Source organism: Arvicola amphibius, chromosome 2 (assembly GCF_903992535.2).
Source record: "Arvicola amphibius chromosome 2, mArvAmp1.2, whole genome shotgun sequence".
Classification (NCBI taxonomy): Eukaryota; Metazoa; Chordata; class Mammalia; order Rodentia; family Cricetidae; genus Arvicola; species Arvicola amphibius.
The window spans coordinates 118,419,067-118,491,155 of record NC_052048.2 but is presented as its reverse complement, the minus strand read 5'-3'; the positions used below and the strand labels follow the sequence as shown (position 1 = coordinate 118,491,155).

General features: G+C 44.9%; 1 protein-coding gene across 1 annotated transcript; it reads right to left on the bottom strand.

The window, feature by feature from the left end:
- Positions 1-22,162: 22,162 nt before the first annotated feature.
- On the bottom strand, positions 22,163-69,414 carry Kcng3 (potassium voltage-gated channel modifier subfamily G member 3). The gene is given in 5 exon segments (XM_038320883.1): positions 22,163-22,808; positions 68,762-68,801; positions 68,804-69,136; positions 69,139-69,171; positions 69,174-69,414. Coding segments are annotated over 5 exon segments (1,293 nt in total).
- Positions 69,415-72,089: the final 2,675 nt, after the last annotated feature.

The following is a 72,089-nucleotide window of genomic DNA, read 5'->3' as shown; positions in this document are numbered from 1 at the left end:
ATCACTGAGAATGTGTGGGGTTTTAAAATTATAGTTAAAACACAACAGCACACACTCCACCATCTCAAGCCACTTGTAAGTACACGTGCAAATGCGCATTTAAAAGCCGTTAGACAAAGCTTAGGGTGGCTCGCTGATAATCACCCAGCCACAGGATCTCCATAAATGAAGAGCAGTTATTAAAAAATTAAAACCACACCACAGGAAGCTGCCTGTGACTAAACAAGACTCCTCTACATAATACTTCAGTCCCTCCCTCCATCTCCCTCTGTCCTCTGGATCAGATGTTACGGCTTACAATGGCTGATGATTATTAGGAATGACATAACAGGCCTCTTGAAGCAGAGCTGAGGCCCACCACACAAGACCACCCTCTGAGTGTAAGTGAGATACACTCCACCGCAGCCACACCAGTCTTAGTGGAATGCCCCTCTATGTGCCAGCTTGCTTTTTAAATGAAAAAACCACCACGGTTTTAGCTGTTCACACTGTGTCTCACTGTTCCTGATAGGCCCCTGGAAGTTCTCGGGGGTTTGCTGTTTCTCAGGAGGTCAGACAAGAGTTCAATTAGGGTTTCTTAATATCCGTGCAAAAGGCCAGACCCAAGGCGATGCACTTGAGTGTAGGGTTTTACTATGTTAAGGTTGGAAAGCCTGGCCTTCGCCCTCAGTACTCAAGACAACTTGAACTCTAACCCCTCTGATTAAAAAGTAACAGCATTCATCGATTTTATGTTCGAAGAATATAGCTTCAGCAGAATAAAGCTGGCAAGGAGCAGAGAGGAAATAATGACACTCTGTGTGCATGGGGATTAAACCCCAGAATTATTTTGATAAAACCAGCAATCCTCATTATAGAACCAAGACTTCTGGTCTACTGGTGACCAGGGATTCCTGTTCTACCAGGAGCTGTTCTATGTAAGCATAGAGGACTCGGTGTTAGAAGCTCTAGATTTGATTTCAACCAAGGCAGGAAGAATTAGTGACCTTGAAAAGGTTGGTTTACTACCCGGAGATATTTTCAGGGAGGATTTGGGGAACATAGTCCGGTGGTGCAGAGCAGTCTGATATACACAGGGCCTTATTTCCGGCATAACACAAACAAGCAGAACAAGGCACACACACACACACACACACAAACACACACACAACCCAAAGGGAGTTAATAATACTTACCTTGTAGTATTAGCTAAGCGACACCTTGTGAGAGCAGCCTGCAGAGGCTGCATATCGCTTCCTCTGCCAGCCTCCTAGGACACCCCAGAGACCCAGGTTCAGAGGGGACCACTGTCCACAGTGAGACCATCTGGCCGTCTCAATGTCTGATCCATTTGATTCTCTCTTTCATGTGTGTGTGTTCTCACGTGTGTGTGCACATTATCTGAGGACAACTCTGGACGCCTTTCATCAGGAGGACCTGCATTCTTGTTTGAGGCAGAGTCTTTCACTGGTCTGGAATTTTGCCAAGGAATTACGCTATCTGGTCAAGAGCTCTAGTAACTCACATAACCGTGACATTCCGATCTCATCACCGTGACTGAGATTACAAACGTGTCCAGCTTTTTACATGGGTTACAATGCTCAAGCCCAGGGCCTCATGTTTGGCAAGACAAGTGCTTTACCAACTGACCCATTTCCCTTGGTGTGGTGTTTTGAATGAAAATGGCCCCCACGGCTCAATGAGTTATTTGGAAGATTGGAGGAAGCGCATCACTGAGGGATGGGCTTTGAGGTTCAAAAGCCCATTCCAAACCCAGAGTTTCTCTCTTCCATGCTGCCTATGGAGGCAGGATGTAGAACTCTCAGCTACTTCTCCAGCACCATGTCTGCCTGCATGCTGCCATGCTCCTTGCCATGATAGTGGACTAACACTTTCTTTATAAGACCCGCCTGGTAATGGCGTCTCTTCGCAGCACATAGACCACTGCCTAAAACACTCGGCCACTGGCAATTTTTGAAAAAACGAACTTGGCAGCTTCTTTCAGTATTCTGTGTCCCACACTGCTCTCTTAACCTAGGCTTGCCATTGCTCACACAAGCTATTTTGTAAGTGCAAATAGATCACTATAAAACTCCTGGCTACTACCCTCCCAAAGTGACTTAACTCAGATAAAAAATAAACAAGAGTAGAAAACACTGACCTTATTTGAGAAGGACAAACACCTTGATACATATACTCAGAAAAGGCCCTGGAGGTAACAGACTAAAATGTTAAAAATAATTGTGTAGGTTTACATGATGTTCAACATTTATTGAGTCTCATGACCTGCTGGCCTCTAGGTTATATGTTAGGACTACAGCAATTAATCAGATCATAAGGTCATTGTTCTGGTGAAACATTTATGGCTCCAGTGTGGTAACAGGTAAGGGAGGACCAGTGGGAAGAGAGAGAATCTAATGACTACATCCTATTACAGCAGTCCCCAAGTGCCCTGGGGAAGTGTTACACTGAGGCCAGAGAAATAGTTAACTGAACTGCAGGGGGTGGCATGGGAGGCACAAGATTACAGATGACGCTGACTTTCTTCCTTAGGAGTACCTGCAATTGTCTTCTAGTTTTAAAATGCCAGGGGCTGGAGAGATGGCTCAGAGATTAAGAGCACCAGTTGGTTGCTCTTCCAGAGGACCCAGGTTCAATTCCCAGCACCCACATGCAGCGCTCACAATTGTCTGTAACTGCCGTTCCAGGGGACCCAAAGATCCACACAGACCGCAGGCAAAACATCACTACACATGGAGTAAAAATAAGTGCAGATGCTAGCCTCAAATTTATAATCCTGCTTTTACCTCCTGAGTACTGGGAGTACAGGCTTGTTGTGCTCTGAGCCTAGCTTGTTTATCTTCTTAATCGTCGCCTCTTTCTCCCTCTTCCTTTTTGATTTTTTTTCATACATGTAGTATGTATGCACACACATATACGATCTGGTTATATAGCCTAGTATAACCTATTTCAATTTCCTGATCCTCCTGCCTTAGTTTTCTCAAATGTTGGGTTTATAAGAGAGGGCCTATAATCCTTGACCTCTTTTTCTTTTATTTTTAAGACAGTCTTGGCTATGTCTCTCTGGCAGAGGAGAGCCTCAAACTTGTGGCAATCTTGTCTGGGCTTCCTGCACACTTGGACTCCAGGCATCCGTCACCACAACCTGATTTTATATTCTCCTCTCTCCTCTCTCTATCTCTCACTCTCTCTCTCTCTCTCTCTCTCTCTCTCTCTCTCTCTCCTCTCTGTCTCTCTCTCTGTCTGTCTCTCTCTCTTCTCTCTCTGTCCCTCTCTCATTCTCTCTCTCTCTCGCCTCTCTCTCTGATTCTCTCTCTGTCTCTCTCTCCTCTCCTCTCTCTCTCTCTCGGTCTCATCAGTCTCTCCGCTCCTCATCGGTCTCTCTCATTCTCCTCCTCTCTCTCTGTGTGTGTGTGTGTGTGTGTGTGTGTGTGTGTGTGTGTATGTATTTCTCTTTTTGGTTTTTGAGATAGGGTTTCCTGTGTAGCTATGACTGTTCTGGAACTCACTCTGTAGACTGGGCTGGCCTCGAACTCACAGAGATCCACCTGCCTCTGCCTCCTGAGTGCTGGGATTAAAGGTATGTGCTGCCACCACCACTTAGCCAATTTTATATTTTCTTAATGAACATAATGCCTAGCATCCTAATTGTCCTGTTAACAATATCTTTCTAACCATACCAAAGACACACACGTTCATGCCTAGAATCCCAACACACAGGTGACTGAGGCAGAAAACGAAGAGTTCCGGGTCAGTCTGGGCTATACGTAAAGCAAAAACAGATAAATGAAAAATCCCCACAAAAGCTCAGCATGGTGGCTCATGTCAGTAATCTCAACACTGTGGAGGAATGGAAGTTCAAGGTCATCCCCAGCTACGTAGTGAGTTACAGGTCAGTTTGGGAGACACTGAGACATCATCTCAATAGGAACACACAAACAAAAACAACAATAACAAAACAAACACAAATACCAATTTTAGCTAATCTTTCAGGGTTTACGTGGACCCAGTGCAGACTGGGAGATATGAACGGAGGCCAGAATCAGTAGAGGGAAGAACCTTATCAGACTCTTTTGGTTAAAAAGCAGACCTAGAGAGACGAATTAAGCATTTTATACAAGTGTAGGAACAGTTACCCCACAGCGATGCTCAGACGGTATAGGTTATTTTCCTTTCAATTCCAAAACTTTCAGTCCAATACATGACCCTTGATCTGGTCAGCTAGAAACTAAGAATAAGGACTGCTCGTCAGTAACAAAGATTTATAATTCTTCACAGGAAATCTTCCTTCACTCGTTATATTAGGGAAAATAATTTAATGAGGCAAAATCCAATGTTGACGGGAGTGGGGTGGAATGGACCATGCGGAATCACCGACAGCACAACTCGTGTGCCCCTCCTGAGAACCGGTGTGGCAGTCGAAGTTCTACAAATAGGAGGAGGGGCTGGAGAGAAGGCTCGGTGGGTGCAGGGCTCGCCATGCAGACCCACAGGTGTCACGGTAATGCGATGAGGGTGACGAGACCGCCTGTGATCCCAGGGCAGCAGGAGCAGGAGAGGGAATCCTGCAGCAAGAAGGTTAGCCAGATTAGCAGGAAGCACAAGCTTGGGATTCAGTGAGAGACCCTGCCTCAAAATACAAGGTGAAGGGCAGCAGGGGAGACATGTGGCATCAACCTTGGGCTTTCAGCTTGCACACACACACACACACACACACACACACACATTTGCTTATACACATGTGCCTGCTGAGACTGTTTGGTTCGTTTCTATGACTCCTATTTTAACGAATGATTAACTTCCAGGACATCCAAATACAGATATCTAAAAGCAATCTAAAAACACCCATTGTCACCTAAGCCTGATGACTCAAGTTTAATCCCCGAAACCCATAGTGGGGGAAGACAACCAACTCCTGAACGTTCTCACCTCTAAATGCTCAGCGTTGTGTGTATGTGTGTGCGCGCACATGCGCGCGCACGCTGGCACACACAGTAAGTAAGCAGATCTATAAATCAATGACTGGAGAGTTCCTACGGTCAGAGGCAATGCCGCTGCTGCTGTGTCCACCTGCTTTATGTCCTGGTTCATGAAAACAGATCAGCCGGGCGGTGGCGCACACCTTTAAGCCCAGCACTTGGGAGGCAGAGGCAGGCGGATCTCTGTGAGTTCAAGGCCAGCCTGATCTACAGAGCAAGTTCCAGGAGAGGTTCCAAAGCTACACAGAGAGAGAAACCATGTGTTGAAAAAGAAAAACAAAGAAAAGAATTAAGAAATAAGAAAAAATTACTCATATCTATCACTGGCCCTGAAGCCTCTGAATGGCATTTCCCAAAATTCCGTTGGCTCCTTGTCACTGAATTCAGTGGCTGCTTATTCCCACAGCACCTCTGATCATGGAGAGATGGTTAACACACACATTCATACCTCATCTTGGGCCCTTTTTCTCCCACTGTCCATTTGGTGGCATTTAGGGACCAGATGCAGGTAACGTCCTCTTTTCCCTCAGTACTAAGAAAGATTTTTTTTTCCAATATTCTTTTTTCAAACTAGCTTATTTTTCTATGGTCAAACCAAGGATTTCCCATCCTGACATCTGGACGACTTTGGACAGGGATCTCCTCAGGACTCCAGGCAGAGCCACCAGCCTGGAAGATGTCACCATTAGATTTCTGTACAAGTCACCATCTACAGCAGCACTATTTTCCACAGAAAGCTGTCCCCGCGCTGTGTCTCTCACCCTTGCTACTGAATCCACTCACCTCCCTTTTCCTTCCTGGATAATGACCACAAGTGTCTCAGTCTCGGTATCCTGAATACAGCTGCCAGTGTGCTTCCTAAGCACTGATCCTGACATGTCATTCCCCTGGCTGACATCCCTCGGTGGTTCTCTTCCCCGCCTGCACTCACTCACCCAAGTGCACAAAATAAGCCCCTTTCCCTTGCTTTGGCACACTGAACCCAACAAGTATCACCAATCCTTAAGTGTCTATCGCTGAGTGAATCTGAGAACCACTTCTCCAGGTTCCCAACGAGAGGGCTGTTTTCTGGGAGCATAACAGCCACTTAAGTTCCTGTCTTTCATCTCACTGGCCTCTGTCCCCAGCACAGGGAGTGTGTGTGTGGTGAGAGCCTTGTACAGAGGAAATGAGGTGAGAACAGAGACGACACCTATTGATGGCAACACATTTGTTTCCCTCTTTCCTTTCTTGTCTAATATGTAAACTGTACTGTCTATTTCAAAACCCAACTGGATTGTAAGGCATCTCGGCCCGCTCTTCTAGAAAACGCCATTAGGAACTCTGCTGCCTTGGGCCAGTCTAGCTCAAGTTCTTCTCTCTTAGGAACCCACTGGCTCCTCAAGATCACACTTGAGCTCCACAAATTCAAGACTGGGCAAGGCAGAAAGGCTTGCTCCAACATTTTCAGCAGATGGGAGGACCACCCACACATGTGCACATTCCTTGGCTTTGGAAAGGCTGCACAGCTCTTGTCTGGTGCCAAAACACATTTCTGGACAAATATTAATCAGGACTCCCCTGTATCCACAAGCTGAACACAAAAGATGCACTCTGACAGATCCCGAGTAAGATTCATAGAGGTCAGGGTTGACACTGCCTCTTTACATCTAATACGTGTCCCCTGAGACACGAATAAAAGGTGGGGAGGGGCTATCTATCTGGAAATTCTCCCCTCCCCTACTTTTGCAAAAACAAAAACCGAAATGATCTTCTATGGTCATGATCCTCAACCATGCACATCGAGCTTACTCTTCTTTTAAGTTGGAGAAAAATAATCCAGTCATATAGTGTTCAGTCTGACATCTGCTATTATTTTTTCCCTTAAAAGAAAAACAAAAACCTGATTAGTTCCAAAAATAAACCCCAAAGGAAAAAAAGCTCAGACAAGAAGGAAACCTTGTGGCTGAGAATTCATCACTGTGATTAACAGCGCACGAGTGTTACCTGCCGCATGCGCTCCTATCTTCAATGCAATTAGCACAATTTCCTCGTGATTTCCCACTGTTCTTAGCATTTATGTCGAACCCTTGAAGCAACCACTCTAATAGCAATAAATGGCAGGAAACCTCTTCTGGTACATAAGCAGACTTGTTTTTTTTTTTTTAAAAAAAAAAAAGTCTCAGGCAGGCAGCCCCTAGATGGTTGCTGGGCCCTGTTGCCTCAGAGATTTGCAGGGTGGTATTTCTCTGCCCCTCTGAAGTCACAAGGAAGCCCACTGCCAGCAACCGCTGCGCCAGCTGAGGCAAGTGCAGCCTCTGACACCACGGGCCTGTGCTCTGGTGGATCTTTCTGCCATGATGGTGGGACCCTGAGCAAGGTGTTCCGGTGGGGGTTTGCAGTGATGGTGCAGGGAGGAGAGAGGGCACACAGAGGAGTGACTTGGCGCGCTCATTAGAACCGAAAGCTCTTTCAGCCACCAGGAAAGACTGAATACCAGCAACACTGGGAAGTATAATGAGCAGGACCCTTGTTCAAGTTCACACACAATCCGTGCCTACGAGTCGTCATTGTCATTAACGGGACTCTGACATCGACCATGCTCTCTCTCACCACAGAGAGTGAAAAGGAAAGACCCATCAGCCAGAGGAACCACACAACTGGTCAGGGACACCCAGCAACAAGGCACTACCATTGCCAGGAGACAACTTCTGGGGATGTAGCTTAGCTGCAGGGTATTCATCTTGCCTATGAAAGGCCATGGAGGAGAGTATGCTTTATCCACCAGTCCTTTGGTGCAAAATGAAGCATTGAATCAATCAAGAAGGACACAGAAGTAATTAAGTCAGCCCAACATAGTAATGTGCATTTCATATCAAACGAGGGCTGGGTCTCAAAGTCAAGATTTATTAATTCTTCAGAAGTTCCAGCTGTACAAATTTTGTTTTGCAGATGTGCATACAAGATGTTTACATCATAACAAAGGTAATGATTAATAAAATATTATCTCCTTAAGGACTAAAGAGGCCAAAAGTTTCAACCATGAGTTATATAGGATGTACATTTATAGGAACGATCAAAAGTCTGACGTAAATACATATGTAACACAGCCAAGAAAAGCTGTGACCCAAAAGACCACACACTTTACTACATCTGTGTAAGAAGATAGAAAACAAGATGACATCACACAGACTGAGCTGACTTAAGGACATATTTTATTAGATGATAAAAGCTATGGCCACGAACCATCATTTCTCTAAGAATTAACCATACAATGTAAAGACCTTAAATCCCAAACTATAATATACTCCTCATCCTCCGTGTTATCTTCTATCCTGGCTGACACAGTGCATCTGACCCCTGTGATATCTGCAGTGACCATTACTGGTGACTGTCAGCAGTGTAAGAATAGCAAGTGCATTTTGTGTAACCACCGCCATTGAGAAAAGAATAGTTAAAACCAATGCTTCCTTTCATTTTCTTGACCATGTGTTTGTCTTTTAAGAATAAGAGCCCAAAGCACACCATCTTCACATGGTGAGACACTTTTAAACCCAGGTTTAGATTATCCACAATAAGACAAGTGATTCTTTCTTGCATGCATGGATTCTGTCACGGCTGACTCATGAGGCACACAGAAATATGAGTCACAGGAAAGTCTATGCGACCATACGAGGCTCTATTTTAAGGCAAGTCAGTCTCTCTCTCTCTCTCTCATCTCTCTCTCTCTCTCTCTCTCTCCTCTCTCTCTCTCTCTCTCTCTCTCCCACACACACACACACACACACACACACACATACGCAGGGCAATTCATCCACTAATGGACTTCATCACATAACCATGCCAACTAGAAAACCAGGAACAATGTACTCAACATAAATACAGTTACCAAACTGTAGTGACATTCATGGCTATAGCCCACAATAGCCAAATGTTTTTATATGCCCCCAAATACCCAAGTCTGAATTCTAGAAAAAATACTTTAAGTTCTCCGATATCTTTGCAATAAGGCTTTCCACATAAGGCTACCTTTACGATAAGGTTACTTTGACAGGATTTTTGAAAATTAACAAAAATGGGCTCCAAAATTCAAGCTATTCTGAACTAAAGAGAGAGGTGTTGGTTTTATTCGGGATGGCAGGGTGATTTGCTCATGGACCAAAATTATACTTAAGGCAAAATCAAAATTAAGGTACACAGAATAAAATGCTTCTTATTATTCTTAAGCATAAAACTGAAGAATCATGATACAGATGGTCAAATAAATAAAGGACTATAGTGCAAAACAGGCACACACTCTACCTTTACATATATAATTCAAAGAGAGCATAATCTGTAACATGTAGATTACAGTTTGTTTTTAAATTCGTCTTAGTCAAACTTCACAGAAGTAGATCTAGTCTTTACTTTCAAGTTAAAAACAAGGCTTAATGGCTTCTTTGGGGGATTTCCAGTCAATGGCTTTCTAAAATGAAGGGTAACACAAATTCAAGTCACAAGTCATTTGGTGCATTAACACATACACCATCAATTCAGGACCTTGGAAGCAAAGAATGATTGATATTACATGGCACGGACAAAAGAAAAAAAAAAGATAGATTTCTGCTCTAACCCAAAGACCTAGAGAGTCTATGTATTTTTAATTACTGAACCGGTTCACACAATGCTATTCAGGAAAATTAAATCTGATTACCAATTACACTCACATTCAAAATGCTTTCCTTAAGATGGAAACAGTCCCACAATGCTCCAAACACAAAGATAAACTAATAAATAAATAAACTAATGTTAAGGGAAATATTTTTTTTAAAAGTTGGACAGTACTCATTTCTTCTACCAAACTCTCCATGACATTAAAAGAAAAAATTTCTAATTATTTTTGCCCAATAATTTAATCAAGTACTATAGAAAAATGTTTTAAGGGCAGGTTTGGCAGGAATTGCTTATTAAGTTTCCAAATTAGATTTTTTAAAAAAGAAAACAGGATTCAAAAATATATATAAAGATGATGATGGTGGTGGTGGTGGTGGTGATGATGCCGCCGATGGTGATGATGGTGATGCTGATGCTGATGGTGATGGTGGTGATGCTGATGGTGGTGGTGATGCTGCTGCTGCTGATGGTGGTGGTGGTGGTGGTGATGCTGCTGCTGATGGTGGCGGTGGTGGTGGTGATGCTGATGATGGCGGTGGTGGTAATGATGCTGCTGATGGTGGTGGTGGTGGTGATGCTGATGATGGCGGTGGTGGTAATGATGCTGCTGATGGTGGCGGTGGTTGTGATGCTGCTGCTGATGGTGGTGGTGGTGATGCTGATGATGATGGTGGTGGTGATGCTGCTGATGGTGGTGGTGATGATGCTGGCAAACACTAAAACAGCTGCACACTGAGCAACTGTAAAGATTCTCAGCCCAAATTCTCCTCGCCAGAATGCCAGGAGTCATCTGGCTGTGAGGTCGCTGATAATCCTGCTGCAGCCAGATATAAAAATCATCCTCGGTGTCGCTGGTACCAATTCCACAGAGCTTTTCCAAGGCTGAGATGTGCTAACAGGTGGGGCGAAGGTGGTGAGGCCAATTAAAATGTATGTTCCTTTATTTGGAGCGATCTGAAATCTGCTTATTTAGTAATTAACTAAACATACCCCAGCTTCAATTCAAGCACACTCGCACCTCTAGACACAGATACCAACCAGCCACACCTTCTGCCCACAGAATGATTCATTCTTCTTGTAACCGGATAAGGAGAGCAATTAAGAGATTTGAGTAAAACCCACTTTCTAGTCTTGAGGATGGCAGCCAGGTCAACTGTTATGACATCTAAGTAACTTGCTACTTCCTGCTCATCTTGTCCAGTGATCTTACATCATCAGCTCGGTGGCCAGGATACAGTCCTGCTCAGTGTCTCCAGGGGCCATATTATGGTGCTCATGACACATCCTTGTAAAGAAACTATCCACGGTGACTTTCTCATCCCCACTTCCTCTCACCAGGGGCCTGGCTGTGGAAAACCTTTGCCCCAACCTAGATAATGGTAAGGCCAAGTTGATACCACTACAGACCCTGAACAGGAGAAGTGGAAAGAGAGTCAAGCAGCAGAATCCAAGGGGTGAAGATGCTAGAAGAGAAGAAAGATGCCTCGTGGACCAGGACCATACCAGTCCTGATGCTAGACCCTGAGGGACAGAAGGGGAGACACCAGAATCAGCACACTCAGTCAGGCGGCTGCTCTAAGGTCTTATAGTGACATCTATAAATTTATAGTAGTATCTATAACCTTAGGTAACTTCTGTGCTTCCTTGGAACAAGTAAGTTTATAAATATAGGGATATATCATTTTACACACACACACACACACACACACACACACACACGTAGTACTTTCTTGAAATCTCAGCATTTGGGAGGCTGAAGCAAGAGGATTTCAGGTGCAAGGACAGACTGGGCTACATATAATCTTAGATTTGAGACCCTGTTTCTGAATCAAAACCAGGAAGAGAGACCTAACCAAGCAGCTTGTGCAGTCGGCAGGCACTCTGTTGTACTCTACCAGAGCTGAACCGCAACCAAAAGATACATTTCTATATTTATTTAATTTTGTTTCTTATGTGTATGGGCATTTTGTCTGCATGTGTGTCTGTGTGCTACATGTGTGCAGTCCTCAGAAGAGGGTGTTGGAGCCCCTGGAACTGGAGGTACAGACAGCTGTGAGCTGCCATATGGATGCTGAGACTCAAACCTAGGTTCTCTGGAAGAGCAACCAGTGTTCTTAACTGCAGCCATTTCTCCAGCCCCAAAAGATATAGCCCTAAGACTTTTGGCTACAACCTTTTCTCTAAACAAATTTTATTAGAATAATAACTAGGGTCAGAGATTTGTTTTCAGAATGCTTATTAAACAAAAATAATAAAACATCAGTATATTATTTTTATTTTTAAAAGTTGCTGTATTTTCATTACTCTCTAAATGCTAGGAATTGGAGCCATTATCCCAGCATTCGCTAACTCAGAATTGGGGATCCCACAGGTCTCATGAGGAACTGTTGTGTATTGTACTGAATACATTTATCCTCCAGTCACGGCAAAGTACAGCTCTCTTTGAGAGCACTGCCCCCAAACATTTTTCTAAACAGATTTCACACTGGTGACCCAAATCCTGGTTCCAAACTCCATCAGGTCTGCTATCCCGCACTGAGGAGTGGTGACATCTGATCAGCACATCCGTAAGATTTGTTAAGCCTGGTCTACAAAGTGAGTTCCAGGACAGCCAGGGCAACAGAGATAAACCCTGTCTCAGAAAAAAATAATTAGTAATATAGTCATCAGCCAAAGGCCTTTGGGGCATATGTATGAAATTAGAGAAATGTTAAGTGTTCAAACACCATACTACCTGTGTTGCTCATGAAAATGCCTGTGGGATCTACCCATTAGAAGTCTGTCACAGTGGAACCCCACACATGGTCTTTGAACACTTGAATCTGTTACTCACAGATAACAGGGCACTCTTCTGTCCCTGCCTTCCTGCAGGGACTGCTGGACAACCGCACTTACGATGATGAACTACATTTCAAAACCCAGACTTTGTGCTTACATAAAAGAGTCTCAAGCCAACGAGGAGATCCTTATCAGTTTTTTTAAAGTAAACCGTTACTTAATGGGGGTGGGACGGAGCTTGTGAGTGAAGGTGCCTGCAGAAGCCAGAGGCAGTGTCGGACCCTGCGGAGCTGGAGTTACAGGTGGTTATGAGCCCCCTGATGTGGGTGCTGAGGCGCCAGCTTGGGTCCTCTGCAAGAGCAGTGCACGCTCTTAACCACTGACTGTGTCTCCAGCCCCCAGAAAGGCTCCTCGGACTCAAACAGGAAGAGGGCTCTTCAAGGTCCGAAGTTTTCTCAGACAGTATCTGCCAGGCAGAGCTCCCGGATAGTCGTCTCTGTGTACCCCACAGGCGAAACAGTGGCTGCATTTCCCATGACCTGACTATGGTGAGCAGGTTGTTCTCAAGTAATCCTCCTGTCTTGGTCTTTGAGTGTTGGGATGACAGTGTATAAACAATTGCATATGGAAACAACGCCCATGAAGCAAATGTTCCTACTATGAACACACAAGAGAATTAAAGAAAAAAAACTATCCAAGTATCTGTACCCATATGTAGTTTAATTTTTTTTCCTATGGCAATGCCCTCCCAGAGAGGTTAACTATTAAGTCTTATTTTTGATAACTTCCTCCCCCACCACCATGTAGAACTCAGCACCATGTTTCCTTTGTAAAAATATACTACAGAAAGATGCAGGGTTCAGTTCCACTAGGAAACTCAATTTTCAAGCTTTTCTATGGAGGCCTCACTAAAATATACAGGAAGGAAGGAGGGTAGAGGGAGGAAGGAAGAGAAGGGAGACAGGGGGAGAGAGAGGGAGGGAGGGAAGGAGGGAGGGAGGGAGAGATGGAGAGGGAAAGAGAGAGGAGAGAAGATAGGGGAGGGGAGGGGAGAGGAGGGGAGGGAAGGGTAGAGGAGGGGAGGGGAGAGGAGAGGAAAGGAGGGGAGAGGAGGGGAGGGGAGAGGAAAGGAGAGGAGAGGAGAGAGAAAGAGAGAGGGAGAGATTTCACTACCTTTCAGGGTGACAGGGGTACCCTGTCTGACTTAGAGAATCCAAGGTCAGATAATAAAAAAAGCCTTCAAAGGAACCAACTAGTAAAAACAAATCATCCTGCGTCTTCTACGCCCAAGCTGTCTCTGTCTTTAGGCAAGTGAACAGAAACCTCAAAGGAACCTGGGTCAGTACAGAGGCGGCTGAACACACTCAGAAACAATTCAGTGTGCATCAGCTGAAGAGTCGTTTAAAAGCTATCAGCGAGCACTATGTCTCCGACTTCATTAGTACCTTGTAAGGGACTTAGAGACTCTCATCAGCAAAATCTGTTCCTGACACAGGCAGGACAACTTCTCGACTCGCCATAAAGCCTTCCCATCTGTTCCTGAAAACACATTGTTAGGAACTAATAACCTGCCACGATAAAAACACCATACATCTAGGAATACGAGGAAAATTCCCCAGCCTGAAGAGATCCACTGCCAGCATTATACTAATGGTGAAAGACTGGAAACTTCCCTCTGGGACCAGGAATGAGAACAGGATGTCGCACTAGCCACTTACATTTGACACTGTACTGGAAGTCCCAACAGGGGCAATTAGGCAAGAGAAAGAATTAGAAAGTGTCTGGATTGGAAAGAAAGAAGTAAACTATCTCACTGAAGATGCTGTGACAGTAACAGAAAAACCCCAAGAACCCTTTCGAAGCTGTGAGAGCTGCTGAGGTGAATTCAGCAAGGCCAGAGGATATAATTAACATATAACTATCAGGATTACTATGCTAGCAATGAACACTCTGAAGATGAAATCAAGAAAACAGTACCCGCTGGGCGTGATGGCACACACCTTTAAGCCCTGCATTTGAGAGGCAGAGGCAGGTGGATCTCCACGAGTTCAAAGCCATCTTAGTCAACCTCGAAAGTCCCAGGCTAGTCACAGCCACACAGTGAGACCTATCTAAAAAAAGAAAAAAAGAAAAGAAAAGAAAAAAAAAAGAGGGGGTGGGGATTCCATTTACAATAGCAGCAGCAGAGGCAGGCGGATCTCTGAGCTAGAGGCTAGCCCAGTCTACAGAGCAAGTTCCAGGACAACAGAGATTTACAGAGAAACCCTGTCTCAAGAAAACAAAGAAACAAAAACAGGAAAAAATTAAACTGAGGAAGTGCGCACAGAAAGGTAGGACTCTCTGTCCTAAGAAGCAAACGGAAAGATAGCCCATGTTCACAGTTAGGACATGTAGTACAAATGGGAAGATAGCCCACGTTCATGGTTGGAACACGTGGTACAAATGGAAAGGCAGCCCACGTTCATGGTTGGAATACGTGGTACGAATGGAAAGATAGCCCACGTTCATGGTTGGAACACTTAATACTATTAAGACAGTAATATTATCTTAATTGATCTATAGATTTGATGAGATCCATACCATGCCAAAATATTAAGTACCAGCAGCTGCACGTGGCAGTGCATTCCTGAAATCCTAACACTCCTGAGGCCGAGTCAAGAGTGAGGACGGAGTTCAACACTAGCCTGGACTACACAGAAAGTTCAGGTCCATCCTAGGCTTGACAGACACTGTGAAAAGGTTTTTGTAATTTAACAAATAAAAATCACAGTTGTCTTTCATGAAGAGAAAATGATACATGGGGCCAATGTGACTGCTTCATGTGATGTGCTTCCTTTGAGGGCTGGACAACCTGAGTTTCATGCCAAGATCCCACAGTGGAAAGGGAACGGATTCCTAAGGGTCCCCCCAATATTAGTAAATTAAATTTAAAAAGAATAAAGTGATAGAACTCTACAGTTCATATAGAAATACAAGAACAGCTGAAGAAGGCTTTTGTTTTGTTTTGTTTTTCGAGATAGGGTTTCTCTGTATAACAAACAGTCTTAGCTATCCTGGAACTAGATCTTGTAGACCAGGCGAGCCTTCAACTCGTGGAGATTCACCTGCCTCTGCCTCCCAAGTGCTGGGATTAAAGGTGTGTCCCCCACTGCCTAGCTGAAGAGTTTTGAAAAGAAAAATTCCTTTTTCTTTATTTCCAAACTTACTAAAAGCTGTTCCTTCTGTACGGTTCTGCCATAGGAATCGCTGGAAAGACCATAAAATAAACAGCTGGCTTGCATCAGATTCAGGATTTCACACTGGGTATATGATTCTTCCCTATGGAAGTAAAATTCTCTTGCTGACTGGGTCAGAGAGGAAAACAGCGACTCTCATCATAGTGACAAATCCAAGTATGGAAGACAGACAAAAACGTACACTTAATAACTCATCAAACATCAGTATACCAAATAAATCTGTTACTATGCTTCCTATACTGGCTGGTTTTGTGTTTGGAGTCAGCAGAGAGGAAGGAGCCTCATTGAGGAACTGCCTCCGTGAGATCCAGCGGTAAGGCATTTTCTCAATTCGTGATCAATTGGGGAGGTCCCAGTCCATTGCGGGTGATGCCATCCCTGGGCTGATGGTCACAGGCTCTAGAAGAATGCAGGCTGAGCAAGCCAGGGGAAGCAAGCCAGTAAGCAATACTTCTTCACGGCCTCTGTGTCAGCTCCTGCCTCCAGGAGCAGCTTGAGTTCCTGTCCTGACTTCCTTTGGTGATGAACAGCAATGTGGAAGTGTGAGCTGAATAAACCCTTTCCTCCACAACTTGCTTTTTGATCGTGGGGTTTTGGTGCAGCAATAGAAACCCTAACTAAGACAGGCATCCGTTCTTATACACAAACAGAGCACTTTAACATCCACAGCACGCAAATGCCTCTGCTCTGTCATGGGCAGAACTGTAGGCATTAACAGCAATACCAATAACTGAAGTCTAAGAAAAGGAATCTCCCAATGGCAAAATAACAGGGAGTTCTAGCTTTAATGGAATAGGCCTAAGTGAGGCTACCAGAGTCCTCCCTCAGACGTAGTGACAGAGTCCTCCCTCAGACGTAGTGACAGAGTCCTCCCTCAGACGTAGTGACAGAGTCAGATTTTGCAGGTGAAAGTGGAATAATAGTCCATCTGGCTTTTACCCACCAATTATCGCTTATGTTTTGACTTGTATTATTGGATTCATGATGATATTTTTAAATTCCCACCAGAGCTACTAAATCAAATTTGAGTATAAGAAATGGATGTGATGCATGTCTGTAAATCCCAGCATTAAGGAGGCTGAAGCAGCAGGATTGTTACCCAGTTGAGGCTAGCCTGGGTTACAAAACAAGACCCTGTCTCAAAAACAATAAAATAAAATGCTGTATTAATGCAAATGATCACATCCCATTTCCTAAACTGACCGCTAAGCCTGCAACGAAAGATTAAAAGTTAAAGTGCACTCCTAGGAAGTGTAGCTCACTGGTAGTGTGCTTGACCAACAAGCTTGAGGTCCTAGGTTCAATCCCCAGTAGGAGAAGAAAGTTAAATGCGTCCTGGGATTGCCTGAGAGAATTGGGGAATCTCAAAGTGTATGTGTAAGTGTCATCTAGTGACACTTCACCAGTCTATGGAAGGTTCCCACAGCAAATGGGACAGTAGAGCATTAGCCTTCTCTCTGAAAGGGAACTGTCATGCCCATTCCCACAAGGGCAGATGGCGTCTAGAAAGGCGGGAAGCAAACTCTGTATGAATGCTCACTGAACAAACCAGTGTATGCAGCTTTCCCTGACCAACTGGAGCCTGTCCAGAGTTCTCCATTAAAGCTTCCTGCTCCGCTGTGGCTGTCCTAAACAAGGCAACGACAATAAACAACTGCCTGTACGCGCGCATGTGAACACACACTCACACACATAGGAGCTTTTCTGAAATTCGACTGAAAGCCTAGGAGACTGGCTCAGTGGTAAGAGGGATTGCTGAGCATGCATAAAGTTGGTTTCCAGCACTGGGCGTGGGAACAGGATGAGGGAGCATGAGAAAGAAGAAAACCAAAGTCAAACATCCCTTAAAAGTAAGAGTTCCTTCTGGGTATGGTAGCTTGTACCTGTAATCTTAATGTTTGGGAGTTAAGACACCAGAGAGTTACTAGTTCAAGACCAGCCTGGGGTTGGAAGGCAGAGGTAGGCAATCTCTGTGAATTTGAGGCTGGTCTATACAGTGAGTTCCAGGACAGCCAGAGCTACATAACCTTGCTGAAAGAGAGAAAGGGGGAGGGTCCTAAGATATTCAGAATCAAAAAATATCAAACAAACAAAAATAAAATAAAAATCTGAGTTCCCTAAGGCATTGCACAATCCCAAAGCCTTTCCGATGTTTAAAGCCTCTGAAAACAGTGACTTTTTAATTAGAACTAAAAGTGGGGAAGGAATCTCTAAAGCATAAAAAGAAAAATATAGTTTAGAATATGTAAGTATGTATGTGTGCATGTACATATATGTTTGTGTGTGTATATATATGTGCATCATATGTATGTGTGGCTGGTGACCTTGGAGGTCAAAAGAGGGCATTCAATCCCCTGGAACTAGAGTTGGGGTTTGGGCCACCAAATTGATGCCAGGTCATTGGTAAGAGCAGTCAGTGTTCTTAACCACTGAGTCATCTCTCTAGGCCCTAAAGAAGAAATATTTTTAAAGAAAGCATCCCTACCTTTAACTTTGCAAAACAAAGTGGGGTGGGAAGGAAGAAGTAGATAAAAAGATCAGCAGTCTGGAATCAACTTTCTGCTGCCTGGCGTGACCTGACAGAAGTATGATCTTTCCCAACTCAGCCCAGTGGAGTGGACTTCAGCTCTAGCTAGATCTGGGTGGGATAAAGGGTGTAGACCTTGGGCCAGGTAGACCAGAAGGCCTCCCGCATCTGTTTAGTTCTAGCTTCCTATGAGACTGTAGATAATAGTGCAGATTTGACTGGGTGGTTGGTCTGCTTTACTGCACAAAGAATACACACCTATGTCAGGCCAAAGGGGAATACTCTGCCCCTGTGTGTTAAGTTTGAAGCTGCACAGTTTAGCTGTATGGCAGAACTAGGAGTTTTCAGTTCTTTATTTTCATTTCTACAACAAAAATAGATAAACAAGCTTCTAGAAAATACCCAACCAACTAAGAAAATTCTCCACATATCAACATTCAACTTCTGCTCATCTACACTCGCAGGGTCACAAGAGACTCAGGCAAGATGTGCGCTCAAAGATTTAAAAGGTCTGAGGAGATGGCTCAGCTGGTGAAGGTGATTGCTGCCAAGCCAGACGGACCCCAGAAACCACACAGTGGGCACTGATAACAGACACCTGTAAGCTGTTCTCGGACCTAGACTCTGCTCTCTCTTTCTCTCTCTCCAACACACACACATACAAACTACACACAGTAAAATAAATACATGTACTTTTTTTAAAAAAAAGATTACTTTGATATATTAACAGTTACTATGAATGAATAGATTTTAACATTTTTAAATAAAAATTTACAAACGTACAATCACATGTAACTACTAATTCCAAGGACAAATGGAAGTGTTTGAACAAGCAACTCAACAAAAGTAATAATAATTAAAAAACATAATCAAAAAAAGAAGAACTGGGCGTGGTGGTGCACGCCTTTAATCAGAGCACTCAGGCAGCAGGTGGATCTCTGTGAGTTTGAGGCCAGTCTGGTCTACAGAGTGTTCCAGGACAGCCAGGGCTATATGGAGAAACTATGTCTCAAAAAAGAAAGAAACAAACAAAAACAACAAAAGAGAATTTATTAAATTATATGTTCACTTTCACATATATTCCCTAATTTTGCTTTTTTTCCCCCTTCTTTCAGAGAATACAAATCAAATGTGTAAGAGCAATCAATCACATATGTTCAAATGCAGTAAATTCACAACAAAGACTTGGGTATCTCCCCTTCTCAGTGTTCTAGCTGAAGATATCTCTGACTCCTTGGGGCGGGTGTGGGTCCTCATGCAAGCATTAGTGCCACAAAGACCGAGCTGTGAAAGATTGCTAAAATACATCTAAGAAGAAGACACCACCCCGGGCAATTTTTGAAAATTATTTATTTATTTTTAAAGTTTATGTGCAAGTGTGTGCGCCTGTGTGGGTATATGTTCGTTACATGTGTGCAGAACCTCACAGAGACCAAAGAGGGCGCCAGATCCCCTGGAACTGGAGTTTCAGACAACTGTGAGCCACCACGTGGGTGCTAGGAACTGAACTTCAGGCTTCTGCAAGAGCAGTAAGTGCTCTGAAACACTGAACCATCTGTTCTGGGTTTGTTTTGAAAGCGGCTGGATGTTGTGGCATGCACCTGTAATTCTAGCACTTGGGAGGCAGAGGCAGGAGGATTTGTCACAAGTTTGCGGTCAGCCTTATGTATACAGCAAGAGACCCTATCTCCAAAAAAGCAAAATAAAGACGTGAAAAAATAAGTAAAACAAAAACTGGTAATACCCAGAGAAAACTGCAAGAAAATGCCCGTCCCTAACATGCTACAACAACCTACAGGATAAACCAACTCTGCTGCATTTTCTCGTTTATGAATGAACCAGTTTATCATGCCTTATCTCTTTGTTTATAACGGCAGCTGGTGAACTGCCGTGAGCAACATCCCAGTGCTTCCTGATGAAAGTCGGCCCCTGCGAAAAGTCGAGCATCTACCTGAAAGCAACTTAGAGCGTCTGTGTGGATTCCTATGTGTGGCTAACCATGTGCACATCCAGCCATGACATCTCCTTGTCTCTTCATACCCGTTTCTGCCACACATGAGCCTGTCTGTAACACACACTGTGAGAATATGGCAATGTGTGTGTGCCCTCGAGGGTTCCAGCTCACAAGAGAGGTGAAACATATCCACATGAAGTATCACAGCGCCAGTAAAATTAAAGGTTACCATATTCTTGCTAATAATATAGATGAACTATCATCTGCATACGATTTGCATAAATCACAAAACTTAAAAATAAATAAAACTATGCCATATGTTCAGTTAAAATGCAACAAAAATACATAAATAAGAATCTAGTGTGTGAAGTTAGCACACCAATGAAGGTGGAGGGAAAGAAACGGTGAGGTTTTTTTAAAGGCCAGTATCACATGAATTCAGAAAAGGGAATTAGGGAAAAGGAAATGGTCTTGCTATTTTTACCTGATCGTGGCAACGAGAAAGAAGTGTGGCCTATGACAGTTTCTGCCAAACCTAGAGGTGTCTGCAGAAGAAACTGCTGAGCCTGCACACAGGAGACAAAGGTTTCAGCCCTAACTCCTTAATTAGCACATCCTCTCTTGCCTTGGTTTTTCTACCTGTAATGGTGAAAGCTAACTCATGGCTAATATTCCTTTAGTAGACACTTCTGGCAAGTCTTAGATTGAAAAGCACATCCAGGCCCCAACCCATTTCCTTCACCCCTGATAATCACAGTATGCAAACTAAATTATTGGTAAATCAGTGACTTTGATGTTTCTGTGCCTTCATAGGATTTCTTTATTAAGATTTATTGAAAATCCAATAGTCTCATTTATAGTTATGAAAATTTAGCACTGAATGGCCATCGCTTTTGCTCCATCTAACGCTAGCAGTCTAGGTGGAGTAATGTGGTCTGTTGTCTGACATCCTCACAAGAAGAGGTTTGGTGTGACTGTGATTCACGATGGGGAATCAGGCCAAATAACTGTATCTGCGCTGCCTAGAGCTGGCTTGGAGCTGACTTAGTGACACTCCACTAAGACAGTTAATGTTTCTCCTTTAATGACAACCTAGACGACATATAAGTACGACTGTTGTGCCAAAAGGCTAAATAAATACCTTTTCTTCCTTTAAACCTGCGGTGCTGAGGGAAAGTAAAGAACTGGAGAGGAGACCTATGGGCTCTAACACTGAGAATACCAAACCATTTCTATTATCATTTTATGTTAGAAATTCCTGGCTATCTGAATGTTAGGACTCTTATGGCCCAAGTCACAGAAATGGATTCTAATATCGCCCAACAAAACACTAAACAATATAAGCTCTCTCCGTTGTCACATACTCTTTGGAAGTTACTTCAGTAAAGTGGGCGACCTAACGAGGAAGAGAAAACACACTTCAGGTTCCACGAAGTTATTAAGATAAGGGACGTGACAGGCACAAAAATTAAGCTGAGCACTGAGAAGTGTGCAAAGTTTTTCAAATAATATTTTTGCTTGTCTCTAGCTCCATGATACAGTTTAAATTTGGGCCAACTTTTTAAAGTATTTGTTAAACAGTTCCCACATGTGGCATATGTTTCCAGGATACTTCTGACATTGATATGAGAAATTATAAAACATTTAGAAATGAAAATGTTAGTCTCAAAAATAACACTGTAAGTTCCAAGCTTCTTCTGAATTCGTTAAGACGGAAAAGTATTTGGAGAATGGTGTCTTTCTACTTTCAAGTGTTCAAATAATGTGCTTAACAACATCCCACAACAATGGGCCTGCGAGAGCCAAGGCAGAGACAAGACCAAATAAAGCCAGGTCCTAAAGTTTACTCTTGGTGTCACTGGTGTGTGTGAGTGGTCCCCATCCTGTTTACTCCATAAGTAGACTGCTTTATCCCTTCAACTGGAAAGAATATCGTTTACCCCATCAACACGATGACAACGCCACAGCAGGGCTCACCCAGGGAGAAACACATGAATAAGAAGTCGTGTCAACTCTCAATCAAATCAAGTGTGAGCAAGGATTGATTCACAACACATTAATTCAGGAACTCAGCCGAGAGGCTCCTGCTATATCTAGCCGATCTAAACTTGAGCTCGTGATAACACTGCACAAAGCTATGGTAGATGAAAGTGATCGGTAATGCCAACAGAACAATCCCACTGACAACACAAACTCCTCCAAGAATTCTTCCAGGCACTGTGATAGGATACATATCTCCATAGCCAACTGTAGTCATGGAGATAATCACCCACCAGCAGGCAGCAGGGATGCTGGCGAAGTCCTTGTTGGATGTTTCCAGGTCCAACCCGTGTTCAAGAAGCTGAGAAAGTGCACTAAAGATTGCCATGGCAACACAGATGAAGACAAGTAACATAACCATCTCTCGATAGCATCGCTTGAGAGTCAAACCCAGCGTCTGCAGACCAATGAAGTGCCGGGCGAGCTTAATCACCCAGAAGATCCGCATCATTCGGAGCACCCTCAAGGTGACTCCAGCCCTCTGGAGCTGCGAGTTCTCGCCTGTAAACACTGTCATTAGCACAGAGATGTAATAGGGCGTGATTGCCAGCAAGTCAATGATGTTCAGGGGTCTCTTGACAAACTCACACTTGTTTTTGGAGACGATGAACCTCACGATGCACTCCGCGGTGAACCAGCCTATGCAGATAGCTTCAATTATCCTGTCACAAGAACAAAGGAAGAATTGATCATTTTATTTTTAAGCATTGTAATAGCGCTCAGATTCTTCACACAGTACTACACTGACACATTAAATCAGTCACTTTTCCAGAAAACATGAAGAACAGACAATGGTAACATCACCAGACTTACCAGGACGCAACATGACAATAAGTACTACAGTGATAACTGAATTTCAAAAAGTTCCTATGTGCTAGCCTACAGGAAACACCATTTAAAAGGAGGAGGGTTTTGTTTTTTTTACCCATCATTAGCACTTGAGAAAAATCTCTCTCATATTTGGTGGTGTTAACTTAGCTTAAATTGGTCTAACCATGTGAGATTTCACATATTCTTTGAAGACAATGGTCCCCAACTATAGGCCCATCAATGGGACAGGAGTGTTTGTTCGTAGAAAGTGAAAAATGTCCTAAAATGTGACTCTTCTTTTACCCCCAGTAGGCTTGTGTAGGAGGAGACCCTGAGGCTGGGAAGCTCTTGGGAAGTTCTGGGTTTACTTCCCTCAATCTGGAAAACAGGCTAAGGACTCCTAGGCTGGGCCAAACCACTATTAAGATCTCCTCCAAAGACCACAACTACTTTTTGTTACTTTTATAATGATTTTTATGCAGCATATAGGTTTAAGATTTATTTATAGCCATTTTATATTTATAAATATAAAATATTTATAATTATTTAAGATTTATTTATTTATAGGAGGTGGTGGTGCACATCTTTAATCCCAGCACTTGAGAGGCAGAGGCAGGCAGATCTCTGTGCATTCAAAGCCAGCCTGATCTACAGAGTGAGTTTCAGGACAGGTAGGGCTATACTGAAAAACCCTGTCTTGAAACACCAAAAAGATTTATTTATTTTTATTTTATGTGTATGGGTGTTTGCCTACATGTATGTATGTGTACCACGTGTGTGCAGTACCCACAAGAGTCCAGAAGAGGGCATCGGGTCTCCTGAACTGGAGTTATAGCCACCATGTGGGTGAGAGGAATCCAACCTGAGTCCTCTGGAAGAGCAACTGCCATTATTTCTCAAACTTCCTATATCACTGCCCATGTTGAAATAATATTTGCAGAGCCTCTTAGAGCTAAGGGGCAGGCTTCTTAGTAGAAGTTGCCACTTGAAGCCCCCCCCCCCAATATGTTCGCTAAGGCTGAAGAAATTCAATGTTAGCATAGTGATTAGGAAGCTCTGACCTGAAAGAGTAGCTAATCCAGAAATAACTGTAAACTGACTTAAACATTTTAACTCCAAGTCCAAGTTACTGTTGGTTTCCCATCATTCACTCTTCACACGTAGCCAAGAAAGTGGGCAGAAGGAGGCAGACAGCACTGTGAAGAGAATTAGTTCAAGTTCATACCACAGAACTCAAGCTGCCCTGGATGGCACGTGAAAACGAGGAAATACAATTAACCAGGCTTCCTTATTGTGTGGCTTTCTGGGGCCATGAAGATGAACTTTATTCATTTTTACCTATTTTTCGAGTAAGTATTCATCTTCACATAGTTCAAAACTACGAAGTTGGCCAGGCGTGGTGGTACACGCCTGTAGTCTCGGGACTTGTGGAGGGGAGGCAAAAGGATCAGGAATTTACCACTAGCCTCTGCCACATAGCAAGGAGGAGGTCACCTGGGCTTCATAGAACCATACCAACACCCCCTCCCAAAAGATGCAAAGGAAGAATGCAGAAAGGAAACTCTCAGCTAGGTATAATGATATGTGTCTGTAGACCCCAGGAAATCTCAGCCAGGCACGGTGATGTGTGCCTGTAGATGCTGGAAATATCTCAGCCAGGTATGGCGATGTGTGGGAGACCCTGGAAAATCCCGGCCAGGCATGGTGATGTGTGCCTGTACACCCCGAAGCTTGGATGCTGACGAAGGAGAATCACTTCGTTCATAAGTTAAGGACCAGTCACAGGGAGCCTCTGAAAGAGAGTAGAATGGTCTCACTCTCATCCTGTTCTCAAGCCATCCAATTACCCTCCCTGGAGGCAAGAAACACAGTAGTTTCTTATAAATACTTACAGAGTTATTTTATGTATGATACAAACACATAATACCCATACCCTCAGCATCTCTTGGGGATCGTTTCTTTCAGGCCAGTGAATAAAAGTTTTCTCAACGGGGGAATGGGAAGGGTATACGTATGACTGGGTGGGTGCATGCATTCATGTGTTCACATATTACTCTCTACCTTATGCCCTTGAGGCACTGTCTGTCGCTGAACCTACAGCTAGGACAGAGGCCAGCAAACCCCCTTGCTCCTGTTTCTGCTCACGCCAGCACTAGAGTTACTACTGCACAACTATGTCCAGCTTTTCACACGGGTGTTGGGGTTTGAACTCAGGTTTTTACAGCAAATGCTTTTACCCACTAAACCAGTGGTTCTCAACCTGTGAGTCGCGACCCCATAGGGGTCACATATCAGATATTTAGACTGAGAGAGCTCTAAGAAGAAAGGGAGGGTCGCCAGCCTCGCACAGAGGAAACAGGACATAGAGGAGGAGAGGTAAAATCCACGAACCACGCAGCAGCATGTAGATAAATAGAAATGGGTTGATTTAACTTATAAGAGTGAGTTAGAAACAAGCCTAAGCTAAGGTCAAGTTTTCATATTTAGTCTCTGTCATTATTTGGGAGCTGGCTGGTGGGACAGAGAAAAAGATTCGTTACAATGGCATATGCAAGGAAGTGACACTAGAGGAGAATTGAGTTCCGGGACAACACAGGAAACATGGTTGAGATCCTGCCTCCAAAAACAGGAAAACGGTGGTGAGGGAGACAGAGGGGCGGGGTGGGGAGGGAGGACATACACACACTAGGGACAAAGAAGCTGGGCATATTAATATCAGCAACTGGGGGTAGAAGGATCAGGAAGGGGGTCCAAGGTCAACCTATCTTAAAAGCAACACAAACTTAATTTTTAAAAAGCTTCCTTATTTCTTAAATATGGTTCCACAGAATGCCTGAATGTTTGTATAAAACCGGTTCCCTGGGACAGTAGACAGTTCTTAATCTCTGGCTCCCCAAACTAGGGTGCAACTTATATTGTACATGTGTTATGCGCTTCATATTTTTGTTATTTAAGATTTATTTATTTTATACATGTGAGTGTTCTATCTTCATGTATGCCTGCAGACCAGAAGAGGGCATCAGTTCCCATTACAGATGGTTGTGAGCCACCATGTGGTTGCTGAGAATAGAACTCAGGACCTCTGGAGGATTAGCCAGTGCTCATAACCTCTGAGCCATCCCTCCAGTCCCAAGGTTTTGTTTTGTTTTGTTTTGTTTTGTATTTTTGTTTTTGTTTTTGAGACAGGCTTTCACACTATAGCCCAGGCTGGTCTAGAACTCACTGGGTAGCTTGGGCTGGCTTCAAACTCACAATCTTCCTGGCTCAGCTTCCTTAGTGCTGGGATTACCAGTAAAAGCTACTAAGCCCAGCCGAATCTCCTTGCTTCTACATCAGTTCCCAGTTTTTGCAAATATAACTGTAGGATAAATCCTAGACTTGGGAGAAATTTTTGCTAGATCTTGCCCAACCATTCCCAGAGGTTATACTACACAGCCCTCCCACCAGCAACACAGGCAGTACCCACAGCACCCCAAAATGTAGCAGCATGGAACTTGGAAATTTCAGTCACTCTGACAGATGGGAGCCACAGTCTTGCTTGAAAGGGTACTGAGAATACCCTCATGTGCTATTTTCTGTTCCGTGACCTATGTCGCTTGCCCCGGGCCTTTAATCTCCTAGCATACATGATGGAGATACCACAGGTCTACAGGGCATGTGAAGTGTCAGACCAAATCCACTTACTCGTCACTCTTGGAAAACTCCATGGCTTTGCCTATAAACGTGTTTGTCCTAAGAGGCAACAAGCTACGGCCTGCGGTCTGAATCCATTCAGCAGTCCTTTTTTTTTTTTTCATATGACATATTTTTAATGGTTGGAGGAAAAATGAAAGAAAAAGAATTAGAGTCTATGACAGGAAATAGCCGTATGAAACTGGAATTCCTGTGGCCACAGTCTTACTGGAAGGCAGCCAAGCTGGTTTACATCTTCTGCTTGTGGTTGTTTTCATGCTACAATGGCCAAGTTTAGTGAGTGGTTGTGACGGCACTAAGATGGCTCTGCAAGGCCCCATCGGGCCTCAGGACCTTGGCTGCCTCTTTCAGAGTGAATGACAGTGTTTTCAGCCCACCACACAGTCACCAGGAGGCCAGCAAAAGTATCCTAATGCCCTGAAGAGGGAGATGAGCAGATGACGTCACAGCTGGGCCAGCCATTTCTCTACTGTGGGTACGTGGCTCTACTCACGGGCTTTCTGATTGACAGAAGCATTCCTGCCCTCACTAGACTACTGGAAGCTGCTGTCATGAAGATTTCAGTGATTCTGGGGGTTCAGCAAACTGGGCGGGACATAAATCTTGGAAGAGATGAGGAAGCGGGAGGAACAGGGTTTAAATGTACTCTTTGAACAAACATAACATCTCCTCTACCTGGTTACATATTCTGCACGTTCCTCATGCTTCTAGACTCCTTGAGGCTTGGCAGGATCATGTGACCTGCTCTACCGAATGGGCAATGAAGACAGGAGTATAGAGGAGGAGGTGAGCATTCTTGCCCTGCTGTGGTAGCCTGGAAGCCATATACTCTAATGGTCAGCACTGATGGTGGGGCCTCTACCAGCTCTATTCTCTGACTCACTGTGCACAGAGCGTAGGCACTCTCCACCCTGACCCAGAATGGACACAGTACGTGATCAATAACTAAATCTTTGCTGCATTGAGCCTCTGGTACCTCTACCTCGCTTGCCATCCTAGGTCAGTAATAAACCAGTGAATCCAGCAAGCAGTAAACTGTGCACTCAGAAGGAACTCCAGGAAGACACTGTAGTAAGAGATAGCCATCTAAATCTGAAGACCATAAATGAGAAATACTCAAGAATCTGGATTTTTCTGAGCTTTGACATGATGCTCTACATGGAAAATGCCACACCTGAACTCATGAGACAGGTCAAAGTTAAAACAGAAGAACGCTAAAAGTATCTTAAAAGATCACCTCCAGGCTACGTGAATAATGTATAGGAAACATAAGTGAATTTGGGGTTTATCCATGATAACGTATTAGATGATGGAAATGGAGAGGGCACACATGAAAACTGAGCCGCTTCTGGTCTCAAGCATGTCAGGTAAAGGATTGACAACCTGTAATGACTTCAGTTCATCTAGTTGCTTTTGGATAAAATAGGTCTGTTTTCTAAGTAATGGACAATGTGTCTTCTCCAGCCAGACATGAGCAGGGAGCTACACTTGACATCAAGAAGCCCATGTTCTTCTCCTTTGATGGGTGAGCCTCATCCAGCAAGTACCCATGTGTGTGTTCCTAGGGCCCCGTCAGCTCTAATATCCTAAGATCTATTACTTTCCGAAGAGCAAAAATTCTTAATTGTGCCCAAAATACCAGAACATTTTCTGACTAATTATTTCCACCAGCAGCCAAAGTTGCTTACATTAAAAAAGAGGAAATTCAAATGATGTGGAATAATCTCTCAATAAGGGAATTCAAAGAAGCAAGCCTGTCTGTAATGAGGTCCTGGGGGCTTCACTGCCGGCCCCCCAAGTCAGATGAATTCTCTCTAGATTCATACCGAGGGATGAATCAGCTAGGAACCCCGGGCACTGCTTCTACCTAGGACTATGCCAAGGCAACCTCCATAAACAAACACCTGAAGCCTGCCAAAAAAAAAAAAAAAAACCCAGCTTCCAAAGGCTTCCAAATGGCTCTCACCAAAGCACCAACAACTGTAGCGAAAATCCATACTGTTTGCTGAGTACCATGGCAAACAATGCCATGCTTCTGAAGGCTATTTCCATCAAAGGCAAACAGGAGAGCTGAGATGACACTGGGGGCATGCCTTGTAAACCTATTCTAATTGCACTGCTAAAACCACAAAAGCAAACAAAGAAAACATTTCTAAGTTCCTGAGGCCCTTCAGTTGGGTGCTGTGCTAAGAACCACACAGACAATACCTTGAGTAATCCTTTCCAGAATTCCAGGAAGTATGTGCTTCCCCTGAGGTCTCTATTACAGATGGCAAGCCCAAAACTGGCTGGTTAACCATCTTTTCCAAGGTCACACTATAGGGACTGCAGGGGCACAGATAATAAAGCACAGACCTGTAATATGGAGGGCCTAGCTTGTTGGGGTTTCTGTCCTGCCTGGTTCCCACAATTGTTAGGTCCCAAAGAATCACATAGAGGTCTCCATTAAGTTATAAACTGATCGGCCCATTAGCTCAGGCTTCTTATTAGCTCTTATAACTTATATTAACCCATTATTCTTATCTATGTTAGCCACGTGGCTCAGTACCTTTTTCAGCAGGGCAGGTTACATCTTGCTTCTTCCGTGGTCTGGGCAGGACTGTGGAGGAATGAGCTTCCTCCTTCCCAGAATTCTCCTGTTCTCCTTGCCCCACCTCTACGTCCTGTCTGGTTGTCCTGCCTATACACCCTGCCTGGCTACTGGCCAATCAGTGTTTATTTAAAACATAATTGACTGAATACAGAATTGTCCCACACCACAGACCTACAAGCCTTTAGAGCCGTCTGAACACAGAGACACGGATGGTTTTTCTGACAGCGGCACTGTTAATATTAAATGGTCAGTCTCTGCATGCATCTTTGTTTCCATAGCTTCTAAACTTATCAATAGTCTATCTCAGGAGTGGGCCTCCGGCGAAAGGGTAAGAATGGCCCAATTTTTTGTCTTGTCCTCTACCATGTTGTGAAGACAAAGACCGTTGATACATCAGTACTGTCTTTGGACTTCCCTGCTAAAAATCATGAGCCAAGTGAAGTTCTGTCTGATACATGGTAACAGCATCAGAAATGGATTGCAACGGTTAGAATGTAGAGTCTTTCTGATCCTGGAAGACTTTAACCACTGCCTGCAAACACCAGCCATTACTGGTTGCTGGTCAATTCATCATGACAGAAGGCACTTCTGGGAATGACTCTATTAAGGGAAGAAAATGCTTCACGACATTACCAGGTATCTGTCTCCATCCCATGGGAAAGGACACAAGGACCACCAACTGGGCCAGTGAGGTGGAAGGTCAAGGCCCATGGGTGGTCTCTTCATCTGTTCCCCATGCCATTGTACTACCCAAACTTTCAAACATACAGAATTCAAACAGATACATCAATTACTTACATATTTATTTTGTATTCATCAATTACTTATATATTTATATATTTATTTTGGCAGTGCTGGGCCTTGCACCTCTGGGCAAGCACTCTAATGCTAAGCTCAAGGTTCAATAACTGTCTTAAATATGTTGTGGTCACCAATTCCTCTCTTTATCCATCAATCTCATTCTCAATGCACTCATTTGCAGACACCAATTCATTTCCTCCTAAAAACTCAGGGTGCACCATAGTTTGTATTTGCTTAATTTTTCTTTTGATATAAATTTTATATGGTGAAATGTCCAAATCTTAAGCTATATTCACTGAGTTTTGGGTTTTTTTAATAATTTATTTTTGCTTTATGTACCTTGGTGTATTGCCTGCATGTATGTCTGTATGAGGGAACTGGAATTTCAGACAGTTTACAGACAGTTGTGAGCTGTCATGTGGGACTTGAACCTGGGTCCTCTGGAAGAACAACCAGTGTTCTTAACCACTGAACCATCTCTTCAACCCCATTCACTGTGTTCTGACAACACATTTAGCCTAAACCCCTATCAAGTCAAAGTTTTTACATCAGGCAGAGCTCTCTGCTTGACTCCTCCTGTCTCCTGCCCTCATTTCCCACATCCGCTGGACACACAGTGAGCATACAACAGTTGTGTGCCCAGCACAATGTAAGTGGCTTTTATGGACACTGAAGGCCTGGCATGGCTACTCCATGGCAGCTGGTAGGGTTGTTAATGGGGCAACTGATAGGTGGAACAGTGGAAAAATAAGACATATCATCAGGTTCACATCTTTGAAAAGATAAAGGACACACTGGACATCATCCAGTCTCGTGTGTGCAGTGCACTCATTGCTGTGCACATGCGTGGAGAAGCCAGAGGTCAGGGGATGCACATGGACACACTGAGCATCGTCCAGCCTCGTGTGTGCAGCACACTCATCCCTGTGCACACGCGTCGAGAAGCCAGAGGTCCACACTGAGTTCCTATCTCACTCTCCACCTTATTCTTTGAGGCAGGATCTCTCACTGAACCTAGAGCTCATCATGTCATCTACACTGACTGACCAGAAACCCCAGGATCTTCACATCCCAGTCCTATAGGAAGTGCTGGGGTCAGATATTTACATGCCATGCTCAGCTCTCACATGGGTGCTGGATGCCTGAATTCAAGTTCTCATGCTTGCATGGCAAGCACTTTACCCACTGAGCCATATCTCCAGTGATAGTGTTCAGGTATCTGTACTGATCTGCCCTTGGGGTCCTGACAGGATACATCCTCAGCTGTAGCCCTTAAGAGCACCTCCTGTGCACATGCACTATGTTCCCTTTTAAAAGGTGGGCCTTGCCCATCTCCAGTCTCTTTCTCTGCTTCTCTACCTGTCTCTTTCTGCCTCTCTCTTCTCTGCCACTCCTGTCCCCAGAGGCCGGTCTCCCTTCTCCTCTCCTCCCTTTTCCCATTCACTTTCCCCAGTAAAATACTTCTCCACCTGAGCTCTGTGCATGGTGTCTTTCTCTCTCATGGCACTTTTTAAAAATTATAACATCCAGCTTTGCCCAACTTTTAAAAGGAAAGCAAATTCTATTACATGCTAGCTATACCATGCACGAACCTTTGGTACTTTACACTGAGTGAAAATAAGCTGACTCCACAAAGATAAATTCTGTGGCACTGTTGATATGAGGATTGAAATAAATAGTTAATCTAAAACAGAAAGTGGAATTGTGGGTAGTAGGGGCCGGGAATTGTTTGCTAGGTATAGTTTCAGATTTATAGGTTGATAAAGTATCAGAAGTCTATTTTATAACAATGGGACTACTTAGCCCCACTGGACTGTACACTTAAAATGTTTTTTAAAAGGTACGATTTGATATGTGGGCTTTTTAAAAACTACAATTAAAGAGATATATGGGCAGTGATGGTTTCAGATCCACGCCCTCAACACTCAACCTGGAGCCTTAACCTGACACTCCTCACTGCAGAGACACCTCACCCTCCAGACCAATGACAAAAGAAGGTATTCACCTTGCCATTAGTTAATGTTCCATTACTTCAAAAAAAGGTGATTATTCTTATGAGCAACAAGCAGAACCTTTTATTAAAACTCAGTATGACAAGGACACCAAGAAAAACCTGGACAACTGGGCACAGACATGACTCAGCGATGAGTTCTTCCTAAAACACACATGACAATAAGCCTGCAAAATAAACAAGAGCCTAGAAATGCTTTGGCACACAATAGATGCTCAACAAATTATGACTATCACAGACTGTTACAACTCCTATTATTATTGTCCTTTGGCCAATGTACATAAAATAAAAATAATTTAAAAAAAAAACAAAACTCAGGGAATACAGCTTAAGATCTGAACATTTCACCCTATAAAGTTTTTATCAAAAGAAAAAAATTAAACAAATACTAACTGCAATACATTCTGGGTTTTTTTTTTTTAAGGGGGAAGGGAATCAGCGTCTGCAATTGGGCTGCATTAATTGAGCATGCATAGTCTTCACACACAAAAGATTATTTTAATGTTTTCCTGAGTGCAAAGAGAAGCAGCCATGGCTTCACTGCCTGAAACTCATCTGAAATTGAATTGCCACTAGACCAGTCTCGGGAGATTGGTGCTTTAGGAGGGTTTCATGACAGTAGGGCTCTACCTTTGCAAATGGATTAAGGTCAACAGTGGCAGGGAAGGTGGGGAATGACGGAGGAAAGTCGGATGCAGCCTCTGGCTTCCACGTGCTCGCAGAGGGGTGTGCACCTGTACACACACATGCACACCCAAAGCTGCTCAGCATCCATCACGAGAGTGGGTCCCCCCTCCTTTACTCTTTGCTCTTCTGCCTCCCAAGGTCTGGGGGGAGAATGCAGCTTGAACGGATGCTCCAGCCACATGTGGATCCCTGTCTTGACTTCCCCAGCTTCAGAAGTGAAAGCTAATGTATTTTTTGCTTGTTATTAATCACCTAGTCTGTGGTCTCCTGCAACAGCAGCACAAAGCAGACGAAGACAGAACTCTTTGAAGGCTTTTGCCTGTATTCTTACACACTGATAGTTGCAGCCTAAATTGTTCAAATGTCTTACAGGAGCAAGTGGCAAGATCTATCAAGCTGAACAGAGCACAGGAGTACCAGCCACCCACTCAGGGATTTATCCTACACAGGCACCCACACACTTCCAAGAACATGTATGATGAGAGCCATTACTTACAATACCCAGGATAAAGAATATATAAACGTCTACCCACAGGAGACGGATTATGTAAGTATGCTTCTAAAAGTTATTATTGGTTCAAGCTGTGTGAAATTATCAAACAAATATCCAGTTTTATATCACGCAGCCGTAAGAAGGCGCTTTGCCATATGCCGTGGAGTCACAAGAAAGATGGATCACTGTACGCTGATGTAGGATATTCCTCAAGTCACAGTGGTATCAGTGAGGTGCAGAGAGCACAAACACCACGCTGCAATTATGTGCAGATAGCGTGCATGCATGTGCACCGGAAATAAATGTGAGACTCAAGCCAGGAGTGGTGGCACATGCCTGTAACCCAAGCACTCTGCAAGGCTGAAGCAAGATGGTGGTGAGTTTGAGACCAGCCTAGACTATACAGTCAAACTCAGCTTCAACAATAGAGGGGGGGAAGGGAGGAGAAGAGAGAGAACTGTTTCCCTTGAAGGGCATCCCTCAGGTCCCATGCAGGGTGGAAATTCACTTTTCACTCTATTCCCCTTTGTACCACTAAATGCTTTATCAGGCGCACACATTATTCTTCCAGTTTAAACGCTCTTTTGAAAGGAAAAAGAACGGCCAAATAAAAAGGCAGTCATCATGATGGAGCTGACAGCAGGCTGAATCAACCCAGACAACCCTAGGAGAGTCATGAAAGGAAAAGTTAACCCCACGCACCCAACTCATCCCCAGCTTTCAGGCTTGAATAACATGTGAGGCATTTCCAATTTCCAATTACTTTTTAAGATACCGCTTCTCTGCGTAGTCCTGGCTGTCCTGGAACTCACTCTGTAGATCAGGCTGGCCTCAAACTCAGAGATCCCCCTGCCTCTGACTCCAGGGTGCTGGGATTAAAGGTGTGTGCCACCACCATCCAGCTTCCAATCACATTTGTAACAGGCAAATGTTGTGGAATACCACACAGTGCAATAAAAATTATCAACCAACAGCTCACCAGTACCTAGTGTCTTTCTTATGTCCTTGGAAATGTTTTCTCTGGAACAATTAGTTAAATGGGGGAAAGATGGGCTTTTTTTTTACACTTGGCTTAAAGGAAAAAGAAAACCAAATCAAACATCTACATCACTTATCTCGGGACCCACACTGGTGCAAATACAGACAAACAGATGTTGAGCACTTTCTCAAAGGCAAACCTACTTTTCTCTAAAGGTATATGCATTAGTTCATTTAATTCTGGCCACAAATGTACAAGACAGGTTTTCCCAAAGCAAAGGAAACCTATTACTCCTGCCACAAAACAGATCACCATGACATCATCAAGTATTTTCATACACTATGGATGTGGGAATTTATGGAGTTTTGTTGTTGTTAAGTTTTTAGATATATTTATTTTATTATGTGTGGATGAGTGTTTTGTTTGCCTGTTTGTCTGCATACCCGGTACCCTCTGAGTTCGGAAGAGGATGTTGGATCCCCAGTGACTGGAGTTTCAGATGGTCGTAAGCTACCGTGTGGGTACTGAGAAGCCAACCCAGGTCCTGTGTCAGAGCAGCCAGTGTGCCACTGAGCCATCTCCCCTGAGCTACCGAGCCATCTCCCCAGAGCCACTAAGCCATCTTTCTGGAGCCAGAGCCATCTCTCCTCAGCCGCTGGCTGACTCATCTCTCCAGCCCCTGTGCATGTTCTTAGCGCTATAGTTCACGTGTCCTGGTCACTTTATGTTCATTGCTTGAGATTCTGTTTCCTCACGACTCCCGTTAGTTGCTCAATTTACAGAGAAGGCTTATCTTGTCTCAGTGTTTGGAGGCTTTGGTCCCTGGCTGTATGGCTCTACTGTTTCTGAGCCTGAGATGTGACAGCACATCCTCATGGCAAGGAGCTTTTGGGAGAACAAAGCTGCTCACTTCGTGGCGGGGTACTTAAAAGGGAAAACAGGAAGAATATGGCTCCACAATCCCATTCCAGGGCATACCTTCAAAGATCCTCCCCGTAGGCCCAATCTCTTAATGTTTCTACCACCTCCCAAGTTGGGGGTCCAAAACTGTAACAACAAACTCTCTATAGCACCTGTAGGTGCTATAAACGGCCACTTCTGAAAATATGTGGCAGGATTAGGGTAGCGGTGAATTTAAAGGCTATACTTTCAAAATCAGGGGGACTGGCTGTGGAGACAGGGTCTCCTCGTGCAGAGTTAAGGGGCTGACACTAATCCGCTGCATTCTTCCTCTTATATATACCTCCAACCCCTGTCCTTGTTTCCTTAGAAACACACTGCTGGCTCCACCTTCCAACCAGACTCCCCTACGGTTCCTCTGTCTCTGTTCTGACACTCTACCGACAGACAGGGACTGATGGCCCTCCTCAAAGGAACAACCGAGTTCCTGCCTGCTTATCCAAAGACTCCAGTTCTAGCCCTGTCAGACTGGGACGATACACCCAACAGAGTTCCATCAAAGAAGGGTGTTTCTGTGAAACACTGCCAGCAATTGCTACTAACGACCCTCACCTCCTCTGACTCCTGTTGGGATAATTAATTCCATTGCCAATCCAAATAAACGGCAAGTTCAGGGCAACAGCACCCGAGGTAGCTTCCTGCTAGGAACTCTGTCCTGCTTATGAGATGGACCCCAACACTTCAGAGAGACGGGCTTTGGATTCTCTCATGTAACAGGCTTTGCTCTAAGTTTCTGAAGTGGAGACATGAATTACTCAAAGCACAACAAAGAGGAAGAATGGTATCGTGACCCTCCAAACACCAAGTCCCAACCTACATCCACTTGTGCCCCATACAGCTCCATCTATTTTTCTCTTCCTCTGTTATTCTGAAGCCGACCGCAGCCGCAGGATATTATTCCACGGGGGTGTGACATCACTGTGTGGGAGACTTTCTGTCTCACCACAGGTGGAAAGCACACAAAGAGAGGAGACTGAGTCTCAGCAGTTCCTTCAAGATCATGGCTCAAGGGTCTACTCTCCTCCCACCAGGCCAACTACTCCCTTCTGCTGACTTCTAATGGTACCGGAGACTAAAGGCCACACCTTCAGCATGCGTGTCTTTGGAGGATGGACAGTCGAGACACAAATGACAACGCTGGGAAATGACCCCAGCATCTTTCCCCACTCTCCTGCCCTGGCATTCATGAAGGAAACTCTTACTGGTTTAGTCTCCTGACACAGGCCGGGTGTATGTGGGGTGATGCAATGTCCAAGAGCAAGGATGGGAAGAAAATCTATTAACCTGGATGTGGTTCCAACCCCCAGGACACGCTAATTCTATCATCATGTAATACGTTTAATTCCGTACTCTGTGTGAGGCTCTACGGAGCAGCAGAGAGGGGGAGGGAACGCACCAGAGAGAGAATTAGAGATGTAAAATGCACACCCGGGAGGGGCAGTCAGGGGAAGGGCACAGCAGAACTCTGCACTGTTTTTTCCACTTCTTGTGAGTATAAAATTACACTCCAATAAGAAGGTTTTATCTTTTAACTTTTAAAACAGATTTATTTTAGTTTTATTTATATGAGCATGCAAATGTGTATTTCACACGTGTTGGTGCCCGAGGATGCCAGAAGAGGGTGCTGGATCCTCTGGTGGGAGGAATTACAGGTGGTTGCGTGCCACTGGATGTGGCTGTTGGGAATGGAATTCAGAACAAGTGCTCTTAATCACTGAGCCATCTCTCTATTACATTTATTTATTAATTGGGGTGTAGGTGTGTGCATATATTCATGGAACTAAGAGGACATCTTGAAGGAGACAATTCTTTCCTTCCATGATGTAGGTCCTGGGGAATGAACTCAGAAGGTCAGACTTGACAAGTGCCTCTACCTATGTCACTTACCTGAAAAGATTTTTTTTTTCAAAACAAAGAAGAGAGGCAGGAGAGACGGCTCAGCAGTTAAGAGCACTGGCTGCTCTTGCAGAGGCCCTGGGTTTGGTTCCTGAATTCACATGGCAGCTCGCAGTTTCAGGAAATCCAATACCCTCTTGTGGAAAGCCAGCACCAGCAATGCACGTGGTCCATACAGATACATGTAGGTAAACATGCATATACATAAAATAAAAACCAAATGCAGCCTTAAAAATAAAGAGAAAACTCAGTCTGAAAGAATCTGTGAAGTAAACCGGGTGTAGTGGCGCACGCCTTTAATACCAGCACTTATGAGGCAGAGGCAGGAGGATCTCTGTGAGTTCAAGGCCAGCCTGGTCTACAGGGTGAGTTTCATGACAGCCAGGACTCCACAGAGAAACCCTGTATCGAAAACAAAGCAAAACAAAACAACCAAAAGAGAATCTGCAGAATAGTTAGCAAGTCCAGGCACATTAACTCAAGAAAGACCAGTCAGACAGCACTCCACCGAGCGATCCAGACTCCTTCTAAAGAGCCCACCTAAAGGGCTCAGGCATGTCGTAGTTTTGTAGTTGGGCAGCTGGAGATGCTACTTGGTCTTGGATTCCCTACTCAGTGTCTAAATAAGACCCGTGCTTACCCCTAGAGGGCCTGGTGATTTCTGGACCAGCATCCAGTGGACGGAGTTGGCTGTCACACTAGGACAGACTTAGAATCCAAACCAAACACATTCTCATCTGGTTAACTTCAGTCTCCTTAGAATTCTTCTTTTAACGTTTAATTGTTTCTTTATCCCTATCTCGTGTGCATTGGTGCTCTGCCTGCATATGTGTCTGAGTGAAGGTGTCTTATCCCCTGGAACTGGAGTCACGGACAGTGTGAGCTCTCATGTGAGTGCTGGGGGAATGAGTCCAGGTCCTCTGGAAGAGCAGACTGGACTGTGCTCTTAAGCGCTGAGCCACCTCTCCAGCCCCCCTATAATTCTTTAACCATGTACCATGCTAAGAGATGAAACTCCTTACCAATAAAAAGACCAATACAATAAAAAGTAAGGTAAATAATAGATATAGAAGTGATAAATGTAGTAATCCACCACACTTAATTGAGAAAAAAGTTGAGTCTTCCTGCACTTGGGCAATCACAGACACGTCTTTGAAAACACCATGATTTAATCTGGCATGGAGGGACCAGCACAAGCCAAAAGAGGGAAGAACTGGGTAAGCAATAACACTTTTAAAGCGAGAACAATATTGTTAAAAGAACAATAACACAATCCCTCGGGGAGGTAACGGGTAATAAAGATGGAACGGGAAAGCTGAAGCTTCTCCAGTGGTAATAATGGGACCACTCTTGGGGACCAACAGCAGCTGGTGTGGTGCCACATTGAGAACATCATGTCGTAGCTGTAGGTAAGTCTCTAGCCAGACTGTCAAGTCCCTAGCTAACAGGGTGTGGTGCCTTGAATAAATACGGCTCCCAGCAGCTCATTGATTTGAAGACTTGATCGCCAGGGAGTGAGTAGCACTACTTGGAAGGATTAGAAGGTATGGCCTTGTTGGAGGAAGTATGTCACTGGGGGTGGGCTTTAAGGTTTCAAAACCCCACGTCAGGCCCAGTGTCTCTCTTCCTGCTGCCTGCAGATGTGGGTGTTGAAATTTTTGCTCCTTCTCCATAAGGAGTATGTGTGCCTACCTGCTGCCATGCTCCCTGCCTTGATGACAATGAACTAACCCTCTGAAGCTGTAAGCAAGCCCCTATTCAATGCTTTCCCTTGGAAGACCTACCTTGGTCATGGTGTCCCTTCACAGCAATAGAGCACAGACCAAGACAGTGGGGTTATCATATCGGGATGGTAGGTGGAGGATTGTAAGGTAAAGGTTAGGAATCTACCTTTTACTATATTTGTGAAAAGCTGAATTTTCACAATTGGAATGTACAGTATTAACTGTAACTTTAAAATTTATCAAGTGTGTGTATGTACGTGCATGCGCACACAACTGCATGCATCGTGTGTGCGTGTGTGTGCGCGCGCGCGTGCACACTCATGAGCATGGAGATCAGGACACACCTTTTGGCAGTCACTTCTCTCCTTCCACGCTGCATTCAAAGTGAGGCCATCAGGACCACACAGCAAGGGCTTTTCCCTACTGGGCCAGCCAGGACTGTCATTTTTTAAAATAATGTTTTAGGGCTGGCAAGATGGCTCAGTAGGTAAAGGCACCGGTGCCAAGCCTGAAAACCTGAGTTTATTCCCTAGAACCACATCATGGGAGGAAAAAACCAACAACAAACTGTTCTCTGACCTCTGCATACGTGCACCTATGAGTATGTGCATGTGTGCACACACATGTGTGTGTACATGTTCGCATGTGCACACACACAAACACCACCCACACTAAATTTTGAAAAAGAGCAAACAAACCAAGCCCTTAGGTATATATTACTACTACCCTTCAGGGTCCACTAATTTCTTGTTTCCATGGTATCATACCTAATTTCCAGATGAGGACACAGCCCCCAGGCATAGAGGGGATGCTGGGTCATGGACACTTCTGCTTGGGGAGAAGCTAGTTGGGGACTAGCACAGTATTTAAAACAAAACAAAACAAAATACAAGACTCCAAAGCATGGGATGGCTGTGAGAAAATGAAAAGGGGGTGTCTGGGTGGGCTAGGAAGGAAGCAACATATGTCGGGGTACTCCAGAGTCCTTGGTGGCCACGTAAGATGTGCAAAAAGAAACCAGGGAGACACTGCTGCTGGACAGGCAAAAGGATTTGATGGTCAAGTTATAACCTTAAAGGCATCCATTGAAGATTTGACAGTAGGTGGAGCCACTCATTCATTATTGTTGCTTCCGGGGTTACTATGTGGCCCCAGTGCCAGGCCTGTGAGGCAGAATTGCAAGTGGGTGTGGGGACGCTCAGGGTGGAGGTGTGGTCAGTCAGGAAGCTCCAGTGCTCACCCAGGAAACACCAAGGCCAAACTGGCAGATGCTACACACAAAATGAAGTAAAACAGGGGAGACGCGTCTGGGAGCCTCTAACGAGAAGACCCTGCCACTGGCTGGCCATGCACAGCATAGTCACGGCAGGGAGGATGTGGGCAGCCAGCACTGCCCATAGGCCACAATATGGACGTTTATCTGCTGTCTTCCATGGAGGGCCTGTGGAGCGGTGAGGATGCAAAGGAGCCAGGCAGAGCCTCCGAGGCTTTCTCTAAACAGAAAGACAAGTGAGTGAGGAAAACAAAAACCACTTAAGAGTCTTCCTGACATGGCCACTTTGATCATTCCCCAGACTCTGGAGCTGCTACTCTCCTTCCACCTTTATGTGTGGAAATCGAATCCAGGCTGCATGGCTCGGGCAGCATGCACTTCTGCCACTAAGCCATCTCGCCGGCCTTCTCTTGACTTAGCTGAAAAAACAGCAATCATCTTTAGGAACAGAACTAACGTAGGAATGTCACCAACCCCATCCTTTGGCTGGCTCGTCACCATCTCACAGAGAGCTTGGGTTGTTTTGTCCTTAGCTTTCAAGTGGTGCCTAAGAATCTGGAACATTGAGTCTCTCTGACTGACCAAGAATCAGCGGGTGATATTTCACCAAAGCCATAGCCTGGGTTTCGGAAGATTACCGTGTTCCTGGTAGGCACTCACAAGGCACAATCTGAAACCTATGTTCTAACGAATTGCTAGAGAGAAGCAAAAACCCACACCAGCTCCTGACCTTCCAAGCCTCATTCTCCGTTCCATCCGGCTCCCCTCTCAGCTCCCTACGGCAGCTTCAGGGTTCCTTTCACACCGTTCCACGTACAGGCATTTAACCTGAAGGATGCTAGAAGGAACCCCTTCAACACAACCCTGTCCCCGCTCCCCTCCCATACAGTGCTGAGCTGTGTGGATCTCTGCATTCAAACAGCAATCCATTCCTAAAAGAATCACAAGACAAGAAAGGACATCAACGTAGTCCCTTCTTCAAATAAGACCTCATGAAAACTGATACCAATTATTTTCCTTAATAACATTTTTTCATTTTGATTTCAACTATCGCTTGTATCTACAGAGCAATTGTAGGATATATACTATATATAGTATATATAGTGTTTATATAAGCATATATATAGTATTTATAGTGTGTATATATATAAAATGTGTGTGTGTGTGTAGAAAACAACGTTCAAAAGTTCATTTTTTAAAAACTACTCAACATTAAACCAGGCGGTGGTGGCACACGTCTTTAATTTGAAAGGCAGAGGCAGGTGGATCTCTTTGAGTTCAAAGCCAGCCTGTTCTACAGAGTGAGCTGCTGTTACACAGAGAAACCCTGTCTCAAAAAACCAAAACCAACAAAACAACACAGCAACAAGAAAATTAAAAAATGCTCAGAAGAGTAATGTTTTTAAAGTGAAGGCATTGAGCTGGTATTATTTGCCGTTTTCTAGCTACAGATAAATAATGCATCCAGACTTCATGATTATTACTTTAAATAATTATAATTATTCAATTATACATAATAATTGAATTATTATAAATTTACATTATTTCCATTTAATTTCTGTATACTAGGTACTCACTGCAAACATTAAGACATCAATAGTCAGGGGTGGAGGATGCAAAGGAGCCAGGCAGAGCCTCCGAGGCTTTCTCTAAACAGAAAGACAAGTAAAGAAAACAAAAACCACTTAAAGTCTGACTTCTGCAAATACAGTTTCTAACATACATATAAAAACAAAGTTTAAATAGGGCGTGAAAATTACAGGTAGTAACCTATAATTATAGTACTTCAGAGGTAGAGGCATTTTATAATCTTCAGGCTAGCCCAGCCTATGTAGTTAGTACTGAGACAGCCTGGAAGTGGAACTAGGAAGTGAGGCCCTGCCTTAAAAAAAAATCTGTGCGTTCGAGGCCAGCCTGGTCTACAGAGCAAGTTCCAGGACAGCAAGGGCTGTTACACAGAGAAACCTAGTCTCAAAAGAGAAAACAAAATATTCCATCAATTCCATCAATCAAGCTCTGTATTGGTTATTTTTCTCACCACTGAGATAAAACAGAACATGGAGACAGCTCAGGGGAGAAGGGTTCAGAGGAAAGCCATACAGCACATGTGGAAGCCATGTGACACTCAGGACAGCAGGGTCAGGAGGAAGTGGTTCCTCAGTCATTTGGTTGACCAGGAATGGGAGCTCATGTCCCCAAGGGCCCATCCCCAGTGACCCACTTCCTCCAGAAGGATCTACAGCCTCCCCCCAAATGGGCATCATCACCTGGGGACCAACTGTCTAAACACATGAGCCTAGGAGAAGTCATTTCAGGCAGGAGCAGGAATGTGCTCCCTGCTCAGGGTTCTGCCCCTCCACAGGCCCTGAGCAATGTGACTAAAGCAACCAAGGTGGATCTTCTGAAACCACCAGCCAAAACACAGCACCCGGAGGAACCAGCGCTGCCTTGAGTACTGAGGTTGAGGTAATGCCATCACTAGATAAGTTAACATGATGATTACGTCACAAAACGCCTGGGTCACTCTCTGCTTGTCTCAGCCCTTAGGAAGCAGTCTCTGTCATCTCAAGGCCCCTGCCTTCACACACACATACCCAGCTTTCTTGGTATCCATCAGGCTTCCTGGCCTGGTCTTGACCAATCCCCACAAGAAAGCCTTACCACTGACTCGCAGCATGTCTCGTGTGTGTCTACCGTTATGGTATTTGCCCCATTGTAGGCAGCAACAGCTTCCTTTAAGTGTGTGCGTGCGTGTGTCTGTGGGCATGTGTTTGTGGATGCAGGTACCTAAGGATGGCTAGAAAAGAGTTTCAGATCGCATGGGGCTGGAGTGTAAAGGCAGACAGCGGTGAGCTGCCTGATGACGTGGATGCTCAATGCTGCAGATGCTGGAAACCAAACTCAGGTTCCCGACAAGAACAACACGTGTCTTTAGCCACTAATATTCCAACTGTCTCCTTTTTTTTCCTTTTATAAAGAAATTCACTCCTTTTGTTAGTTTGTTTTTAAGGCAAGAGTTCTCTGTGTAGCCCTTGCTGCCTTAAAACTTGCTCAGTAGACCAGGATAGTCTTGAACTCAGAGATCTGCCTACCTCTGTCTCCGAAGTGCTAGAATTAAAAATGTGTACCACCACCACCTCAAAAAAAAAAAAAAAAAAAAAAAAAGAATTGCTCAGCAGTGGTGGTGCACACCTTTAATCCCAGTACCCAGAAGGCAGAGGCAGACAAATCTCTGTGAGTTTGAGGCCAACCTGGTCTACAAAGCTAGTTCCAGGACAGCCAGGACTACACAGAAAAACCCTGCCTGAAAAAGCCAAAAACAAAATATACCACCTAATGGCATTTAGTGATATGTTAAGTACATTAATGCTGTGATAAATTTTATCACTTATAAATCTAGTTTTATCAGTTTATTGAAATACTTAGGACAAAATGAAATGGGGTTTTGCGGGTTTGGTGTTAATTAAGAAAACAATTAGGGGGCTGGAGAGATGGCTCAGCAGTTTGGAGCATGTGTTGCTTTTGCATAGGAGCCAGGCTGGTGGCTCACAATGGTGGCTCATCCACAACTCCAGTTCCTGGGATCTGACACCCTCTTCTAAACCCCATAGGCACCAGTGTAGTTGGAGGCTGCTTGTGTTTTCCGGCTGCCCAGACCCAAATAATCACTCAGAAACTGTATTAATTACAACACTGCTTGGCCATTAGCTCATGCTTATTTCTACTCTTACATCTTAAATCAACCCATCTCTTTTAATCTGTGCATCACCACAAGGTCACAGCCTATCGGCAGGTTTTCAACATCTGTCTCCTCTGGTGGCTACATGGAGTCTCACTGACTCCGCCTTCTTTCTCCCAGCATTTAGTTTATCTACCTAGCTCTATTTTGCCCTGTTATAGGCCCAAGAAGCTTTTTTATTAACCAATGGCATCTATAGCATACAGAGGGGAATCCCACATCACCTCCCTTAATGGGATAATAGGTAGATTAGTGTGAGCTTACTCACACTAATAATAATAATAATAACAGAGTAAATACTTGTGAGCTATTATTTATAGATGATTTACATTGTTATAGATTCTTGTATACAATTACAAATTCAAATTATATTTGTTATATTAAATATAATCCTATTTCTGTTTACAATATTGGTACACCTATGCAAAGTTATTTTGTCAGATTGTATGCATGCATGTTTCTACATCTTTTTATTTTGTATATTGATACAATTTTAGGATATATTTATCATATTGCATTATACATTTCTACCCCTGATCAAGATACTTATGCATTCTTTACATTTGAAGTCACTGTCCTCATTTGCTGAACAGTTGTTTAAAGATTGTTTAATATTCTAATATGAAATCTTAGTCTTTAAGTTATATAGGTATTAAGAATTGTAGGTTAATAGTCATGCATGTTTGTTATACTTATAGTTAGAGTAATCAGGTTCTTTAGATACAAAGAGACTGCAATCTGCATAGGTAGGTAATCTTCAACCACTTCAAAAAAACTGTAGGATATGACATTTAAATAACTTAGGGTTCTGTTGATGTGAGACACGATTGCTCCTGGCAGCACTGATCTATTCGCAAGAGAATGTTGAACACTGAAGACACTCCTCTTGGAACTTGTTTTCTTCTTGACAAAACTGGCCTTTGGGCGAGAAACTGCCCATGCCTCGACCACTGACAAAATGCACAGTGTCCGGACTGGACAAGCAGGATACAAACAACAACAACAACAACTGCCAAATTTTGCCAAGACATGGTAAGATGGTTCTGAAAAATTTCCTGCCTCTGAAAATGGTCTTTCAGTTATTCTAGGCCTTAACCAAAGTTGGTTGCTCCAATGTTGCAAATGAGACATTGGGTGATTGCCCAGGTAGCCAGTTGTCTCTGTCACCTACTGCACATTTTGGAAGCTTCTTGATTGCACTTCCTGCCTACTCAAGTAATATTATCTCCCTTCTCTGGCCTTCAATGGGATTGAAGACTAGATAGTCATAGTTACTATCCTCTTATGACTTAGCCAAGCCATTTCTAATACAACACTTAGACTCCTTAAGATAAAACAATTATTAAAACATTTAGCATCTTTTTTGCTTAATAATGTTTATACTGGTTGTAATTCTAATTTTTTACTTGATATCTGTTTTTATTGTATATAGTTTTGTATTGGGTTTGAAACTCTCTTATTTAGACAAAAGAGGGAGGTGATGGGGAACCTCCTTCAGCCAATGGCCTTTGAGAGACTGGACCAGGTTGGGCATGGTTTGGGGTACCAAAAGGTGCATGCCCACTGCTCCCCCCCTCCACTCTCACACCTGGATGCAGATTCCGTTCCTGTTCCCCACTGTGATTTGAGTTCCCCCTTAAATAAAGAACCCCTTAGTATACCCTATTCGGAGCTAGTGTGGGATTACTTTATTCACGTTCCCCTTCACACCAGGTGTGTACATACTACACATTCATACACACAGGGAAAATACTCATATATTTGAAATAAACAAGTAAATCTTTCAAAAGATAGAAAACAATTAGAACCTATGTATGCATGGGAGGCAGAAGTATTGAGAACAAGGTTAGCCTGAGCTGCACAGCAAGGGACATCCAGGGCTACATAGCAAGACTCCATCTTAAAACAAAAACCATTCTAGGAAATGAATAAACCAGAGGGCTACGAGATCGATGAGGAAACTGTTTGCTGTCCAAGCACAAAGACCAGAGTTTGATCCTCAGTTCTCACGACAAAGCCAGGCACCGGGGGACCGAAAGGGTCCCGGGAGCTCAATGATCAGCCATCCTAGCCTTGTCAGTAAGCCAGTCCCAGGGACAGATTCTGTCGCCAAAGAGCAAAATGGTTTCAATTCTTCCCCCGCAAACAAAGCAAGTTGGACAGCTCCAGAAGACACCCAAGGTTAGCCTTTTACCTCCACATACTTGACACACACACCTGAACATGTGTAAACAGGCTCACACATACTTGTGTGTGCATGCACACACATGGAAATGACTAACTAGCTAAGTCCCTAGTGGAGACGGGGAAAGAATTCACATCTGACAAAGCATTAGCATCCAGAATGTATGAAAAACTGCTAAAACTCAATAATAAATGCAAATACACATATTTAAAAAAATAGGCTACAGGGGCTAGAGAGATGGCTTGGTTAAGCGCACTGGCTGCTCTTCCTGAGGACCTGGGTTCAATTCCCAGCACCCATATGGCAGTTCATGATGGCCTGTAATTCCAGCTCCAGGAGAGCTGCTACCCTCTGCTGGCCTCTTCAAGCACTGCACACATTAGTGTGGAGACATACATGTAGCCAAAATACACATAAAATAAAAATTATATTTTTTAAAAGCAAGGTGCATATTTGGACAAGCACTCATAGTAAGATATGTAAAATGCTAATATACACATTGAAATGATTAGCACTCTTATTATCAAGACAATTAAAATTACTTCAGTGTGGTGGTTATCATCCGAAATGTCAGCACTCAGGAGGCTGAGGCAGGAGATCATCATCAACTTGAGGACAGCCTGGGCTACATAGTGCATTCCAGCCTAACCTGGGCTATAGGGTAAGACCTGTCACATACACAGACACACACACGGGAGGGGGGGAAGGAGGGGAGTAAGGGAGGGAAAGAAGGAAGGAGGGAGGGAGAAAGGGAGGGAAGGAGGGAGGGAGGGACGGAGGGAGGGAGGGAGGGTGAACCAGATGGAACACACCTTGAATCCCAGCCCTCAGGAGGCAGAAGCAGGTGGATCTCTGAATTCAAGGTCAGCCTGGTCTACAGAAGGAGTGCCAGGACAGCCAGGGCTATACAGAGAAATCCTATCTCAAAAACCAAACAAACAAAATTAAATAAGTAATAAAAATTTAAAAAGAAAAAAAAAAGAGAAACGAAAAGCACAGTGCGATACTAACACCTATCCAACAGAGCTAAAACTACCGAGGTCAGTACTGATAACGACTTCACCAAAACTCCCCACAGCTCACCAGGTTCTCCCCAGTGTGGGAGCACAGCTGCTCCATAGTGCTCACCAAGTTCTCCCCAGTGTGGGAGCACAGCTTCTCTGTGGTGCTCACCAGGTCCCCTGTCAGCAGCAGACAGGCTGTGGCCTCAATGGCAAATATGGAATTGGGATTTTATGGGGCCAAGGATCAAAATCAAACCAAGTGATGCCTCTACAGACTTCGGCTGTGCCAGAGCGCAGGAAATGATCAACTCATTCAAAATCTAAGTCCCTGAAGTGTGTCTTTGGTCAACGACACTGTGCACAACTTAGAAACCAAAAACACTGTCAGGAAGACAGGACACAGAGAGAAAACCCGAGGAAGTCATAAAACAATAAATATACAGTAAATAATCAATGACTGACCAGGTGCCATGCATGGTGTGGCACGTCTGCCATCCCAGCACTTAGGCTGGAGGCAGGAGGCTGCGCACCCGAGGCAGGGAACGAGAGGTGTATGCTGGCAGAGCTTGCTGCTTTTTCTGGCGGGCGCAGCAGGGAAAAAAAATGTCTCTTTTGGATTTTTGAGACAGGATTTCACATGCCCTAGACTGGAGATCAACTCACTAAATAGTGAATAACCTTAAACTGCTGATCCTCCTGCCTCTACTTCTGAGTGCTGGGGTCACCAGTGTAAAGGTGGGAGACAGGCCCTCAGACGACAGAGGGATCTGTATGGGCCCTGAGTCCTATCTGGGTGCTCTTCAGTGGAGCCCCTCTGCCTCTGGGGGAATCTCCAAGCAGATGCATACATATGTCTGATGTCAACAAACGGAATGCTTGAAAATACTGTATATTCCATAAATTATATCCCTAAAAACTTGATTTTAAAAGCTATTTCATGTGTACCAAATCAGCAAGGTGAATCTGATCATGGAAGCCAACTAGGACACTGAGCACTGTGGCCATCACGCCCTGATGGTAAGGGCATAAATCCGTGCACCAATTCCAGCTGCTGCCAGGAGGAATGTGCTATCTTCCATCTACAAACAGGTCCTATCTGTGCACTGAGACATGAACGAAGCCATTTACTGCAGCACGGCAGTAAGGGAAGGCTTCTACAGACAGACGGACAGATGCATCCCCGCCTACTATGAAGTGAAAGGACCGTGGTTATGAAAATCAACATCACAACAGAAAGGGCCAGCAGCAGGCTGGGCTGTGACATCATTGCTAACAGTCACAGAAACTCCAGTGTAGTCTGAGTGCAGCGTGTCCCCCCCTCCCCCTAACACCCATGTTAAAGGCGTGGCTTGCCACTTGGTACTATTACTGGGAGGTGGTGGGAATTTTACAAGGTGGAGCCTAGTGGTAGGTCTTTAGGTCATTGAGGGCGGTGACCTGGAAGTGAAAAGCAGGACCAGGCTCTTCCTCTTCCTTTGTGTTTCCTAGCTTTGAGGTGAGCAATTTTGCTCCATCATAAGATTCCACAGACACAGAAGGAATGACAGGGCTAATCAGGCCTGGCTCCCAAAACCCCCCAAAACTACGAACATTTTCTCTCTGTGGGTTGACTGTCTGCTATTTATCATAGTAATGAAAAGCTAATAGACACGAACATACATGTATGAGCATATATATAATTATTTTCATCTCACCATGTAGCACAGGCTTGCTTTGATCATGCTATGTAACCCAGACTACATTTGAATTTATAGCAATCCTCCTGCCTCAGCCTACCAAGTGCTGGAATTACAGACATGCACCATCACACTCATCTTACAAGCACACGTACATATAATTTATTTATCTGTATGTATGAAGGAACATGAACATGTCCCGAAACCTGTGTGGAGGTCAGAAGCCCACTGTGGGCATCAGTTCTCTCCTTCCAACATGTGGGTTCCAGGGACGAACTCGGCACAAGTACCTCTGCCCACTGATCCACCTCCCCAGTCCTTAAGTGGATTTCTAATGTACAGAAGTCAGAAGACAGTCACTGCAGTTTCAGGATACTTGTTTACCCTGTGTGAAGATGTGTTATTGTGACTAGTTTAATAAAGAGCTAGGCAGGAGAGAATAGGTGGGACTTCCAGGGAGAGAGAGGCAAGATCACTTGTGAGACACAGAGGAAGTCAGACGTACAGAATAAATGAGAGGCAAAAAGCCAAGTGGTAAAACATAGATTAATAGGAACAGGTTAATTTAAGTTATAAGAGCTAGTTGGGAACAAGCCAAAGCGAAAAGCCAAAATTTCATAATTAATAATAAGAGTCCATGTCATTATTTGGGGGTGGTTATTCCACAAAAAAGTCCCACTACACATTGTGGATTTCAGTAGGAAAGAGGCGCCTGGGAATTTAAAGGATGTGTGGTGGCGTTCGGTATTCTATAATCCATACTTGTGTTTGAGCCAGGGAATCTTCTACGCATTTCAGGCTGTTCTGGAACTCAATATGTAGATCAGGCTAGCTCTGAACTTGTGGCAATTCTCCTGTCTCAGCCTCTGAGGTGCTAGGAAAACATGCTTGTGTGGCCACACCAGGTCTATAATCTGTGTATCTGTGTATCTTCACACCCTAGAGACGCTCTTATGCGTAATTTCCTCCTCCTCCCCCACTCCACTCTGAGATGGGATCCAAGGCTGACCTTGAACTCCAGGGCCTCTGGTCTCTACCTTCAGAGTGCTGAGACTACAGACCAGCATGCCATCCCCCTCGTAAAGCTGTTTCTTTTATTTTACGCCTGACTTATTCTGCTTAAGCTTTGGTAATTGCTATTCAAGAAAAACACATTTTGACTGGCATAAGAAATTCTTCATTTAAAAAAAATGCCTGAATTTTGTTTTACTTTCAAGTCTGTCATATTTAAGAAAAATCCTTCAGAAGATGTACTATAATAACTTACTACCAACATTTAAATAAATTATACAGGTTAATTGAGAAATTGAAACAATTTGTTTTAAAAACCCATTGTATACTGTACTGTTAACTGGTGAGATTTAATTTGTATCTTTCTAGGGATTGTAAAAAACCTTTTTCATTGAACTTGGTTCTTAAGTGACATATATAACAATAACTATCAATTAGGTTCAATTTGGTCTTTAATTTGGCTCTTGTAATAGGAGTCAAAATTCTCCATGCATCATTTATACACCCAAGACAGAGTGTGCTGTGCAGAGAGAACTGGATCTCCAGCTAAGCACACTCGGGACCAGGAGCTGGTATCCCCAACGCTCCCCATCACGTCACCAGCCCCACAGATTGCCCAGCATCTCCCCTGAACTGAAGCCGCTCATTACCTCAGCGTGTTCTGAAAAACAAGACAGAAAACCTAAAACCATTCCTGGTATTATTGGGCACGTGAGGTGAGGCCTACCTCATTTCCTTCCCTCGCTCTGTGCCACACACAAGGTACATGAGCAAAGGTGTTCACCATGTGACAAGACGGGAACAAAACTGCCCCCATGTGACTCCGGTGTGTCTCACACGACGTCACAACCAGGTCCACGGTGATCACCTGTCGCCACACGCTGTAAGCAGGTGAACAGATGATGAGATTTCGATGAAAGGTATCCCCTGCGCTTGGCAATACTATCTAGGGTTCCCTTCTTCCTTGGCAAAGCTACAGTTACTCAATATTTCTGCTGAACACTATCTGACCCGAGGTCCTCGCTGGCCACCCTCATCTCCTGACACTCGTGACATTATGGCAACTTCCTGACCTATAGCAACACGGTCCCTAAACTACTCCACAGACCTTGCCTAGCTAAGGCATGGAGATCTCAAAACTGGGCACCTTTGAAAAAACTTAGAAAAACTATGCCCCCCTTCAACATCTTCATTTTGATACAACTGTGCATGTGTGTGTGTGCTATACGCATGTGGTCAATGTATATATCTATTTTCGTCTCTGTACATGTGTGAAGGCCAGAGGCTGAGGTCCTGTTTTATTATTCTCTGCCTTATTCCCTTAAGATAGGCTCTTTCACTGAACCTAAAGCTTGCCTTTTGTTCTTTTTTTTTTTTTTTAAAGCCAGGCTAGCTAAACAACCAACAGAGAGCCTCCTGTCTCTTCCCCCCACCCCAAACACAGCACACTAGACTTCCTGGTGCTCACAGCCACACCTGGTTTGACCTGGGTGTGGGAGATCCGAACTCGGGTCCTCATGCTCACATAGAAAATGTGAACTACAGATGGAACCATCTCCCCAGCCTGGAATACGGTTTTTAGTTAAAATAATTGCAAAGGTTGTAAATTAGAGCACACTGTAGACATAAAATCTTCCTATCTAAATGGACAAATGAGAGCAGAGGATGTAGCTCGGTTGGCAGAGCACTTGCCTGGCAGGCACAGAGCGGGGTCTTCCATCCCCAGTGCTGAATAAACCAGATACTCAGAGGATCAGGAGTTCAAGGACACCACAGGCTACGGAACAAGTTCAAGGCCAGTGTGAGACAAAACCTAACTGTAAAAAATAAATGAAACGATTGCTTATTAGTGGGCAGAGATTAAAGTGAGCGCCAACGCTCTCACCACAAAGAAAGCACAGCACACGGGGTGACAGACATGTTAGTTAGCCTGATTTAATGATCCCACAAGGTAGCTGGGGTCTCCAGCACTCTAGAGGAAGATCTAGGTGATCTCTGCAAGCTGGAAAGAAGCCTGTTCTACATGGAGCTCTAGGGCAGCCCGGGATACACAGGGAAACCCTGCCTCAAAAACAGAATGATTCCATAATGGGAACGCCTACAAGGTCGATAGTGTCCTATAAATACAATTATTATTTGTACTTTAGGACAAGTTTTGCAGTGCTGAGAATCAAGCCAGGGCCTCACACAAGCCAAGCAACGCTGAGAGCACTCACTGAGAGTGTTTGCCCCAGTCCTACGTTACATTTTTTCTTAGAAAAAGGAAACAATAGACTCTAATGATAACTTCTGTCAAATCAATTCCATTCTTCATGTTGGAATCAAAGGACTGAGAATCAACTAACTTGCAGAAGGATTTGTTGCCCATCATTAGAACCGTGCATTTTCTCACTCTGCAGGAAAGGCTATACAAGTTACTCAGCTATATACACTGTGTGCTTTTCTGTTTAAAGGTGCCACTTTGGAGGGGACATCGTGGCACATGTCTGTAATCTCAGCACTCAGCATTTGGAAGGCAGAGGCAGGAGGATCACTAGGACTTCAAGGCCAGCCTGGTCTACATTCCAAGTTCCAGGTAGCAGACACTGGGAAGAAGGCTTATTGGGTAAAGAATTTACTACACAAGAGAGGGACGGAGTCTGGCTCTCCAACATCCGTGTAAAACATCAGGCCAGGCAGGCTTATGTGCTGGGAAGCAGGGACAAGAGAAGGCCTGGGGTTTGCTGGCTAGCCAGACCAGCCAGTTGGTAAGATCCTCAGTAAGAAAGTGTCTCAAAACAATAATAATATAATAGTAATAATAATAAATGATAGTCTTTCTCGGGGTTTCTATTGCTGCAAAGAAACATCACAACCATAAAGCAAGCTGGGCAAGACAGAGTTTATTAGGCTTACACTTCTGCATTGCTGTTCGTCACTAAAGGAAGTCTGGACAGGAACCCAATCAGGGCAGGAACCTGGAGGCAGGAGGTGATGCAGATGCCATGCAGTGGTGCTGCTTACTGGCTTCCTCCTGCTGCTTTTTTCTTAATTTTTTCTACATTATTATCTGCTCTCCTCCCTCCCTCTCCTCTCCCCTTCAACTCTCTCCCATGGTCCCCATGCTCCCAATATACTCAGATCTTGTCTTTTTCTACTTCCCATGTAAATCAGATCCATGTATGTCTCTCTTAGGGTCCTCATTGTCTAGGTTCTCTGGGATGTGGATTATAGAACGCTGACAGGGCTATATATGGGGTTGAGGCTGGCCTGGAACTCACCCTGTAGCCTAGGTTAACCTCACACCCTCAACCCTCCTACCTCAGCCTCCTGGCTGCTGGGACCACAAGCTCACGTCACCATGGCCAGGAAGTTTACAATTACTAACTTTCACCCTCAAGATTGAATTTTATCAATAGCAACAAATACTGCCCACTGGTTTCCTCAAACACTTACCTCATTCATTTCAGAGAAAATAATCTGCTCCACATTCAACCCTGAAAAAATGTGGAGTATCAGGGTATCAGTGGTATTCCTGATTACAGTGATTACAGCTATGAGGTAGCACGAAAATAATCTTATGGTTGGGGTCCCCACAACAAGAGGAACCATACTAAAGGGGAGCAGCATTAGGGAGGGGGAACGCACTGCACTAAGGTATCTTAAGGGCCCTAAACTTCCAACATGTTGCTAAAGTGCCTGCCCTGATTTACCAGGACCTAGTCCATGAATCCAGGGTTTGTTCACCCATCCCCTCCACACTTACCACACATTTACCAGCACAGGGTGCATGTGAACTCAGGGTGTAGCAATCAATTGCTGACTGTACCCACTGTACCCAGACATCCCGCAGTCTACTCCTACACAGTGAACCTCCGAGGTTTCGGAGACAGAACCCGGGCATAAATATCCTGACAGAGGAATGTTAGAATGAGGGGAGGGGAGGGGGACGAATATGATCAAAGTGTTTGGTGGATGTGTATGAAATTCTCAAACTCTCAATAGTTGAATCAAAATAGGAGGGAGGGAGGGACGGAGGGAGGGGGAGAGAGAGAAGCTATGGCCTTCTTGGGCTACATAGAAACTTCCAGGTCAGCCTAGACAACTTAGCAAGACCTTATCTCAAAATAAAAACAAAACAAAAAGCTAGCATGAAGCTGAGCATAGTGACGTACCCCTTTAATCCCAGCACTTGGGAGGCTAGAGGCAGGTGGATCTCTGTGAATGCAATATCAGCCTGGCTTATACAGTGAGTTCCAGGACAGCCAGAGCTACATAGTGAGACCCTATCTCAAAAACAAAACAAAAAAGGATCACATACATACATACATACATGTGAATTAGGCAAACCTTGAATGAATAGAGTGTTTGCCAGCTGAGAACGTGATTTCCCTTTACCAAGCACAGAGCATAGACAAAAGTCCTCAGTCCACCCCAACCAGGACTGCATAATAAGTTCCGGTAAAGAGAAAGCAGAACAATTTGGGGGTCAGGATGCCTCAGTAAGATCCAAGGGCAGCAGCTGACACCAGAATCGCTAGAAACAACTGTTAGTCATTAATCTTCAGACACCCAAAAAGGTGAAGCAATTGCTATGCTGATTTCTACGAAGTAGGAAACTCGGGCCCAGAGAAGCATTGTGCCTGAGGACTCTTGGCTGGACACAGAGGAAAATGTACAAGCTTGGGCCAGGCCTACTGGTAAAAGTCTGCTCTCCTATCTGAGGCTAGCTGGATGATCACAGGTCCTGCCTCAGTGGGCTACAGGGCTCAGGACCACCTGAGGTAACCCAGTAAGATTCTGTCAAAATAAAAAAATAATAATAATAAACGATTTAGGCATACAACTCAAAGGTAGAACTCTTGCCTAGCATGTGTGAGACCCTAGGCTGAAGATTGCTGAATTACTAAATGTATGAACTCAGATCTGAATGAAGTCATCATTTCAGAAGGCCAGGGGTTGGCGAACTTCCTCTGTAGGTAGCCAGGCTTTGAGGTACTTACTGTCTCTTTGGGGGCTTACTTTTTGAGACAGAGTTGCACATAGCTAAGGTTGACCTTGAACTTGATCTCCTGATCCTCTTGCCTCTGTCTCCCAATGCTGGGCTTATGGGCATGCACCATCATGTGACCTGAAGGTCAGATTATTACAACTGCTCGAGTCTGCCAGACAGTGCATAAAAAAAAAATCACCATAGCTGCTTTTCAATAAAACCTTAGACACAGACACTGAAATCTGAATGCCATACAATGTGTGGCAGTTTGAATGTAACTGGCCCCCATAATCTCATAGGGAGTGGCATTAGGAGGTGTGGCTTTGTTGGAGTGGGTATGGTCTTGCTGGAGGCAGTGTGTCACTGTTGGGGGCAGGCTTGAAGGTTTCCTATGCTCAGGATGCCACCTAGTACCTCAGTCAACTTCCTGTTGCAAGATGTAGGGCTCTCAGCTACTACTCCAACACCATGTCTGTCTGCATGCCGCCATGCTCCCCGCCATGATAATAATGGACTAAACTTCTAAACTGTAAGCTAGTCACCCCAATTAAATGTTTTCTTTATTAGAGTTGCCATAGTCAAGATGTCTCTACAGCAAGAGAAACCTTAACTAAGATAAAATGTTAAGTTACAAAATTCGTCGGGGTTTTGTTTTTGGTTTGTTTTTCAAAGTGTCTGCAGGCTTTTATTTGAGACACTGCTTCTGCCTGAAGCCTTACAAGTTTATACACCAAGAGACCTAGCTTTTCTTTTTCTTTTGCTATTTAAAAATACAACCAGTGAGCTGGGTGTGGTGGGATGCACAGAAAATTTGAGCATATTTTATGCTTCTATAAACTCACAACCAAACCATATGATTAAAATAGTATGGACCGCCACTTGTCTATGTATGGGTTCAGTTCACACAGTAGAAAACAATAATCATCCAGTCATCCATTCCTCCATGTGTGTGTGTGTGTGTGTGTGTGTGTGTGTGTGAGAGAGAGAGAGAGAGAGAGGGGGGGGGGAGACAAGGAAGGGAGGGAGAGAAGGAGAAGGAGGGAAGGACAGACAATAAGACATGGCCTAAGAATTGGAAAAACAGTGAGTTCAAGGCCAGTCTGGTCTACGGAGCTATTTCTAGTACTGCCAGGACTACACAAAGAAACCCTGTCTCAAAGAACAAAATAAAACAAAACAAACAAAAGAATTGGAAAGCTAAAGCCAAGAAAGTTTAAAATCTACTTAAGAGCTTGGTGCACACACACAGGTACATTATTGGAACTACTACTTCCCATTACTTGGTGAATTTGGCCCCAGGCCCACATGTATCAGGGATCCCTCCGGCTTGACCACTCATTAAACAGTGAATACAATTCTCGCCTATGAGGTAGGTCTGCCCCCCATGTTAAGGGTCTATGAGAAGGGTCTAGCAGAGAGATGTCCAGGCCGTGGACGGTGAGTGAAGAATCAGAGGCCATTTTCCAAACTGTATGACTGAAACCATCTTGTTGAAATAGTCTCAGGCAAATGCTCACTGAGTGACTCATAGCACACTCATACACTGGAATACTACCCAGACATTAGAAAGAACAAGAGTAGTGTGCCATGGTGTCATAGACCTATAACCCCAGTACTAGGGAGGTAAACGATCAGGATTTCACGGCCAACCTGAGCTATACTGCCCAATTCCGTTAAGAAAGAAAGGAAAGAAGAGGCAAAAATGAATGGACAGAGTTCCAAGATGTATTGTTAAGTGAAAAAAAAAAAAGAAAACTCTTTGGGGCCAAAGAGATGGCTCGGTAATTGAGGGTGTGTACTGCCCTTGCAAAAGCCCCATGTTTGTTCCCTGCACCCACATCAGGCAGCTCCCAACCACCTCTAACTCCAGTTCCAGGGAATCTGTGTTTCTGGCTTCTGCAGATGTATGCACAGAGACACACAGACACACACACACACACACACACACACACATAGAGTTCATTTTTAAGATAAAACTGAATAAGATTATAGAGTAACCCCAGTTATAAATATTTTAAGCATATGTATAATATACACTCTTATCTATGCATATGTTTACATGTATTGTGCATATCTATGTGTATAGTGCATGGAAAATTCCTGAAAGAATATTCAGATACAGGAAGTGGGACAGAGGATCAAGAGTTCAAGGTCATCCTCAGCTACACAGCAGGTTTAAAGCCAGCCTGGCCTTCATGAGAGAGAGGTCAGGTTAAGTACCCAGGAATTTCATGGAGCCTGAGGAAAATGGGACATACTATTGCTTGACATTCATTCTACATCCCCCAAACACATGTGGGTGAAGTTTTCAATAAAAATGATAAATAAAAAGAGCATTTAAAATGATTTGCTCACCAAAATGAGAAAAAAAAAAAACCTTTATTAGAAAAAAAGGCATTGACAAAATAAAAACTTTCCACAGAAAGGTCAAACTGGCAGCAGACAAAAAAGCCCTCCCCACATGTGAAAGTTCGGGGTGAAAGAAGAGGGTTTAACTGAGGTCCTGGATTATGTCCAATCTTATCAGAGATCTATTAATTACCAACCTGAAAAAAATAACCGCCTTATCTGCCGCGTGAAAGCCTGTGGACCTTCCGTCTGCAATTTCAAATACCGCTCTTATTTTTAACATAGTCCAAAGCCCACTGGGTTTATGTAATATTGAACACAAAGGCGGTGGAAATAACACAATTGATTTTTAAATTTCCATCACCTCGCTGCTTCGTTTTGACTCCTGAAATTTTCTTAACAGGGGCTTAGAGCAACACGAGAAAGTTAAACGCTTTACAAGCTCCTCAAATTCTTAGCACCACGGCGAAGCAATACAAATAAAGATCAAAATCCCCGCATGAAGCAACTCTAACAAAGAACGGCTGAAGAATAGATCAAAATTATCATAAGGCTTTGCAATGCCAAACTGATTAAAAACTCAGAGTCATCCTACTGTGACTGACGGAGAGGACACGAGCCCACAGATAAAGGGGGCAGGCACGGCTATTATACTGGACCTGCCTGACAGAAGTCAGACCTTCTCACAAGCAGCTATCCAAGGGTGCATTTTTTTTTTAATAAAAAACAGCCACTAATGTTTAGTAATTTTTTCACATTTCTTAAAAAGGATTTATTTACTTTTAGTTTACATGTATGAGTGTTTTGCCTATATGTATGCCTGTGTTCCACACGCATGCAGTATCCTTGGAGGCCAAAAGAGGGTGTGAGATCCCCTGGAACTGAAGCTGCAGATGTCTGTGAACCATCAGGTGGATGCTGGGAGCAGAGCCAGGTCCTCTTCAAGAGCACCAAGTGCTCTTAACCACCGAGTCATCTCTCCAGCCCGGGGATCACGACCCAGTCAGGGTGCTCTCAGATGGGCAGTCTTTCTGCTCAGCTCTCTGAGTGCTGGGATTTGTGCATGCGCCACCACAACAGGCAGAAGCTTAGTAATCTTACAGGGTAACTTCCCTATATGATACAGTGCCTAAGAGAACAGGAATCTCAACTATAGCTAAAAGACAAAACTGCCTGGAAAATCTATTCTATCTAATCACTCCGATAAAGCGAGAAGAGCACACTACCAACGATGAATTAGTTATACTCCATTTGTTCATCTGGGGGCCTGTGAGTGCTCACACCACAGAGCTTTGCTAAGATGATGTCACAGCCCTCTCCCGAGACGGCTTCAGTCATACGGCAGGGGAAATGCTCTCTGATTCTGATTCTCTTATCCACCTTCTGGGGTCCTCCTCACGATATCCCCAAAGAGGAAGCAGACCCCATAGAAAAGAACTGTATTCGGTGCTCAGTATGTGTGGGCTGAAGTGGTCAGACCGGAGGCACCACGATGCCTGCAGGTCTGAGGACATCTTCACTTAGTCACATCTGATTCCTTCCTAGTCCAGGAAGCCCTTACGTTATGAAGGTCCCCAAGGCCAGGTAAGATGGACTGGCCAATGATTCTCTTGGCAAGAGTTAGGAGGTGGAGCCTACGAGAAAGGAATTAGGCCCCTGGCGTAGGATCCTTGAATGGGCTATTGGGACTCTGGCTCCTTGCTACTTCCTACTTTGCTTCTTGGACACGAAGTGTGCAGTGTCCCATGCCCTGTACTCCAGCCAAGATGGGCTGCACTGCCATCGCCCCAAAGCAACAGGACCAAAAGACCATGGATTAAACCCTCGGAGCCATAAGTCAAGATAAACCATCCTTCCTTTCAAGTCGCTCCTCTTGGGTATCTTCTCAGTGATGGAAAGCTGATACACCTGCTCTAGAAGATGTCGTAAAAAAATACATCACTGACCCAAGTTCAATCCCTTCTCACCTTCTCCACAACTGTGCTCCTAGGCAGAGGCTCACCTTCCTGTCTGACAAGTCTTGGAGCATCTGCTGTTGATCCCCAAAGGGCTGGGGACATGGCTTAGCAGGTACTTGGCAATATGCATGAGGCCCCTGGGCTTAACCATATATATATATATATATATATATATATATATATATATATATATATATATTCCAAAACATCAGAACATATATGTTCCTTTTGAAAACCTCCAGAGGAGTGGAGAGATGGCTTAGTGGTTAAGAGCACTTGTTCTTAGAGAGGACCTGGCTTTGATTCCCAGAATCCACCCAGTAGCTCATAAACATCCATAGGTCCAATACTAGGGATCCCATGTTCTTTTCTAACTTCCACAGGCACCAGGCATGCATATGGTGCACAGACATACATGAAGGCAAAGCATGCATAAATAAAATACACAAAACAAAAATAAAAACAACAAAAAAGACTTCTGTGCCTGAAGAGATGGCTCAGTGGTTAAGAGCAGTCACTGGCTGTTCTTTCAGAGGACCCAGGTTCAATTCCCAGCACGTATACAGCAGCCCACAACTGTCTGTAATTCTCACACAGACATACACGCAGACAAAACACCAATATATATAAAATAAAAATAAATTATTTTTAAAAAATTTCCAAAGTTTGTGTCATGCTTGGAAGAAAACGCAAGCTCCTTCCACACAGGAGGCTTTTCTGCTCTGTCAACTTCTTCCACACATTTGTCTCGGGAATAAATTCCAGCCCAGGAGATGGGCACTACTTCAATAAGCCAGGTCCTCTGCCTTCTCAAAGCCTTTGCATTCACTGCTGTTCCTGCCCAGAACGCACTTCCACAGTTTCCCACAGCGGGCTCTGTTTACCCTGGATTCAAGGTCACCTTTTGCAATCTGAAATCCTCCTGCATTTGTTTACTGTTTTCTGTCTCCCCACCCTACTATCTGGCTAGAAAGTTCAATGAGACTAGAAAACCCATCTCACGAGCCTGTGCACCCATGGCCTGCCAGTCACAGAAACTTACGGAGTGATGAATGCTCAGAATCCCCTCATACACACGCAGAAAACGTTTTGCCCAGGCTGGCCCACAGCCAGCCTCATGATAATTCGTTTTAACTATCATCTATTTTTTTCCTCAATTAACAGCAAAAATCTGCTAGAACACTAGGCAGTGCTCTGTGAGAACATTAGGCTGTAGTGGTTGTCTTTTTTTCCCCCTCTTTTTATTGATTTTTATTGAGCTCCACATTTTTCTCTGCTCCCCTCCCTGCCTCTTCCCTCCCCCTTTAACCCCCCCTCCTAATTTACTCAGGAGATCTTATCTTTTCCTATTTCCCATGTAGATAAGATCCATGTAAGTCTCTCTTAGTGTCTAATTGTTGTCTAAGTTCTCTGGGATTGTGGTTTGTATGCTGGTTTTTCTTTGCTTTATGGTTAGAAACCACCTATGAGCCGGGCGGTGGTGGCGCACGCCTTTAATCCCAGCACTCGGGAGGCAGAGGCAGGCGGATCTCTGAGTTCGAGGCCAGCCTGGTCTACAAGAGCTAGTTCCAGGACAGGCTCTAGAAACTACAGGGAAACCCTGTCTCGAAAAACAAAAAAACAAAACAAAAAAAAAAAAACACCTATGAGTGACTATATGCGATAATTGTCTTTCTGTGTCTGAGTTACCTCACTCAAAATAATGTTTTCTAGCTCCGTCCATTTTCCTGCAAAGGTTGTTGTTTTTCACCAAGGGTCTTAGAGAACAAAGTATTTCAATTCAAAAAGAATGAATCCACAACTTGACCCCAGCAGCTCTTTAACCTGTGTGGCAGTTTGAAAGAAAATGGTATCCAAGGGGAGTGGCACTATTAGGAGGTGTGGCTTTTCTGGAGTAGGTATGGCCGAAGGAACTATGTCACTATGGAGGTGGGTTTTAAGGTCTTATATATGTTCAAGCCACGCCCAATGTCTCAGACCACATCCTGCTGCCTACATATGAAGATGCAGGACTCTCAGCTCCAGCACCAAGTCTGCCCTCACGCCACCGTGCTGCATCATGATAATGGACCTCTGAAAATGTAAATCACTCCAACTAAATGTTGTGGGAGTTACTGTGGTCAAGGTGTCTCTTCTTAACAACAGAAACCCTGCCAGGCGGTGGTGGCACACGCCTTTAATCCCAGCACTCGGGAGGCAGAGGCAGGCGGATCAAAAAAAAAAACAATAGAAACCCTAAGACAGACTAAAGACCAAATAGACTAAACAGACACCCCTAAGATGTATGTCAATCTGGAGAAATGACTCACTCTTAGTAAGGTACTTGCCACAAAACCAGAAACGCCTGAGCTCAGATCCCAGCATCCACACAAAAGCAGGGCATGGCAGAACAGGTCTGTAATCCCGACCCTGGAGAGGGAGGTCCCTGAAGCTTTCCGGCCAGTCAGCATGTAGCACAAATTCTCATTTGTCTTAATAATAAAAACCCAGAGTCAGATATTGGGGTTAATGCTGAAAGATCAGAAAAGCAGAGCCGTCAGCCACTAGAGTTTTTACCTCTACCAACGCTCAGACCAAAGGGGTGATCCTATCTCTACGAAACCTGACTGTGTGCTCAGACTGCATCTGAGCGCCTGTCTCCTCCTGTCTTATATTCCTCTCTTCATCCAGTCATATCACTCCAGTCTGCACTCCCCAGTGCTGGGATTAAAGGCCTGTGATCTCAAGTACTAGGATCACCTTTGTGTGAGCTCTCTTTCTCTTAGACTGATTCATTCTCACTCAGGGTGGCCTTGAATTCACACAGATCCATCTACCTCTATCTCCCCAGTGCTGGGATTAAAGAGGTGTGCCACCACTGCCTGGTCTTTATGGCTAACTAGTGGCTTAGCTCTGCACTCTGATCTTCAGGCAAGGTTTATTTATTAGATTATAAACAAACTATCACCACACTAGCAGAATCCATGAGCTCTAGGCTCAGTGAGAGACTCTGTTGTTGAACCGAGGTTTCTATCCTGCCCAGTCCAGCTGTTTAGTCCCAAAGAAACACACAGAGGCCTACAATGATTATAAACTGATTGGCCTATTAGCTCAGGCTTCTTATTAACTCTTATAACTTATATTAGCCCATAATTCTTGTCTGTGTTAGCCACGTGTTAGCTTTCTCAGCGAGGCAATTACATCTTGCTTGCTCTGTGTCTGGGTGACAACTGGAGACTACAACTTCCTTCTCCGCAAAATTCTTGTCGCCTCTCCTATACTTCTTGCCTGGCTACCGGCCAATCATCATTTATTTAAAATACAAGCGACAGGGTACAGACCATTGTCCCACAGTGCATCCCTTTTTAAAAAATATTTATTTATTTATCATGTATACAATATTCTGTCTGTGTGTCTACAGGCCAGAAGAGGGCACCAGACCTCATTACAGATGGTTGTGAGCCACCATGTGGTTGCGGGGAATTGAACTCAGGACCTTTGGAAGAACAGGCAGTGCTCTTAACCTCTGAGCCATCTCTCCAGCCCCCTTTTGTTTTTTTAAACAAGAACTCTGAATCGAATCTCCTTCGTTTAGCTTTTCTAGTGATCATTATCCATAACAACTTGTAACAAACACTCTAAACAAAAGCAAACATCCATAATCCATCTTTTGGGAATGTGGGCATAGTTTTCTAGGCTACTTCCTGCTGATTGGGGGTGCTGGTAATCTTATGGGAACCTAAAGAAAATTTAGAATTATGATCAAGTCCTGACTGGAGTGTCCTATGAGGCTTCATCATCTCAGGCAGCAGTCTTTGAACTGTTCTGGGTGTAGAACTCAGACATGGGGGCCATCCCTCCTATCAGAGATTTCTCAGAGGGAGGCTAAGAAGGGGATCTTCCTTGGTCAAACCTGATTTTTCTTAATGCATAATGAATCCACAGTCCCTCATTTCCTGTGGAAACAAAAGCAAAACCTCTTCTCCAAAGTAACATACCTTTTGACTTAAAATTTAAAGTCAAAGCATTTTCAAAATATATATAATGGTTTAATCCAGCAGCATTTATAATTAAATGTCTTTTAGCAGCTTTTGCTCCTTCCTCAGTCATCAATTTAAAGACAACACAATAACATACAGTATCCAGACTCTCTGTGTTTTTCATCTTTATGTGGCTTTATTTTAACCTCTATTTCTTTTATTTTTATTTTTAATTTGTGGCTTTTTGAGACAGGGTTTTTTTGTGTATCTTTGGCTGTCCTGGAAATTACTCTGTAGACCAGGTTGTCCTTGAACTCATAGAGATCCACTTGCCTTTGCCTCCCAAGTGTTGGGATTAAAGGTATGTGCCACTACACCCAACTACTCTCTTTTTTCTTTTTCTTTTAAGGACTTTATCCTTTTTTTCTTTTGCCTTTTCCAAGCCTACATATATTTTTTAACACACTGTAAATTGTTTAGAGGCTTTTTTGGTCTGAAACTATCTTTACTGTATCTTTCTTTTTCTGACCACATGAGTCTTTAATTTGCTAAGTGATAGGCTAGGATTAAAGCCATGGCTTTGACGGCTGGATCCAGCCCATTCCTTAGCTTTCTGAGATTCTACCCTCATGGCAGAGGTACTGGCCAGAGCCATGTTTACTGCCACAACTCTATGGTGTTTCAAGGTCCCTGCCACCACCAAAAAGCATGCAGTCAGCTTTTCATCAACACCACTTAAGTGTTTTGTAGCAGGACCTCTTTAAAGAGCTGCAAGATTTTGCAGCTAAAGCTGAGTCAGGAAGCCTCTCTTAAATGAAAGTATTTGCCTCTAGCAAAGAGAGCAAGCCCGAGAAATTGCTGCTACCAAGAAACCATGCTTAACGCTGTTATTTTGTATATAGAATTAGTTCCCAAGCTCTCTCAGGTTCTCCGTGGATGCAGTTGTCCACACGTTGGTCACCATCTGTTGACAGGGGTTTCTGTCCTGCCAGGTTCCCACAATCATTAAGTACCAAAGAAATCACACAGAGGTCTACATTAATTATAAACTGATTAGCATATTAACTCAGGCTTCTTGTTAACTCTTATAACTACATTAGCCCATAATTCTTGTCTGTGTTAGCCAGGTGGCTTGGTACCTTTTTCGGCGAGGTAGTCACATATTGCTCGCTCTGTGTCTGGCTTCCTCTCTGTCTGGGTGATGACTGTAGACTGCAACTTCTCTCTTCCCAGAATTCTTGTTGCCCCGCCTCTACTTCCTGCCTGGTTGCCTGCCTATACTTCCTGCCTGGCTACTAGCCAATCAATGTTTAGTTAAAATACAAGTGACAGGGTACAGACCATTGTCCCACAGCACTCTGTCTCAAAAAAACAAAAAAAAAGGTGGAAAGTGACTTAAGAAGGCATCTTACATCAATTTTTGGTCTCTACATGTACACACATCTGTATACACACCTGTACATATACACCTGTACACACACTTCTGCACACATACCTGCACATGTGCATGCACACACACACCTGTACACACCCACACAAATCTCTGTGTGTGCACATTTCACTCCCCCCAGCCAAGTATGGTAGAAAACACACACCTGTACACACACACATACATGCTTAAACACACCTGTGTGTGCACAACCAACTCCCAAGCTAAGTAGGGTGTACTACAAACCCACACCTGTACATACACATACACACCCACACACATCTGTGTGTGCACCTTCCACCCCCCCAAGCCAGGTATGGTAGTACACACCCACACACACACCTCTGTGTGTGTGCACATTCCACCCCCCAAGTCATGTATGGTAGTATACACCCACACACCTGTACACACACATACACACACACACATCTGTGTGTGTGTGTATGTGTGTGCACATTCCATCCCCTCCCAAGTCAGGTATGGTAGTACACACACACACACCCACACACACCTGTGTGTGGGTGTGTGTGTGTGCGGTATGTGTGTGTGTGTGCGCGCGCGCGCGCGTGTGTGCGCACATCCCACCCCCTCCCAGGCCAGGTATGGTAGCACAGGCCTGTAATCCCAGCATGTGAGAGGTCAAGTTAAGCAGAAAGACGAATACCTCAAGGTTATCCTTGGATACAATCGAATCTCAAGCCACCCTGGGCCACACGAGATGCTGTCTCAACACGCAGCTACCCCATGCCCCCTAAGGAAGGAAAAGCATGTTCCGAACTGGCATGTTACACACCTGTGGTCTCAGGACTAAAGAGGTTGAATCAGGAAAATTGTTGGTTTGAGCCACATAAGACTGTCTCGAAAATAAAATGGCGGGGGAGGGGAGCTGGAGAGTTTTTAAGAGCACTGGTTATTCTTCCAGAGGAGCCAGTTTCAATTCCCAGTACCCACACGACAGCTCACAACTGTGTGTAACTCCAGTTCCAGAAGATCTGACACCCTCACACAGAGTATATACAGTCAGAACACCAGTGCACATTAAATAAATAAATCTTTTTTTAATGGCGGTGGGGGGGGGGTATGAATGAGTTTACCTGCCTTCAAGGACTTTTCTTCAAATCTAGCATAGGAGCTACAATGTGTTTACGAGGAAATGCCATCTAGGAAGGTCGTGACAAATAACGTATAAACAGTACAAACTAGCAACCTCTCAGGGTTGGGAGGGAACATCTCCCCATAAAGGCTTTGAAGAGAACCTGAGCTGGGACTGAATGATGGTTCCATGGGGTTGGCAACTGCCCTGTGAGGGGCACGGAGGCATCTTGGGGACAAATGATCAGGACAGACTCGACAGAAAAGAGGTACTGAGTGTTCCCAGCTCCCGGAATTGGCCTGGCCTGGGACTTCCATCTCTACACTGCTCTGAAGAATCTCACTTCTTCCTCGTATAGACCAGAGTTGTTATTTAGTCTCTATTCTCACAAGCCAGGAGCAATACAAGTTCTTGGACCCCTAGCAAAGACTTCTGAACTCTTTTGTTTTTGCAGAGTTGGGGATCGAACCCAGGGGCTTTTGTATAAGCGACTTGGTACTGAACTAACATCCCCAGCCCCTGCTCCTTTTGGGGGACAGGGTCTTACTGTGATGTAGCTCGAGTCTCCCTATGTTGGATCACAGGCTCCAGACCCTGACCCTCCTGCACAGAACGTGAGTGGAAGAATGACTACCATGCCTAGTCTTCTTTCTTGGGTCCAATCTCCTCCCTCTCCGGCCACGGTACATACTTAACACATTCTCTACTTACTACAGGAAAGGCCTCGGCACAGATGACACAGACCAGCCGAGAGGTAGCCATGGCTGCAAAGTAGAGTTCTTCACATTATCCAAACATACTCTCGAGCCACCTCACACTCTGTCGCTGGATTCTCACTCCCTAAACATAACATACAAGTTTCATGCCTATGCCCACGCTGTTCCTTTTGCTGGAAAACTCTATTTTGTTCTTAAGCAAGACACAGGATGGTGCAGGTTGCATAAAGCAGTTTATGTAAGTGACACCCCCCCTACCAGTGTCGGACAGTGCACACCCTTTCAAGGATGGCTTGCTTCCACCCTGTGTGACCTTGAAGGCTTCCTCAGAATAACTCAGCTCTTGGAAACCCATTGTGCCTCTGAGCTCTGCATCAACTTTTCTTTGCAAGAAAGTTCCAGTATTTGGAAGTCACAGCTGCAGCGAGTGAGCAAGTGGGACTCAAAAATGACAGACTGTGATGAGATGAAACAAGACCGGTGAGCTGTGAGGCTGTGCCATAAATAAGTAGCGGACACTTGCCTAGCAGGGGAAGGAGGGGACTTTGGCTTTACTTAGTGGATTCCTGGTCAAAGGAGCAGAAGGATGTAGCCTCATGGTAACTGCCACAGGCTGGCAGGGACTGAGAGACTATAAAGTGCCAGCGGAGGCTTCCTGTGCAATGTGCGACATCCTCATCCGGCCGTCCCCAGTCTATCTGGGATTACAGACACTGGCTTTCTTATACCTACACTCGTAGGGAAAACCTTAAAACTGGGCCATTAAGGCAAGAAAAACATGCATTTGCCTGAAATATCTGTGTATCTAGGAAACAGTTTGACTTGAATAATTATATATGCACTTAAGATACGTATACACAAATAAGCCTTACTCTATCTTTCTCCCTCCCTTTGCAGCTTCCTCCCCCCATCTCTGCCGCTTCCGTTCCTGGTTTCTCTTTTTATCTAAAATCAGTATTCAGTCTAATGCTTTACATGAATGATCTTTCTCCCCAAACTCCCTCCTTCCTTAAAAAAGAGTAATCACTCACTGAGTTCCCTGTTCTTGCTTGCTTCTCTCGATGTGGTCAACTCCCTCAACATCTCTATTTATCAGACAACCCTCCTGTTTGCTTTGCTAATGAGCTCGTCCATCATTAACCTTCAAATCTGTATCTGTTGAAGAATAATTTCAAAGCCGGTCAACTCATGGCTCATTTTTATGACCCTCCCCCCAACACAAAAAATCAAGGTCACTTTATTTAGTCAAAGAAGTTAATTTCATTGTCTTATTGGGGCACCAAGGTAATAATTCCTATCTGTGACGTGAAAGCACAACCAAACACTCAAAACATTATAACAAGTTTCCTGATTTTCTTCTTTTTCCAAGCATCGATCTTGGACTTCACACCCAGGTGGCATACTGGTAATGGTTCTCTCTGCTACTAACCCCTTGTAGCTACTCCTAAAGATGCATACAGAAAGCTCCACTCCTTAGAGGAAGAGTATTCTCCAGAAGCTATCCACTGCTGGACCAACAAACACCAGGGTCTCTAGCACACCCAGGCCCAGCAGGAAGACTCCAGGGTGTGACCTAAACTTCAGAGTGAATGGAGAAAAAATTAAAACAGAAAGTGACTGGAGAGAGGGAAACCTTCAAAGAACTCTCAACAAAGGGTAAAAGATTGCACAGTTTGGGTTTTATGCCCAAAATGGCCGTCTCCTCTGAAAGTCCAACTTTAGTCTGCTTATTCCTCCCACCAAATATGCAAAATAAACTCACTTGTTCTAAAAACAGAAACGTGTATCGCCATTAAGAGGTAAGTACGAACCCAGGAAAGATTCAAGTATTTCCTTTCATCCTAGTAAGAGAGGGTGGGGGTGGGGGGAGACACTTAACTACCGAATCCTGCTTCTGGGTTTGGGGAAGTTTCGTTTTTTTTCTTCTCTCCCAAGGTAATAGCTATTTTTTGTTTCCTTCCCCACACTGAAGACCCTTTGGATAAAACCGTAAATCTTTAATACCACACAGAGGACAAGGAATTTGCTAGGCAGTAACTTGGTCGGAAAGGAGAGAAGAAAAGGGCACGGGCATCCATTATTCAGAGTGTAACGCCTCAATTAGCCTCCTTTAGAATTCTGGCAATTCCATCCCAGCACACATTATGCCAAGGGCAGGGTGTGCAGAATATGTGGGCAGTACAGCAGACCACCATTTCTACGGAACGAGACATCATCTTTTCAAACACCACCCGTACTGGCACATATTTCAAAGTGCTCTTAGCTCAAACTGAATTATCGCGTAAATTATTGCATATTAGCAATAAAGTTTAGGAACCTAGTTAGAAGATTGCTATTTGCTTAGAATTAAACTACAAAGCCTGGGGGTTTTACCCTAAAAGGTGAGGTCCAAGCACACCCTAGCTGTGCCTGGGAAAGAGGGGCGGGTGGTGGGGACCCACACATCCCTTGGTTGGAGCGCCAGGGTCTCCTGGGGCAGGAAAAAGCCTGGTAGGGCCACCAGGCAGACAGGACGGAGACTGGAGACGGACGGACGGCACGGACGGACGAACGGACCCGGACGGGACGGACGGACTGGACGGGCAGAGTAGCAGTGCGTCCTACCCGGAGGGCTCCCTCCCAGGGCCGGCGGAGTACCTGCTCCGTCATCCAGGCTGCGGTTGTCGGCGGCCGCTGCGCGCCAGTCGGGCAGCGTGCTGGCGCACAGCACCACCATGGACACGATCACGAACACCACGGACACGCTGGCCAGAATCTGCGCGGCCAGCGACGACGTGGGCTCCTCGAAGGTGCGCCGCATTCTCTCCAGCCAGCGCCGGGAGGGAGCCGCCTCGGACCCCGCCGGGCGAGCCTGCTCGCGGCCCAGCTCGTCTGCCGCGTGGAAGGTGTGGGTGTCGGACATGCGGTCGTCTAGGCGGCGCTGGCAGCAGTACTCCAGGTGCGCGCCCTCCAGGCCCCAGTAGATCATCTCGTTGTAAAGGAGAGCTCGCACATCCGCGGCGCGAAGCGCAGCTTCCGTGGCCGCGCACGTACAGCAGGATGAAGCCGAAGGCCTCAGAGTGCCGGTCGAAAGAAGTATCGTTGCGCTCCCGGTCGTAGTCGTCGCACACCTCGAGCACGTCGCGCTCCGAGCGGCAGCCGTGCAGCCGGCTCACACGGCGCAGCGGGAAGTCCTTGAGCAGCTCCCGGGACAGCGAGTACCGGGCGCCGCCCACGTTCAGCACCACCGAGGCCGCCCCGCCGCGCCCGAAGGTCATGGCTGGCCGCCCCGGGGGCCTGCCCACCGAGCGCACGGGTGGCCGCGCCGTCGGGGCCCGCGCTCCCCAGGGGCTCGCGCCCCGCGCCGCCTGGGTCCCCCCGCGGTGTCACTGCCGCCGCCCCGCGCTCCCGGGTTCGCTCTTCGAGAGTCTCGGTGGGTGTCCGCGGCTCCAGGCGATGCCGGCCTCCCGGAGGGCGCGCGGTAGCCAAGGCGCCGTGGGCAGGGCTCTCCGGTCCCCGATGCACGCAGCCCGGCAGCCGTCCCAGGGGCGAGAGGCAAAGTGAGCGGGCTCAGCGGCGGCGAGGAGCGGGCTCCGGGAACCGGGGGCGGGGCCTCCCTCGCCGTCCTCCCTCGCCGTTCCTCCCTCCTCGCCCGCCGGCTCCGCGCGCTCCTCTGCTCCCTCCGCGCGCACCTCCTGCCTGCCCGCGGCCCGCCCGCCACCTCCCGGCTCGCTCGGGCTGGATTCCCCGGCGCCCCGCCCCGGACCTCGGCTCCCCGCCTCGTGACGCCGTGCGCCCCCGCCCGCAGTGGCCGGGAGGGCTGCGTGGGTCTTGATGCTGGCTGCGGGGAGCCCCCGGGGGCCGTCGGGATGACCTGCACACCTCTCCCAGGTTCCTTTAAACCGTCCTCGAAAGGAGGGGCGGGAAGGAAGGGTGCAGAGGTGAGGACCAAGGTGCGGGGGTTGGAAGTAGGGAGCAGACTGCGTCCTGGATGAGCCATTGCCAGAGACTGTTCGGTACCCGGGTCGGCTTCTAAGGCAGCCTAAAGGAATTTCTCAAAGCAAGCAACTAGTCGCGGCTTTGCTTGCCGACTTTGCGCTTCCTTTCCGCGCGTAGGGCGCCCCCACATGCGGTGCGCTCAGAAGGCGGGCCGCGCACCCAGCCCCTAAACCCCCACCCACTCCGCGCGCGACTCCAGGGACCGGCGGACCCGCCCTGGCTCCCTTCTCTTTTCCAGCCCTCAGGTCCTGAAAGGGCGCCTACATCGCTCTCACTATGCCTCTCTTGGAGTGGGGGTGGCAGTCTGGAGAGAATCTTTCACTCTCAAAACCCAGAATAGTCCTCATTGCATCGGTCTTGCATTTCTCCTTTTCATGATGTCTCGATGTCCACTCCTCCCCTCCCCCCCTTGCACCCCGTGCGACTGCGGCACCGGCCCTCCAAAAGCAGAGACGGTCTTAAAGCTTGGTGAAGCCAACCACACTCTGCAAAGCCAAGGGGAGTGGGGTTCGACTTGGCAGACATTATTTCAAACAGCAGGTTCACACATCCGACACCGCAGCAGCCCAGCCCATCAAAGGCAAGAAACACGTAAGTTGTATGTAATAGAGATGATATTAGGATGCAAACAAACACTGGAAGAAAAAAATATAAAGGAGGGTGGAGGGGTGGGATTCGGTTCTACCTGACCACGTAAAACCTGAGGGTTTTACTTTCCTCTCTACTTTTTGGAATTTTGTAGGACTGCCCCGTGTCCGCTAGAGGTCACCAATAAGAGTCATTTGCTCTGGTTCTAAGGTAGATAACTTAGGAAAACACAGCCGCTAGCAAATTTGAGTTCTCCTCTTGACAAAGTCACCCTCGGTGGTTCTTAGAGAATGAAAATCTCTGTAAGCTGTTTATCCCCTAGACTCGATTTATTTTTTACAAGCACTTAATGTGATTAAAAGCTCAAAAACAAGACTTATTTATCTGCTAAGTAGCTACTAAGCAAGGAAAACATCCTGAAGGAAGTGAATTCAATACAGAATGGAAAGAGGGGTTAGCGGTGAGTTGGCAGAAAGGGCGGGCAAAGGAGTCCAAGTAGCAGGTTAGCGATGGCTAAGAAAGCTAATGCATTCGCCTGCTGGAAACAATGAGCGGTCCATGACCTGTTTCCCTGCTGGGCTGTCAAAAATGGGATTCCGAAGCTCTAATAAGAGAAGTGGCCAGATGGAAGCCTTATTTCAGGAAGATGCTTCTGCCCTCTGGGTTTACTAAGGAAAAGGCTCTTTCAGCAAGCCAGGAATAGAAACCCCAACCTCTGGTCTGTAAAAATGAAGGCCAGATAGGAGAAACCCAGTATCTAGCAGGTCTTGGTAATGGATAGATTTATCACAGAACACACTGATGAAAGGGAAAAAAAAGTAGCAGGTGAGAGCCCACCACCAACCTGGCTTCACACCCAGTAAGAGCAAATTCATCAGGAAGTTGTTAAAAAATACTTTCTAAAAAACATCACAAGCAACAGAATAGATATTGTGTTGGTTACTTACTTGAACATTACTATATTTATTTCCTGCGTTCTCTCTCAAAGTCCCTTTACAGTCTGCTGTGGAAGCAGTTAGAGAAATCTCTCTTTTTAAATTAAATTTGAGCATAGAAAACAAATCTAAATTTGGTGACAATGCAGTTTATGTTTCCTAAGTATATTTTCACAATATTTCTTGGCAAGATAGGTTTTAAATCATTTCATTTGTTAGAGTGTAATATTCTTAGTTGATTGTATACCATTAGCCACTATGGCAACAGCTATACCCAAATCATTTCTTAAACAAGTGTACAGAAAGATGCAGGAATGATGGGTTTGTCTCAGTATAATCTGGTTTAAAAACATTCTTAAAAATAATCCTATTATTTATTGTACTCTGAGAAGAGGATTTATGCTGAGAATTATTACACCTGAGTTCTCCTC